Below are 72,089 nucleotides of genomic sequence, written 5' to 3'. Positions count from 1 at the left end.
CGTAAAGAAGATCATCAGAAGCTTACCCAGAAGATGGGGTCCTATGGTGACTGCATTTAAGATTGCAAAGAATCTGAATGAAGTTTCTCTGGAAGAGCTTATCAGCGCCTTGAGAAGTCATGAAATAGAGCTGGACGCAAATGAGCCTCAAAAGAAAGGTAAGTTTATTGCATTAAAATCAAATATCAAGAAATGCACTAACGCTTTTCAGGCCAGAGAAGAAGATCCTGAAGAATCAGAATCTGAAGAAGAAGATGAACTGTCCCTGATCTCCAGAAGGCTAAATCAACTCTGGAAGACCAAGCAAAGGAAGTTCAGAGGCTTCAGAAGTTCAAGGAAATTTGAACGTGGAGAATCTTCTGATGAAAGAAGATTTGACAAGAAGAAGGTCATGTGCTATGAATGCAATGAGCCTGGACACTACAAGAATGTATGTCCAAATCTTCAGAAGGAAAGTCCCAAGAAAAAGTTTCATAAGAAGAAAGGTCTTATGGCAACCTGGGATGAGTCAGAAGATGATTCAGAAGATGAGCAGGCCAACTGTGCGCTGATGGCGACAGAAGATGACGGATCAGAATCTACATCAGAATCAGATTCTGAAGAGGTATTTTCTGAACTTACTAGAGATGAGTTAGTTTCCGGTCTAACTGAACTTCTGGAACTCGAGTCTCAGATCAGTCTCAAATACAAAAAGCTGAAAAAGCAATTTGAATTTGAAACAAAGAAGCTTGAGTTGGAGAATTCTGAATTAAAAGAAAAACTTTTAAAATTATCCAATAATGTTGGATCTCCTTCTGATTCAGAAAAATCCACTCCTAGTCTAAACCATATTCTGAAAGAATATGATTTAAGTTTCAGGAAGTTCTTATCTAGAAGTATTGGCAGAAGTCAGCTAGCTTCTATGATATATGCCGTATCTGGAAACAAAAGAGTTGGCATTGGTTTTGAGGGTGAAACCCCATACAAACTTGAACCTGTTGATGAAATGAAAATTACATACAAGCCATTGTATGATCAGTTCAAGTATGGCCACTCTCATGATATTAGGCACACTTCACATGCTCAAAGTTTTCACATAACACACACACAGAAGCATGTGACACAACCTAGGAAATATCATGAAACTCACATTAAAAATTATCATGCTGTTCCTCCTATTGCTTATAATGTTAAACCCAAGTTCAATCAGAACTTGAGAAAATCTAACAAGAAAGGACCCAAGAAAATGTGGGTACCTAAGGATAAGATTATTCCTATTGCAGATATCCTTGGCTGCAAGAAGGACAAAGCACAACATGTCATGGTACCTGGACTCTGGATGCTCACGACACATGACAGGAAGAAGGTCTATGTTCCAAGACCTGGTGCTTAAGTCTGGAGGAGTAGTCAAGTTTGGAGGAGATCAGAAGGGCAAGATAATTGGCTCTGGAACTATAAAGTCTGGTAACTCTCCTTCCATTTCTAATGTACTTCTTGTTGAAGGATTAACTCATAACCTCTTATCTATCAGTCAATTGAGTGACAATGGTTATGATATAATCTTTAATCAAAAGTCTTGCAAGGCTGTAAATCAGAAGGATGGCTCAATCCTATTTACAGGCAAGAGGAAGAACAACATTTATAAGACAGATCTGCAAGATCTTATGAGTCAGAAGGTGACCTGTCTTATGTCTGTTTCTGAAGAGCAGTGGGTCTGGCACAGAAGATTAGGTCATGCTAGTTTGAGAAAGATTTCTCAGATTAACAAACTGAATCTGGTCAGAGGACTCCCTAATCTGAAATTCAAATCAGATGCTCTTTGTGAAGCATGTCAGAAGGGCAAGTTCTCCAAACCTGCATTCAAGTCTAAGAATGTTGTTTCTACCTCAAGGCCATTAGAACTCTTGCACATTGATCTGTTTGGACCAGTCAAAACAGCATCCGTCAGAGGAAAGAAATATGGATTAGTCATCGTAGATGATTATAGCCGCTGGACTTGGGTAAAATTCTTAAAACACAAGGATGAGACTCATTCAGTGTTCTTTGATTTCTGCATTCAGATTCAATCTGAAAAAGAGTGTAAAATCATAAAGGTCAGAAGTGATCATGGTGGTGAATTTGAGAACGGATCCTTTGAAGAATTCTTCAAAGAGAATGGTATTGCCCATGATTTCTCTTGTCCTAGAACTCCACAGCAAAATGGGGTTGTAGAACGAAAGAATAGGACTCTGCAAGAAATGGCCAGAACCATGATCAATGAAACCAATATGGCTAAGCATTTCTGGGCAGAAGCAATAAACACTGCATGCTATATTCAGAATAGAATCTCTATCAGACCTATTCTAAATAAGACTCCTTATGAATTGTGGAAGAATAGAAAGCCCAACATTTCATATTTCCATCCTTTTGGATGTGTATGCTTTATTCTGAACACTAAAGATCATCTTGGTAAGTTTGATTCCAAAGCTCAAAAGTGTTTCCTTCTTGGATATTCTGAACGCTCAAAAGGCTACAGAGTATACAATACTGAAACATTGGTTGTAGAAGAATCAATCAATATCAGGTTTGATGATAAGCTTGGTTCTGAAAAACCAAAGAAGTTTGATAATTTTGCAGATTGTGATATTGATATATCAGAAGTTGTTGAGCCAAGAAGCAACGCATCAGAAGCAAAGCTCCTCAGAAGCAAAGAACCAGAAGATCAAGTATCAGCTTCTCTGGAGGATCTAAGTATTTCTGAAGAACCATCTGTCAGAAGATCATCCAGACTCATCTCTGGTCATTCAGAAGATGTCATTCTTGGAAAGAAGGATGATCCAATCAGAACAAGAGCATTCCTTAAGAACAATGCAGACTGTCAATTAGGTCTTGTATCTTTGATCGAGCCAACTTCTGTTGATCATGCTCTAGAAGATCCAGACTGGATAATTGCTATGCAAGAAGAACTGAATCAGTTTACAAGGAATGATGTTTGGGATCTTGTTCCTAGACCAGATGGATTCAATATAATTGGTACAAAATGGGTCTTCAGAAACAAGCTCAGTGAGAAAGGTGAAGTGGTAAGAAACAAAGCCAGACTGGTGGCTCAGGGTTATAGTCAACAAGAAGGGATTGATTATACAGAAACCTTTGCACCAGTGGCCAGGTTAGAATCTATTCGTCTATTAATTTCTTTTGCCACTCAACATAACATCACTCTCTATCAAATGGATGTTAAGAGTGCCTTCTTAAATGGTTATATAGATGAAGAAGTTTATGTCCATCAACCTCCTGGTTTTGAAGACTCTATGTCTCCGAATCATGTGTTTAAACTAAAGAAATCATTATATGGATTGAAGCAAGCTCCCAGAGCTTGGTATGAACGCTTAAGTTCTTTCCTTCTAGATAATGGTTTCACTAGAGGAAAAGTGGACACTACTCTCTTTTGTAAAACCTTTGAAAAGGATATTTTAATTTGTCAAATATATGTAGATGATATTATTTTTGGAACATCTAATGCTACACTTGGAAAGGAGTTTGCTAAGTCTATGCAGGCTGAGTTTGAAATGAGCATGATGGGAGAACTCAAGTATTTCCTTGGAATACAAATAAATCAAACATCAGAAGAAACATATGTTCACCAAACCAAGTATGTGAAGGAACTTCTAAAGAAGTTTAATCTTCATGGATAAGCGCGCGTGCAGTTGAAGGGACGCCGACCATAGGTAACTGTGCTAGTCACTTCATTTGTCTTTATTATCTCTCCTCACGTCACGTAACATTAAATGCTTATCTCTCCTCACGTCACGTAACTTCATTTGTGTTTTACATTCCAGTAAATGTCTTATTTGTCGTTTTATGCATCTGAATTTTTTTTAAATATTCTTTTTGATGTTATGACAAAAAGGGGGAGAAGATAAATGATAAGATAAATGATAAATGATTTGATTAATCTATCAGTTGCTGGGTAAAGGCTCCCACACAATCACTAACAAGAACTGCAAGTTCTATATGGTTTGAGTGTTTTGCAGGTACAGAGAAGTGAAGTGAATCTTCAGAAGCAAACACAAGAAGCAAAACCATGGAAACTGAAGCAAGCTGAGTACTGTCAAGCTTCAGAGATCAGAAGCAAGAAAGAAGAATGAATCAGAAGCACTGATAATAGAATTTGAATATCATTGTCTATCCTGTTCTGACAAAATTCTATTTGCTCTGATACATATAATGTTATGGCTCTGATACATTATTTGCTCTGATACATTATTTCAGCCTATATGGCTCTGATATATATAATGTGTTCAAACATACATTTTTATGTTCTAACTCGTTCATGCTGACTTTTGTCGTTTAGTTTTTGTTCTGTAACATTTCAGGATGTAGAGATGCTCTGATGATGCTCTGGTACATTCAACAATGTTATGATACAAATCTAGCATGAAGTGATGTTGGTAGACATTCAAAGTTCTGAAGCTATCCGAGGGAAGCAGAAATCAGAAGATGTGAATGTTCTAAAAGATCCAGAAAATTCAAATTCTGAAGCTGTCCTGAATGGAAGCAGAAGTCAGAAGCTGTGAATGTTCTGAAGATCAAAGAAAGTCAAGTTCTGAAGCTGTCCTGAATGGAAGCAGAAATCAGAAGCTGTGAGTGTTCTAAGGATCTAAAAGAAATTCAAGTTCTGAAGCTGTCCAATGGAAGCAGAAGTCAGAAGCTATGAATTCTCTGAAGGCAGAAGCTTATATGATCGTCTCTACCGAAATAATCAGGGAAGTCTTTTATCAAAGTTCTTCGAGTATTTATTTCAGGGGGAGATTATTTATCTCAGGGGGAGATTGTTAATCTCAGGGGGAGACATATTCATATGCTTATGCTATAGCTGTGTAATTTGTCTTTTGCCGTCTACTCTTTCTGATCGCAAATTCATATCATTTATATATGTTTTTGTCATCATCAAAAAGGGGGAGATTGTTAGAACAAGATTTGTTCTTATCAATTATCTTAGTTTTGATGATAACAATAATATGAATTTTGCTTAAGATAATATAGTACTCTAATCCAATGCAATTTCCCTTTCAGGAAATATATAAAGAGTACGCATAATTCAGCGCTCAGAAGTTGTATCTCAAATGGTTCAGCATGCAACATCAGAACATGGTCTGGCAAGACATCAGAAGATGGTTGAAGCAGAATCAGAACATGGGTCTATGGAAGCATCAGAAGAACGTGAGATCAGAAGCACTGAAGATCAGAAGATGGTATCACGCTCAGAAGCACTTCAAGGTCAGAAGATCAGAAGATGCTATGCACCAAGCTGTTTTGACTCTGATGATATTCAAACGCAGTATTCACAAACATCAGATCAGAAGGAAGTACAGGTGGCAGACTACGCTGACTGACAAAAGGAACGTTAAAAGCTACTAAAGGCTACGTCAGTAGACACAGCGTGAACAAGGCTCGAGGTAGTTGACAAAAGCGTATAACATTAAGTGCAATGCTGTACGGAACACGCAAAGCATTAAATGCATTCAACGGTCATCTTCTCAACGCCTATAAATATGAAGTTCTGATGAGAAGCAAGGTTACCAATTCTTAACAACTCTGAACGAAAATAAACTTGCTGAAACGCTGTTCAATCAAAGCTCAGAATCTTCATCAACTCACTACATTGCTGTTGTAATATTTTAGTGAGATTAAGCTTAAACGTTAAGAGAAATATCACAGTTGTGATTATCGCTTTTAAGAAGCATTTGTAATACTCTTAGAATTACATTAAGTTGTAAGGAACTAGAGTGATCAGTGTGATCAGTATACTCTAGGAAGTCTTAGCAGTTGGCTGAGCAGTTTGTAACTAGAGTGATCGTGTTGATCAGAATACTCTAGGGAAGTCTTAGGAGTGAACTAAGCCTAGAGTGATCGTGTTGATCAGTAGACTCTAGAAAAGTCTTAGAGGGTATCTAAGCAGTTGTTCCTGGAGTGATCAGTGTGTGATCAGAAGACTCTGGAAGACTTAGTTACGGACTAAGTGGAAAACCATTGTAATCCGTGCGATTAGTGGATTAAATCCTCAGTTGAGGTAAATCATCTCTGCGGGGGTGGACTGGAGTAGCTTCGTTAACAGCGAACCAGGATAAAAATAATTGTGCAATTTATTTTTATCGTCCAAGTTTTAAAGTCACACTTATTCAATCCCCCCCTTTCTAAGTGTTTTTCTATCCTTCAGTATGGTTATTGATACGCTTGCTATGAGTTTTGTTTCAACTTCTTATGTGTGTTTGAATTGTTTGTTGAGTATCTTTGGTAGAGATTTTGGGAATTGATTTTATTTAGTTCATTTTGTTAGAGCAAGTTGATGAGAATTTTGGTATAAATTGTTTGGAGTTGAAGAAAGTAATTGTAATCTTAAGAGGATTTTGAATCTTGGTGTGTTAAGTAATTTCGAGTGTGGGTTCTGAAGGAACACTATTATGGTTTAGTAATGATGGTTTATGTTTCATTATGATTTTCGATTGTCTATTGACAAATTGAGGACTTGATCACCCTTAATCTATTGTTGATAGAAAACGAGATCGTATTGGACGAGATAAACTTCTCTTGCTAATTTGGTATTTTGTAAAGCGACTAAGGAGAGGTTGAAGAGTCGAATTGAGGAGTTGTTGAGAAGAGGTTCATTTGTCTAAGTGTATGGTTATAGATTTGCACTTATTTTATCAAGTAAGAAGAAGGAATGTCCTAATGAGGTAATGTTTTAAGGATGTTTTAATCCTAAGAGTGAAGATGATCATGCTGAGCATTTGAGAATTGTGTTGTCGGTGTTGGAAGAGAAGAGGTTGTTTGCTAAGATTTCTAAGTGTGAGTTTTGGTTAAAGGAAGTGAGTTTTCTTGGTTTGTCGGGTTATTACAGAAAGTTCATTGAAGGATTTTCTAAGTTATCTTTTCCGTTGACGCTCTTGACTAGAAAGGGTCAAGCTTTCATTTGGACTTCGCAATGTGAATCGAATTTTCAAGAGCTTAAGAGAAGGTTGACTTCTGCTCCTATTTTGATTTTGCCGGATCCGTTGGAACCGTTTGTGGTGTATTGTGATGCTTCATTGTTGGGTTTGGGAGGTGTTGTGATCCAAAAAGGGCAAGTGGTAGCTTATGCTTCAAGGCAACTTAAAGTTCATGAGAGGAATTATCCGACACATGATTTAGAGTTGGCCGCCGTTGTGTTTGTGTTGAAACTTTGGAGGCATTATTTGTTTGATCAAAGAGAGTTGAATATGAGGCAAACGAAAATGGTTGGAATTCTTGAGAGATTATGAGTCTAGTTTGAACTACCATCATGGAAAAGTGAATATTGTAGCTGATGCCTTGAATAGGAAATCATTGCATATTTCTATGTGGAGGATCCAAGAGTTGAAAATCATTGGAACAATCTAGAGAGTTGAGTTTGGTTGTGAAGCGACGTCTTCTTGCGTTAAGCTTAGTATGTTGAAGCCTGCGTCTGGTGTTCTTGACGAGATTAGGGAGAGTCTGAAATTGGATTGCAATTGGTTGACGAGATGACATTGATTAATCAAGGTAAAGGTAATCACTTTTAGATTGACGAGATTAGAGTCATGAAAGGTCGTGATCGAGTTTGCATTTTTGATATTTCGAAGTTGGAAAAGAGAATTTTGAATGAAGGACATCGTAATGGTTTGAGTATACATCATTATGCTACTAAAATGTAACAAGATTTGAGGAAAATGTTTAGTGGTAAAGTATGAAGAAAGATATGGCGGAATTTGTTTATTCATGTTTGACTTGTCAAAAGTCAAAGATTGAGCATCAAAAACCGTTTAGTTGGTACAACAGTTATCTATTCCCGAGTGGAAGTGGGATAGTATCTCTATGGATTTTGTTTCGGGTTTGCCAAGGACATCGAGTAATTGCGAGACAATTTGGGTCGTTGTGGATAGATTGACGAAATGTGCTCATTTTATTCCGATGAGGATGGATTATTCGATGGAAAGACTTGCTAAGTTGTACATCGAGAGGATTGTGTGTTTGCATGGTATTCCGTCAAGTATTGTTTTGGATAAACTCCGAGGTTTTCTTTTGGATTTTGAAGAGGTTTGCGGAGTGAATTGAGATTAGAAGAGAAGATACTTGAAGGTTGAATGAAGAATTTGTACTTGGGGTGAGTGCTTGAAGAGAATTTTCGAGGACGAAAATCTTTTAAGTGGGGGAGAGTTGTAACAGCCCGATTTTATTAGATATTTTATTTATTAGCTTATTTGCGTGTTTTATTAATTATTTGTTTATTTAATTATTATGTGGTATTACTAATTAATTGAAATATATAATTATATGCATATTTGTGTTTTATGGTTTAATTAGGTTATTATTAGTATACTATGTATTGGGCCTAATTAATAATTGGATGGGTGGGTAATAACATAACTAAGCCCATTAAGAGAAAGATAGTAAGAAGAGGAAAACTAGGGTTTTAGAGATAACACAATTTGGGGGAAAAGAAGAGAAGAGAAGAGAGGAGAAAGAACAAGAGAAGAGGAATTGTAGATTTCTTGAAGAGGGTGGATTTAAGAGTTAGAGGTAAGGGTTTGAATCCAAGTTCTTATAGGTTTATATGATTGGGTAATGTTGTGTATGCTTTCTATTCTTCCATTTCATGAATTTAGAAAATGATAGGGTTTATGTGAAATCAATTGGATTTTGTGGTTTGTTCATGTTCAATGTGTTGTATGGATGACCCATGGTTAGGAACATGTTTAGGAACCTTGTATATGTGCAAAATTCGTTTTCAATTGATGTAGGAATTGTATATGGGTTAATGGGTGTTGTATGAGGGGACTAGGGGAGAAAAATGGTGAAATCTGAGTTTTCACGCAGCCTGGATCGACCTATGCAGAATCTGAGTCGACCTAAACAGTCCAGAATGCCAAAAATCTATTTTTCCTTCTGTTAGGCCGACCTAGAGGGGTTTTGAGTCGACCTAACTGAGCTTGCGTCGACCTAGAGGAGTTTTGAGTCGACCTAACTGAGCTTGCGTTTGTAAAGACCATAACTTTTGATCCGTAACTCCGTTTTATGCGCCGTTCGAAGCGTTAGGAAGCTAATGAGATTGTCTATATAATAGAATAGAATGGATTGACGCTTGTTTTATAAATTAGGATGATAAATGAGAATAACATTTACCTATATGTGTATGTTATGGATGAATTGTGCATGATCAATGTTCATGGATGTAATATGTGATATGATAACCGCGAATTATGTGATTGAATTCTAAATGCTAGTTGATGTGGAATAGTTTAAATGGGATGTTAATATATGGATAACATGTGATTACTTATGTGTGTATTATGAATTAAGACTTGTGGTTAATATTCATATATGTGTTAAGTGATGTGATATCCATGATATGTTGGAATGAATATAAATATACATTTATATGTACTATTTGAATGTGTCTTGTTGATAATGATCATTTTAAGGTGTATGTATTGAGATGTGGATTGAATACATGTAAATGCTTTTATGTGTGTTACGTTTTGGTATGTAATGAATAACAACTATTGGTAAGATGTGTGGTAATATATTCATGATGATTGTGACTGGATATATGATGGTTGTTATGCCTTGTTGTAATTGTTAATTGTGTTGTGAATGTTGTGTACAATTGGCGGATAATTCATAGAGTTGGATTATTATGGTATGCGGTAAGTTAAGATTGATGAGATAATCTTAATTGCATAAATTGTTGGTAATTGTACATACATTCATAGCATGGTCGGCTTTATGGTGGAAGCGGTGAAACTTGGGTTCACATGGTAAGAGACGTTGATCCTCGAATGGAAATAGGCGTAGAAGACGTGATCCTTAATTGGAAATAGGCGTGTTGGCTTTGATCTTGTCCAGATCGGGAGCGTGGCTTGGATTCTAAATATTGAATAGGAAAGCGGTGAAACATTGGATTCACATTGGGTACCACATGCATAGAGTCACATGTCTTGCATTGAGTCACATTGGTGTTATGTGATGTTTGAATGTATGCAATCATGTGATTGTTATGTGTGTATGAGATGTGATAAGTGAATTTGGTGATTCATTTGATGTGAATGATTGTTGTGTTATAATTGCGATATATGTGATTGAAACATATGTGATGTAGATGTGAAATTATATGTACTTAGAATCTAGATGTTGGTGAAATATGATTATGTACATTGTTTAGTAATCATGTATGATTATGTGGGATTGAATGAACTAGGTTGTATGGCATGAACATGTGAATCTTGATTAATGGCATATGATGCATGTTTATATGAAGAGTGATGAATTCTTGGAATGTATTCTTGTTATGTTTTACATTTCCCATATTATGTTTATCTATAAGAAGTTGAATTCTCACCCTTCTGTTTGAATGTTATCCTTTGTTGGTAACGTGCAGGTTTCGTGGATAGTGATGCTTCGAAGGAGGCTTAGCATCGAGATTTAGATCTCTAGTAGGGTGTCGTGACTAAGTAGTCACTTGTGCTCTGGTCATATGTAACACATGGGAGTTGGGTTTTATGTTTTTATGACTCGATGTTATGAGATATTTGTTTACTCATATTGTATTCGTATTTGAATATGTTATTCTGGTTAATGTGTGGCTTTGAGCCAAGATGTTGAGACATGGTGGATGATGTATGGGAATCATCCTATTTTACCATTTATTTGATGAGATGATTATTCCGCTGTGGTTTGCATGTTGTTTTAAATTCCTGTGTTATTTGGAAATGACCATTGCATGTTTAAGGATAAAATATTTGTTCTATTTTGAAATATGTGTAACGCCCTCGTGAGATGCATGCTTTCTTTACTCTGATTTACGCAAATATATGCCTTATTTGTTTAGTATAGAATTGGGGGTGTTACAGGAAGCGGAGGCCTTAGCTCTCAAGGAAGCAATTCATTCTGTCATTATGCTTCATCATGCGCCGACAATTTTTGAAAGTGATTCTCAACAGGTGGTCCAAGCCCTTAGCTCTAACACGTCGGGTAGCTCGGAGTTTTTCTCTATTATTAATTCTATTAAGTTGTTGCTCTTAGATTTCCCCTACTTTGAGGTTAAGTTTATCAAGCGTCAAGCGAATATGGTTGCCCATACCTTAGCAAAGGCGGCCAATTCTTGGTCTCGACGCTGTATGTTTGATGTAATTCCTCCTTGTATTTCTCTTTATCTGATTAATGAAAGCAGTTAAATTTATTTCTGTCAAAAAAAAAAAAGATATATAAGATTTCCTAGCGGATGAGAATTTGATTTCTGACTATAACAAAATTTATGTATAGATTTGATTTCTAAAATTAAAAGATCCAATTCACAGATTATAAAAGGAGCTACATTGGTTATAATTTCTTGTATTATTAACTCTACATTATCTTTTAACTTGGTTGAAACTTTCATTACAATAACAAAGCACCACAGAGTTCGTGAGATCAACCAACCTACAAAAGGTAAGAATCTTTATACAACATTCATATTTATACATTGTAGCATGCTTTTTCTTTGTTATTATAGTTGATTGTTTTATATTCTTGAATTTTTTTGTTTAAATCATTTGTTTCTTCTTCAATACAATACTATTAATTCTTTTGTGTCACAATGCTTTTTCAATCTTTGAACAACCTTCTTTCTTTCTTCTACTATTTTAGCATGTAATAATATTTTGTAATGATAATTATGTTAACGAATATTATAATTTTATCATTGATAGTCCAAACATGGTGTAATAGGTTGTTTTTTTGTTAAGCAAGAAATATATTGAAAAGAGAACCCAAGTTCTCAAAAGTTGCTACACAAAAATCGGGTTAAAAACCACGGAGGAAAATTGGTTTAATTGTTATTAGGTATAGATAATTGGTTTAATTGTTATAAGGAAAATATAGGAATGGTGGTGGATTTTTAAAAGAAAATCAAAGAAAAATTAACAGAACAAATTGTTTTAACTTTTCCTAATTAATATCTATTTTTAAAAAAAAAAAAAGTTAAGCCCAAGCTTTTAATAATATTATATTATTAAATAAGCAGTTGAGAAAGGCTTTAAAATATCTCAATAAAAAATATATTATTTATTTTCTTAACTGATTATTTATTACTCTTGATGTTATTAAAAACTTGTATATCATAACTTTTTATTATTTAACTTTTGTAAATGTTGTATAATTAAAAAAAATTAAGTTCAATGACAAAAGTGAAAAGTATATTTACATTGACAATCATTATATTTATATTTGTAGAAATGGGTTGTGCCAAAATAACTATCAAATTCATCCAAAATCAAAAGGATTGAAAATTAGCTTTTATTTGGAGACAAAATGGATTAATAAAAAAATTTCGGATTTTTCTAGAAAGTTTGGAGTTGAAGTTTGCTTAGTTGTGTATGATGGTGATGATGGTAATGCTAGACCGATTACTTGGCCACAAGAATCGGCCATTGTACACTTTTTGCTTAAAAAGTACGAGCATCAAAAGATCGAGACACCTCCAAAGAAGTTTGATGTGAATGACTATTTTGCAAATAAGAAAAATATGGTTGAAGCTAAGATTTCCAAATTGTATAAAAAGATTACGATGAACAAGTATCCAACATGGAATCTTGTGTGAATAGGTTGGAAGCCTCCGATGGAGGGAACGTTTAAATTAAATATGGATGGGGTTTGTAAAGATAATAATAAAGTTGGGTACGGAGGAGGTATAAGAGATCAGAATGGTCAATTGATTGGTGGTTTCTCCAAATCTATAGGAGCATAGAGTGTTTTTGTTGCTGAATGATGGGATGTTTTGAAAGGGTTGAATTATGCTTTGAGGTTAGGTTTGGATGGAGTGGAATTGAATGATGATTATATGGCGGTTGTGAACGCCATCAAAAATGGAGCCTCTACTAGTATTGTTGGACAATCCTTAGTGAACAATATTCGTCTATTATTAAATCTTCATTGGGAGGTGATTATGGCACATTCGTATAGGGAAGTCAATTATTGTGGTGCCGCCTTAGCAAAATTTGGTGTATGTATTTTTTCGATTTTTCTCCTAGTCATATTAGTCATTTATCAGATGCATATGCTATGGGACTTGCCTCTCTCTTTTATTAAAAAAAAAATCTACGAGAAAAATTGATGTTTTCAATATATATTATCAGCCAAAAATCAACATTTAAATAAATTTATAAAAAGGTTAAACTTAAAATATTACAAAATTAATTTGATAATCAATAATTTATATCATCACCATCAGAGCAAATTGATCGGGGTCAATATTACTCCGCACTTTATGGGAGTTGCTACTAATTTCCTCAGTTTTAGGCCGGAGGAAAGGGAGTTCAAATTTCTCGATATCCTTATTGGTTCAAATCCTAGAAGAATTTCTTCTTGGAATCCCCTTTTGGACAATGTTAGGAGGAAATTGAGTTCTTGGAAAGGGAGGTGGCTTAGTTTCGGAGGAAGGGTCACTCTAATAAAATCGATTTTAAGTAGCTTGGCAATATTCACCCTTTCTTTCTACAAAGCTCCAAAGAAAGTGATAGCGGAGTTAAATAGAATGCAAAGTAACTTTTTATGGGGAGGGGTTGAAGAGAAAAGGAAATTGCATTGGGTTAAATGGAACTCTTTGTGACTTCCGATGGAAAAAGGCGGTCTTGGCTTTAGAAGGTTGGATCAATTTAATAAAGCACTTCTTTTGAAGTGGCATTGGAGGATGTATGGAGATTCTAAAGATTTATGGTATAGAATGCTTAAAGCTCGATATGAGGATGTGAATCTTAGTTTGTGTGGCCATAATTCAAGAGTTAAGAAGGGAAGGAAGACATCGGTGTGGTGGGCGAATATTATCTCTTTAGGGAACGATCTACCGGAGAATTCTTTTACTAATAATTTCCTTTTTCATGTTGGAGATGGACACTTTATATCTTTTTGGAAATCCCATTGGTTGGATAGTGGTCCTTTAAAGGATCGCTTCGCAAACCTTTACAATTGCTCTTTGTTGCAAGACGTTTCGATTGGTGTCATGGGAGGGTGGAATGACGGGGAGTGGTTTTGGGGAGATTTTGGCATTCCCGCAAACCATGACTTTGATTCTAATGCTGGGACGAACTTTGTCACGGCACTAGGTGTTGTTTCTGGTTTTTTGTATGGGGCTGGCTCCGGCAGCACTGCCACTGCTACGGCTGGTAGCTCTGCATCAGTTTTGTCTGCGCTTTCAGGAACTGTTGCCCGCGCCTAGCAACTGCATGTCTTGCGTGAGGTGCTGTCCGCAGTTGTGGTGGAAAAGTATAAGAAGGATGCTGCTATTTGGAAACTTGAACCGGAAGGAATTTACAAAGTTGCTTCATGTTATCGTTTTCTTTGCAGCTTCTTAGTTCCTTTCGGTCCGTCTAATTGTTCCGATTCGGCTTATAACGATATTTGGAAGGTAGATGTTCCATTGAAAGTGAGGTCTTTTGGTTGGAGGTGCTTCATCAACAAAGTTCCCACAAAGGATTCTCTTAGACGTAAAGGTATTATTCCTAATACATCGAACCTTGAATGTATTTTTTGTGCAAATTGCAACAAATCTCTTCTTCACTCTTTCCTATCTTGTCGGAGCGCGGGTATCGTTTGGAGGGAAATGGCAGAGTGGATTGGGTTACCCTTTAATATCAGTGTTGATTTCAAAGAAAGTTTTTTGTCTTGGAGCTCCTTTTGTCGTTCGAAGAAAGTCAAAATCGGTAAAGAAGGTACCGTTTGGATTGCTATTTTATGGAGCCTTTGGTTACGAAGGAACGACATTGTTTTCAACAACGGTTCTTGGAATTCGCGGGATGTCGTTTGGAGTTGCAAAGCGCTCGTTTGGAGATGGTCGTTCATCGGGAAAATTACTCATTCCAATTATAACTTCTATGAGTTTAGCAATAACCCATTGTTTTACTTAAGTTAAGTTTCAATCGGTTTGTAATTTTCTTGCTCGGCTCTTTTGTGGGTTGTAATTTCGACTCTTTGAAGCTTTAATATATTTTCCTAATTTCAAAAAAAAAACCATCAGACTCAACAAGAACACCATAATTATAGTACACAAAAACAAAATAGTAATTTAAAAGGCGCTTCAAGATTTTTTCTTAAGTGTATTTTTATGATCAGACTTATTTATAAGACCATCAGTCACTTTAGCCCATGAGGTGGGGAGTATCAGTAACAACAAAATGAGAGATCTAAGCTCTCTAAATTGATGCAGCCTCTTAGTAGGCAGTGATAACAAAATGAATGATCTAAACTCTCTAAACTAATGTAACTCTAAGTATATGGTTCATGTTGATAATATTTTATAAAATAATAATAGTAGACAAATTCAACAGAAAAAAAACCATACTAATAATTTTAACGATAAACAACATATTAATATATAAATTAAATTTAAAATCATGTGACATACTAGAGAAATAAAATTGAGGAATTATTTGAGAAGCTTCAATGTTATTTTGCATCCTTCTGGAGTTCTTGTGACTAAGGAAGTGATTTGGAATCCTTTATTCTCGACTGAATTAAATGCAACTGCGAGGATCCTTCACTTTGAATCCTTTAGCAGTATAAAATTTTTTACAATAAATAGTGGAACTTTTTGAGTGCCTTTGCTGAGTATGTCATCTTTTCCACTTCCTTCATTACTGAATTCTAAACAGTGTCAATGTTTCCTTAATTACTGAATTCTCAACGGTGTTAATGTTTCCTTCATTACTGAATTCTCAACGGTGTTTCCTCTTAATCCTTTAGCAGCTTGCTGTACAAATCTTTTTGCAATAAATATTGGAACCTTTTGAGTGTCTTTGTTGAGTATGTCATCTTTCCCTCTTCCTTTGTTACTGAATTCTTGTTACTGAATTCTCAACCATGTTAATGTTTCCTTCATTACTGAATTCTCAACGGTGTTAACGAGTAGCTCTCAAATAGTAATTCACGCTTTTTTTCAAGGCTTCTTTGATCTTTGTCAGCTTAGAAACCACTGGATCCTCTATAGGAACATCCTAGCTTTTAAGGTTTGTTTGATCCTTGCCAGCCTAGAAATCACTGGATTCTCTTTAGGAACATCCTAGCTAACATGACATTTTTTTATTACATTCATTTGTAGAGAAGTGAACTCGTTTACAGATTATTTAGCAAATATAGATTGCACATCGGTATCTCTCACAATTATTGATTTCATCTATTTAAAAATTAAGAATAATTTTTAGGTACAATTCTTTAGATGTGTTCTTACTATTTTTCAATAAAATATGACAAATATATTTAAATATCATTAAGTGAGTGAAAATAGGAAAAATTTGCATGTGTATAAAAGAAAATTATACACTTATCATATTTTCACGAAAATAGTAACACTTAAAGAATTGTACCTAAGTTTTGTTTTAACCCTTATTATCAAACTAAAGCACTTAGATAAAAAGTAAAAATTATGTAAGATCAAAAGTAAAAATTGTGTATGTACATTTTTTATCTTTTAATTCATAAAGAATAAGGCTATGTTTGGATATCACGAAATGAACGGAGCGGAATGGAGCGGAACGGAGTGGGATGGAGCGGAATGGAACGAAGCGGAACGAAGATACCATTCCATTGTTTGGAAATTTTATAACGGAATAAGACAAAATGTTCATTCCGCCCAAATCGGAGGGGAAGGAATATGGTGGTAAGTGATGGAATGGAATGGAATCCATACCACTCATTTCCGCTCCACTCCATCCGTTTTTAAATTATCCAAACAATGGAATATCATTTTATTCCATTCCATTCCGCTCCGCTCCATCCGATTCCATCAATCCAAACAAAGCCTAAGTTTAAAATAGTTTCTATTAATGCATCCAATAAAAATCTATTATCATATAAAAAATTCATATGGGTGAAGTATTAGGTTAAAATAAAAATATCCTGCTATATAGTAACTATAAATGCATACCCTCCTCTTTTAACTTGAATGACCTGCGTAATAAAATATTTGAAAATGTGTGAATTTGTAATTTTAATACTATATAGTAACTATAATTGCAGTTCCCTCTTTTAAATTAAATGACCTACCTAATAAAACATTTGAAAATGTGTACATTTTTAATTTTTACTATGACTTTTCTTTTTTCTTTAACTAATGTTATTTATATCATTGTTAATTTGGTAGAAGAGAATTGTATATTCCCACCAAGCCTACTAAAACTCGGCAATGGAGCATACATCAGATTTTCGTTATTCGTTAATAATTATCACCAATAAATAAACATTAAACACAACTATGACAGAAACACAGATCTCTACTGTGTTTCTTCTCTTTTGTGATTGGACACAACTCAGATAAATGACATTTTCTTGCTTAGTAAAACTCTGCAACACCATAGCCACAATTCAATAACATTGGTCATATCCTGTAAAGCACTGATTTTACGTGTATAAATGACATTAATTGAAAGCACTTATAGTTCTAATGAAGATTAAATTCTCACTTAATTATGTACACGTTGTACTAAAAGCCTAGGGGATAAAAGAGAACGAAATTTATCACTGGGGACAAAATTTTACCTCATAATTTAGAGAAATTATAAAGCACTGAACTTGTATGCAATGCTTTACAAAGGAAGTAATATTTCCCAAAATTATTTTTATTTCATCCCTATTCCTTTTGGAAGAAAAAGAGCACAATGTGTACAGAGAAGAGTTGTGTATCCACGAAAAGCTGTGTTTAAGCAACAAAGGAGAAACAATCAGCATTAAAAATCATGAGGATAATACACATGAACATGCTAAATATAGGCTTTGAAATTAGGTTAAACTCCTAGAAAATCAAATATATATTTACAATTAAACTCCTAGGAAATCAAATATATATTTACAATTCAAATCACTTAAAACCATAAAGTATTTATGAAAAAAAATTGTATAATTATCATAAGGGTTGATTTAAGATCCACAAATCATACCTTCATGAAAGATGATCGCGATAAGGGAATGAGTCAATGAAACTCTCCCTCAAAAGCAATGATACCTGAATAACAAGCCATACCATAAATTCAGGATTAATGCGGCGTCGTCTTTTCTCTCATGCAAAGTGGGAAGTTTTTCATTCAAATTCTTTGAAGTTAAAGTAGGAAACAATCCTAGGAAAAATTTCATGTGGAAAGATTTAATCTCATTTTTGAGAAAGCGTTTGGCCGTGTGGAAAGGGTTGAATTTTAATGTAGCGGGTCGTGTGGTGTTGATTAACTCGGTGCTCAACGCCGTACCTATTTACACGTTATCTATTTACAAGGCTCCGTCGAAGGTGCTTAATGAGATTCGTTCAATTCAAAGTAATTTTCTTTGGAGTGAGGGTGATTAAAAAAGATTGGTTCATTGGGTGTGTTGGGATACTGTTTGTAAAACTTAAGAGGAAGGATGATAAGGTGTCAAAAATGTGGAAATAATGAATGCGACTTTAATTAGCAAATGGAAATGGAGGATTCTGTTGGATCATGAAGCGGTTTGGCGGGGCATTTTAGCTTCTGGTAATTTGAAGTTGAAGGTTCTAGTGGGTGATAATTTCGTGGTCGGGACAAGAGATTCTATTTGGTGGAGAGATCTCTTGTTATCTGACAATTATGAATGCTTGCAGGAAAATCATTTTGGAGGTACGGTTTCTTGCAACGTGGGTATGGGAGAGAAGATACCGTTCTGGTATGCTTGCTGGGCGGGACAGCAGCCCCTCCAGGAAGCTTTTCCGAAACTGTTTCAGTATGCGGGTGATCATTTATCATTGGTGGTTGATGCAGGTTATTTTTCTGAAAATGGCTGGCAGTGGAAAGATAATTTGCTGTTGTCTGGCAGCGACGTCCCTAAGCACCTGCTGCTGGATTTTCTCATGGTTCTGCATCAGAATCGCCCGCAGCTCAGTAAGGTCGATTACTTTTATTGGAAGCCGCAAACAGACGGTATTTTTTCTGTTCTATCGTGTTATGCAAGATTCAAACGCAAGCTGTCGGGGCCTCCTCTTGATCAGGTCTATGTAAAAGCGTTGAATAACTTATGGAAGATAAAAGTCCCATCTAAAACTTTGTTTTTTGGTTGGCGTTTTATACATAACAGAATTGCTAAAAAAGATCAATTGTACAAGAGGGGTATTTTGGTGGAGAATAGTGACTTGCTCTGTGTCATGTGCTTGTCGGTGAATGAATCCTTATTTCATTTATTTCGAGAGTGCGAGATAACTTCGCGATTTTGGAGGAAGGTGTTTGTTTGGTTGGGTCCAATGCCGGAGTTGTCTTTGGAGGAGTTCATGGGGTTCTTTTATTTTTGAGAAAACGTGAAGTGTTTATCTAGGAGGATTATTGTGGAGGTGATTTGGTTAGCTACGGTTTGGTGCATATGGCTTAAAGGTAATGCAATTATATTCAAGAATGGGCCCTTTAGCTTTTCCAAATGTACGACGGAGATAGTTTTTTCTTCTTGGAATTGGCTAATTTCCTTCTACAAACTAGTGAATTATTGTAATTTTCATACTTGGAATATTCTACCGCTCACTTGTTTTTGAGTAGTAGGAGCTTTCTGTTTGTTCTTCGGCCGGAGTATCCCTTATACTCTCTTGTTAATTCCATTACTTATTAAAAAAATACTTACTTTCTAAAATATTTTATTTGCAATACATGTAAATGTAAATAAACAATGATGTTCTTATGCCTTACCATTACAACCCATAAATTTGCGGAGAGATTACTCATTCCAATTATTCTTATTATGACTTTATCAAGGAACCGTTACAGTTCTTGTCATAATATTAATTGGTATGTAATTTCTTTGTTCCTTCTTTGTCGGCCTTGTGCCTCTCTTTTGTAAACAGGTTTGAGAACCCTTAATTCCCTGATTAATACTATCTTCTTTACTAAAAAAAACCATAAATTTTCTTCAACTTGTTTAATTATTAGTTTAATTGTATGTACTTTTTCTAATTGAAATTTATATGATCTTATAACATTTACCATCCTTAAAATTATCTGCCCAGTTTTTGTCATATTGTTGATCTTGAAAGTGGTGTCCATAAAGAATTATATTGAAATTGGGTATAATTTCCCTCTTAAGAGTAGAGACAATCATTGAAGTGTAAAATTATAATATTTGCCAATAATGTTTAACCTGGTGACAAAAATACAGACCTTATCGTCATTTGATTGTACATTGGTTATCGTATGTGAACGGATGTTATAGCAAAGGGAATCCAAATAAGATCTTAACACGAATAAGAATCACTTGCAGCTTCTACTTGTTGGACAAAAAAACAAAATATGAGAATATAAACGATATGTTAAGAAGATTGTTAACAAACTTTATAATAAACTAGATGAAATTTTAAAATAAAGTTGAACTTATTAATCAAACAGATAAGTAGCCTTTCAAAATGGTTGTTATTCAAGATACCAAACGGGAGAGTCACGACAATAATGAGGAAATAAGAGAATGTGGTATAATGAAAAGATGAATCATGAGAGCACACCTGCATTTCCGTGCATTCATACACCGGCCTTCTTCTACCCAAGTAACTTTCTCCTACAAGAGTTGCATGATAAGGACGTAAAGAAGACATTAGCTCTTTCTGTCTTGGCAGTTGAGGTAGTGACGGTGACTTCACCTATTTAAAAACAAAAGTATAAGAAACCATGTGTATCTATTTGTAATTCAGAAAGTAAAGAGGTATAAAAACGGAGTTCAAATATAGCAATATTGAAAACAATTAAATTATTCAAGAGCTAAGCCCCAATTTTTTATAGGGAAAAATAATTCCAAAAAAATAATTTTTTTATTAGTTTGGCTTTTATTTGCCAAAAGAATAAGAGGTCTATTCAGATTAAGAATTTCATTTGAAATGTTTCTAATGTGAAGTTCACTAAATAAATAAATACTATATAGTTGGGGAAGAGGAATCACTTGATTTTATTGGCATTGGAAAAATGCAGAAAAATTACAAACATGGTTTCTGTTGGCATCAACCAGAATAACATTGGTTAACTTTGACTGAACTTCATTTGTCTTGTGCCAAACACCAACCTATGAAATTAATTTTTTAACAAAGACAGATGTCAGAAATGATACTATCAATGGAAAGGGCAAATTAATTCTCACCCAACCTACTAAAACTCAGCAATGGAGTATACGTCACTGGACATAAAATTTAGTTTATTTAATAGCCTCATCAATATCATTTTCTTTCTGTGTCAACACCAAGAAACTAAAAAAATTTCCCCTAAATTCTTATTAAAGTGTTAATATGATCACGTTATTCCATCCTCCATAGGTGATATCATTATCAAATTGTCAAGGTCTACCAAGTAAAACATGAGAAACATCCATATCAATATTTCCATCTTTTACATCATTGATTTGCAAACGTTCCACCTTTTCATCCTTGTCAATTTTCACCTTTGCATATAGGCATACCAGGAGTTAGTAGCTTTGAATTTTCACTTAAAAAACATTGCTCCTCAGATTTCAAAGCAACTGCAATCGTAAAAGAATCTTCACTCACTTTAGTACAAGAATCAAACTGAGTATAAATATCATTATCATGAAGTTGATTTTTGCAATTGATTGTGAGACTCTCATTCCATAAATGCCCTTGTGCATCTCCTTCATATTTATGAAATTCATCATCGCCATAATTTACTTTAGTATTTTGTGTTTCCCCTTTGACAATTTTTAACCTTGCCTCTTTAAGAGAAGTTGTCTCCAATTTCTTTAGTTTAGGATTGTTACTCTCATATTTGCAATGTATAACAAATTTATGCAATGTGTGTAAACTAGAAACTTTTGATGGAGAAAGGTAAGACACAACAAGGGGGTTGAATTGTGTCCTTTTTAAATTTGTTTAAGTATTTAAATTTTAGCTCTAAAGAAGTAAGGATGATAAGTAACAACTTAAAAGTTTATGTTATGTAATGAGTGTTAATGTGTGTGATCAAATATAGTAATGAATAATACAAGTAAAAGGTTATGAAAGAAGAACACAAGAAAACTTATCCTGGCTCACCAACTTGGTTAGTCCAGTCCTCACACCCTGTGAGATTATCCTTTATTGAATCTTCTTACAATGAAGTCTTTCTTCTATGTATTCTTAGCCTCACTAGGCTTACACTTCTGAATGGTATAGCTTACAGACAGCTTACAGAATAATTGGTTATGTATATCTTTGATATACTTTGTGATCTTAGGATGTTTACAATAAGTTTCTAAATACTCTCTATATGGCAGTGAGTATATAAATTGAGGTTGAATATGATAACTCTAATATTTATGGGTTCACTGTATGCTGGTGCATATAGAAGGTAATATTTAGAGTGAATGATAACTTTGCTTTTAGAACTTTAGGCTTTCTTTGTATGCTTGCAAGATTTTTCGTTAAAGAAGAACATAGGATATGTCTTCTATTTATAGAGCCAAGCTTGAGTGTAAGTCTTTGAAATATTTTTATGAGAGATGTCGAGAATTACTTGAGTAATGTTGGGATCTTTGTGTTATTCTTGACTTGGTTTTATGCTGGCAAGACTTGGTCTTGGTTTTGAGTAATGCTGACACTGGTAATTCTGACCTTCGACTCATTCTTCAAAGACTAATTCTGAGAAAGTAATTCTGGACGAGTAAATCTGGGACAGAAACTCTGGGACAGTAACTCTGGGAGAGTAATTCTTGAAGAGTAACTCTGGAACGGTAATTCTGGAAGAGTAACTCTGGGACAGTAATTCTGAGAGAGTAACTCTAGAATAGTAATTCTGGGAGAATAATTCTTGTATCTTCTAAGTCTGATGCTGAGAATTACTATAGATTTTGAGGATTACTTATGTATCGAAAGCTTTGTTATTTGATAGTTAAGTCTTGAAACACAATGTTAAATGAAATGTTTAGATTGATTAGATGTTGAAATAACCTTGGAGTTTCTTTGATAAAATAGTTTGTAATATTCAAAACATTAACAGAATATGTTTCAACATTCTCCCCTTTTTTTAATGGTGACAAACTTTTTATTTTAGTTCCTTAAAGCAAGACTTTGAAACACCCCCTGAAAAGATGCATACTTTGATAGGGCAAATGCTCCCCCTCAATGTTAATACATATATAGTAAATAAATTTCAAAGCATTTGAACAACATATTAATTAGATAGCAGTAATTGATGTTTTAAATGTTTGAGGATCAATACATTAATTAACATCAATATTTTGGTGCACAAACAAAAAGATCCTAGTTAACGACTTCTAGATATAATACAAAGTAAAATAAACAAAACAAAGCTTTGGACCAAGATTGTTCTCCCCCTTTTGTCAAACATGCAAAAAGGAAAGGGGGGCCAAAATAAGAGAGCACCACGAGACTAAGGAGCAGTAGGTTCATCATCAGATGTTGCCTCAGAAGATAGTGGAAGAATAGGAAATTGTATTTGAGAAATATCTGGAACTGGAAGTCCTGGAATTAATGAGCAAGCATGACCAACGATGTAATTTGCCCAGAATTTGTTAGTCTCCATGCCTTGCTTTTGTAAAGCAGCGATTGACCTAAGAGTAATATCCTCATGAGGGTAAACCGGATCAGACGAGGTTGTAGCTCTAGGATAAGCAGGAGGACGATTTCCAATACAGGGAAAGTTGTTGAAGAAGGAAGATGTGAGAGAGACAATGGGATCCCGAGGTAGGGTGTTAGAGTTATGGGTGGTGTTCCGTGGGGGTGATGAGTCATACTTTGGGGAAAGAAGGGTTTGAACATTGAAAGAGTTTTCTTCTTCTTCCCTTGGACAGGAAAAAATAAGAGAGTTTACTTGGAAAGCATATGGATCAGAGTGTAGAACAGAAGTTGCACCATATGTTTCAGTAACACCAATTTGTTCAGGAAGTTAATTGGAATTGTTGAAGAAAGCTTCTATTTGAGAAGTAAGGTCATCAGGATCAGTTTGATTAATAGAAGTGAGGCGAATCCTTGAAGGATAAGGTTCTTTTTAAGATTTTGGAGAGTTCAATGGGGAGGTGATGTTGACGGGATTTATTGATATTGAAGGTGAAGTGTAGGTGACAATGTGTGGGATAATTGAGGTGAGCTGATTAGAAGGATGTGGAGTGAATAGTTCAGCTTCAAGCATAGATATGAGAAAGGATAACTCAGCATCAGAGTTTGGATTGGAAGTAGGAGTATATGGAGATATTGGTGTGTGGGGCTGGTTAGTTTAATCAGCAAGAGGACTTGATAGAAAGTTTTCAGAGGCAAATATGTTTATCATGTCAGTGTCAGAGGTATCCAGAGTTGAAAGATTTTCAACATTTGATGGGTGTTCAGTTTGAGGAGCAACAAGAGCAGGAGAGATGACATCAGTTTATGGTGAAGGCGCCATAAGGATTGGTGAGCTAGTGGTTAGGTTAATGCTTTGTGTAGTATTAGGATCAGAGGGATTAACTATTGCATTTGAGGTTAGAGAGATAGGTTGTGAGTTATGAAGTGAATCTGGTGATGATTTTTGACAATTTTGTGGAGATTCTAGGTCAACACAATTTGGGAGAGCCACAGACAGTGGAATAGGACTATTTGTAGATGGGCTAATTGGAGAGTTAGATACATTTATACCTGTTGATAATGGTTTAGAGTCACGGTAAAAGCCGCGATTATTTTCTCAATATCTTCTCTGGATGGTTGTTGATCCGCCATGGTTGTCAAGCTATGAAAAGAACAGGAAAAACCTACTCTGATGCCAAGTGACGCAGCACAAAACCTGTAGATAAGCTCTAGAGTCCACCAGGAATAAAGAAAACTTTGGATTCTATTATAATGAAAGATGAAAGATAATCTTTATAGCCACGCCTAAGATCTTTAAATACAGAAAACAGAGAAATCTTGTTGGGCTTAAAGACATCCTAATGGATTTTTAATCCAAAACAGTAATAAAACTAAAAATTGTCATAATATTAAAACTGAAAATTGTTTAAATAATAAAATTAAAATTGCTTAAATATTAAAATATTTTTCTACGCGCGATTTCTTCTTCGATACGTGTGGCCCTCCTACATCACTTTTACTTTTGCATTTAATTTGCATAGTATATTGCATGCTTAGGTTTTTAATTCTTAGAGTAGTTTATCGTTTATTCAATTGATAGCGATTTATTACTTAAGATTATATTTTTTTTTAAATTGACATCTAATCAAGTTTTAGTGGTCATTAAAATCTGAATACCTTTGAGTTTAGAATTCGCAAATTGAATTGAGGTATAAACACACCTCGTGAAGTATACAACATAATCAATCATATACCTTGTGTGACATTATTAGAAAAACTGTAATATTTCTGAAGTGACTATGAGATAATTTCTATACGAGTATAATTTTTATATTTTCACTCTAAACATTTCAGCATGCATACTTTAAAAGCCTCTGATAATTCATTTCTGAATAATCAATTGAATTTATTTTAAAAGTCTATTGAATTTTCCCTCTCTAAGCTGTTTTTTTGCTACATATTCTCACTCAACACTGTGAGCTCAATCATGGCTACTCGAGGAAGAAGAAATCAATTACACGATTGAAATGTAACTGAATTTAGAATGTAACTGAATTCGACTAGAGCTATTAGAGAGCATAAGGGATCGAGGAGGGAAATGATATTATAATGAAAAACCATTTTGTGAATTTTATTTCGTATTTACTAATGAAAATCACTCTGATGGATCACACTACATATACATGATCAATGATTTACCTATGCAAGTTTTGCATGCTATACACCATACTTACTATACACCACATTACAGTTTATCAGTATCAATATCATACTGGTGACAACAAAATAAGAGATGTAAGCGCTCTAAACATATGCAACTTTTGAGCATGCAATGACAACAAATAAGATATCTAAGTTCTCTAACCAATGCAACCACTGCATAGGTATGCAGTTCATGTTGATAATATTTTATAAAATAAAAAATCATCTAAAATTTGTCTTTTAAGTTTAAATAAATTCAGCGAAAGAAACACCAAAACAACCATACAGATTAAGATATAATTCATGTGAAATGGTTAAAAAATAAGATATAATTCATGTGAAATACATGTTAAAAAATAACCAAAGAATTAACTTCAAACCATGTGAAACGCACATATTTGTATCTTTATCTTTAAATTTATAAAGAACGAATTTTTTAAAATAGTTTCTCTTACTTTAAAATAGCTTTTATAAAATCTTCATTTAAAATAAAATCAAAACTACCTATGTTTATACCAAAAGCCTTTGTAACATCCAATGCAAATCAATTATCATGTAAAAAAATTCTTTACATAAGACAGAAGCATAAAATTAAAATAAAAAATAAATGATTTGCTATGCTATTGTTACATCAATTTGATATAGATACAATTATTATAGTGTTGGATAAATCCAAAGATTTGATGAATACATATTTGGTGTATAAAATACAGTGTAGGTGTACAATCGTGTGTACAAGTAGCATTTCTCTATTATTATAAACGGTAAATTTGACCATTAATTTAGTTATTAAGTACCTACAAAATCACTTCAATTAAACACTGAATTTGCAATTTCAAAAATAATAATAATAATAATAATAATAATAATAATAATAATAATAATAATAATATTGGATTTTTATTGGTTTGAATTATAGAATTTGAATTTAATTAGGATAGTAGAATCCAAAATAGTGTCACAGCACGAAAATTTAAGAAGAAAGAATTATGAAAAGTGACAAAAGAAACTCAAATAAGCTTTATTTGAATTAGTTCCATTTACATAACTCAAAAGTATTATACAGTCGAGAGAACTAAGTGAAAGATTGTAATTATAGTGGACTTGCATACAATGCTCTTTCAATTAAATTGAATGACCTACCAAATAAAACATTTCAAAATGTATGAATTTGCAACTTTCATACTATATGTATATAGTAACTATAATTGCATACTCTATTGAATGACCTTTCTAATAAAACATTTCAAAATGTGTGAATTTTTTTATTTTAATATGATTTTTCTTAATTATATCTTTTAGTTAATATTATTTATAGAATTTTTAATTTGAACTCGGTAGAAGAGAATTGTATATTCCCACACCCAGCCTACTAAAACTCAGCAATAGAGCATACATCAGATTTTGTTATGTTAAAACTTCAACAATGATCACCAATAAAGAGACATTAAACACAACTATATGACAGACACACAGATCTCTGCAATGTTTTTTCTCTTATGTGAGACACAACTCAGATAAATTTCCAAGACGTTTTCTTGCGAAGTAAAACTCTGCAACACCATAGCCACAATTCAACAACATTTGGCCATAGCCTATAAAGCACTGATTTTACATCGGTATAAAAAAATGTCATTTACATTAAATGAAAGCACCTATAATCCTAATGAAGATTGAATTCTCACTTAACTATGTACATGTTGTACTAAAAGCCTAGGGGAGAAAAGAGAACAGAACTTATCACTGCATGTATGGGGACAAAATTTTACCTCGTAATTTAGAGAAATTATCCAGCACTGAACTTGTGTGCAATCCTTAACAAAGGAAGTAATATTCTAAAAATGATTTGTAATTCATTCCTATTCCTTTTGGAAGAAAGAGAGCACAAGATCTGTGTGTACAGAGAAGAGTTGTGTATCCACGAAAAGCTGTTTAGACAGAGCATCAAAGGAGAAACAGTCAGCTTTAACAATGATGAGGATAATACACATGAACATACTAAATAACATACATACCAAATATAGGTTTTGAAATTAGGTTAAACTCTTAGGAAATCACTTAAAACCAGAAAGTATATATGAATAAAATTTGTTTGCATATTTAACAAGGGGTTGATTTAAGGTCCGCAAATCATACCTTCATGAAAGACTGCTCGCGATAAGGGAATGAGTCAATGAAACTTTCCCTCAAAAGCAAGGATACCTGAATAACAAGCCACACCATACTTCAAAATACTTTCTAAAATATTTTATTTCCATTACATGTAAATGTAATAAATGATGATGTTCTTATACCTTACCATTACAATTTACAACCCATAAATTTACTTAAACTTGTTTAATTATTAATTAATTTAATTGTATGTATTTTTTCTTATTGAAATTAATATGATCTTATATCTCCCACCATACTTCAAATTATCTGCCCAGTTTTTGTCATATTGTTGATCTTGAAAGTGACGTCCATAGAGAATTATATTGAAATTGGGTTTTAGAACTAATTTCCCTCTTAAAAGTAGAGACAATCATTTAAGTGTAAAATTATAATATTGGTCAATAATATTTAACATGGTGACAACAATACAGACCTTATCATCATTCGATTGTACATTGGTTATTGTATGTGAACGGATGTTATAGCAAAGGGAATCCAAATAAGATCTTAACACGGATAAGAATCCCTTGGCAGCTTCTACCTGTTGGACAAAAAAAATAAAAAATATGAGAATATAAACAATATGTTGAGAAGATCTAACAAACTTTATAATAAACTAGATGAAATTTTATAATAAAGTTGAACTTATTAAAACAGATAACTAGCCTTTCAAAATGGTTGTTATTCAAGATACCAAACGGGAGAGTCACGACAATAATGAGGAAATAAGAGAATATGGTATATTGAAGAGATGAATCATGAGAGCATACCTGCATTTCCGTACATTCATACACCGGCCTTCTCCTACCCAAGTAACTTTCTCCTACAAGAGTCGCATGATAAGGACGTAAAGAAGACATTAGCTCTTTCTGTCTTGGCAGTTGAGGTAGTGACGGTGACTTCACCTATTAAAAAACAAAAGTATAAGAAACCATGTGTTTCTCTCTGTAATTTAGAAAGTAAAGAGGTATAAAAACGGAGTTCAAATATAGCAATATAGAAAACAATTAAATTCAAGAGCTAAGCCCCAATTTTTTATAGGGAAAAGCTAGAGAGTATGCACTCACAATTCCAAAAAAAATACTTTTTTTATTAGTTTGGCTTTTGTTTGCCAAAAGAATCAGAGGTCTATTCAGATTAACAATTGCATTTGAAATGTTTCTAATGTGGAGTTCAATAAATAAATACTATATAGTTGGGGAAGAGGAATCACTTGATTTTATTGGCATTGGAAAAATGCAGAAAAATTACAAACCTGGTTTCTGTTGGCATCAACCAGAATAACATTGGTTAACTTTGACTGAACTTCATTTGTCTTGTGCCTAACACCAACCTATGAAATTAATTTTTTAACAAAGACAGATGTCAGAAATGATACTATCAATGGAAAAGGGCAAATTAACAACAGTTGAACCAAATTTTCAACAACAATAACAGACCTAATTTTAAGCTCCAATTAATGAAATATAATAATAAATGGATTTTACAAGCTACAAAGCAATATATTTGATATCATTATCTAAGTAGCAATTACCTGTGTACAAAGAGCATGCATTCAGCAACTCAACATGGATTAAAGTAGAAATAAATAATAAATAATAGTTTCATGAGTTAAAGCAGATATCGTTCTTTAAGAATGAACAGAATACTCACTATGTAAGGGACAGGAGCGTCCAGAAAATCAAGCATGTCATTTGGTAAAACCTGGAAAGTATGTTCTCATCAAATACTATGAAGTGGAGAAGAGATGTTTAAAATATGAAAATTAATATTTACTTAAATGTGAAGGGAGAGAAATTATACCGGCATTAGCAGGCTTTGCCATTGATAGGGTCGAATTAATGGAATAACTGATAGAATCGACGCAGATAGGATTCCCTGATCATGAAGAAAAAAAATTCCATCAAGAACTTCAATGAAAATATCAAAAATTCAAATGGAATAAGAAGATTGGGTTTCAAAAGTAGTATGATCTCCACAATTCATTGTGAGAGTGGCTAACTAAAGGTTAAACACTTTCCAAGATCTTAAAATAATTAACATGACTAGTACACAAAAAATTCAAGTACTACTGTCCCTAACAGTGGCATTTTAATAAACTAATAATAATGAATCTGAAGAACTAAACCATAAACATGTGTATAAAAAGTGGCACTGACACATTTGCATCAGTATGCAAGTTGAAGAGTTAGGTTCATCATTCAACACAAGATCATTACTAACATAATTTGAGGAACACATACCAAATTAGAACAGACAACTACAATCTGCTTCTCCAATAGAGCTCCAGCAAAGAATGTTAACACCTACAAACCAACATCATCTAGCTGTAAGACGAGTAGACAATTATTATGAAACAGTTATGCTCAGATCGCTACATTTCAGCTCTAGTGGCCAACTACATCAACATACAGCCTTAAACGTGATTAAATCAATAACTAATATCACCTCTTTTAAATCAGGAAACAATTGTTATAATATATATTTTAATCTGATAGGAAGTAATATATTTTCCGGCGTGGGACTCTTAATACACACACTCACACTCAGCACTATGGGGCCTGATGCGTGAATATAAATGGTGGGTGGTCCAATAGCAGAAACTTGATGGCAGGTGTCCCAACAGATCTTTGAACAAGGCTTTGATACCATCTTAGAATTGTGGTTGGGTTTAACTCAACTTACAAAACCAGCTTATGTGGTGAGGATTGTCTCCACTTATACCATATGTTCGGGCCATATATTTTCCGATGTAGGACTCTTAATAGTATGTTTTGTTTGTCTCTCTTAAAGTAGTTTGGGTTATGGCGTTTGTTTGTGTTCTTCGAGATTCCAACAATGTTAGGTAGATTGTTTTGTTCACAGTTTTTTGGCTCGTAATAGACGCTACTTTTCCTCTCCACTTAGCATGACGGCACGTGATACCTCATCTTAGGTTGCTACTGCTTTTACCCAGATCGCCACTGTCTCCTTTACTTGCATTTGCTCTCATTTGATGATTGTGGCTCAGAAACAGCTCAACCCTCTTTTTTTGTTGCAGCACTGTTAGCTTTTATGGATCTTCCAGTGAAGGCGTAACACAGGCCCTCTTTACTTCTGCTATAGCTCATGCCTGTGCATTTCTGTGTACTTGAGTTTCTATGCTGCTGTAGCGTTTTTATTTTTTGAGGCATGGAAGTTGGCCTAGCCGAGCCTTGCTTAAATGAGTCATGCCTACTAAAAAAAGCAAAGGTGTAGTAGGCCTGGTAACCTGACATAGATTTTATTTTAAGCCAGAGCTTGGCCATTTTTAAGCCTGACTTGACCTACAAATCTGTTTAAAAGCCTATTTTGTGTTGAGACTTCAAAAAAACATCCGACCTGCTTCTTAAAAGGTTAACAGAAAAATCTATAATAGAAAAATTATACGACCTGCATTACATTTAATAGTTTTCCCGAGAATATTTCTTTTTATTATTATATATAAGCCTAGTAGGTCTGGGCCTGTTTGGATAAACAGCTTATTTGTAACTTATAGCACAAGTACTTTTCAAATTAAGCGCTTATGAATAAGCTTGCATAAACTATTTTTATAACAAAAGACTGAATAAATTTAAATTGTTGTTATATATGTTCCAAGTTATTTTCATAAGTTATCTTGAAGAACTTATAAAAATAAACTTAAAAAAGTTTAAGAAAAGTTTCATAATCTGTTTTGATAAGGACTACCAAAGAGTGTCATAAAACATATGTCAGTAGATTAGCGTTAATAAGCCAGTCCAAACAGACCCTAAGTCTGGTTTGCTTAAATAAATAGGTTTTTTAAAGAGTTTGAACATGACTTTTTTATTAAAAGGGCCAGGCCAAGCCGAAACTTGCCGAACTTGAGTAGACCAGGCCATAGGCCCCTTTCAGGCGGCCTGACCCATTTCCACACCTACACATTGTAGGTCCCACTTTTGGTAGTTTCTTTACCGCTGTTAAATTGTTTTTTAGGCTGTTTGGACCCCTTTGGCTCTCATTTGTTCATAGGCATCGTCTTTGCCTCTGCTCATTCACACACCCTTGTTGTGCATTAAATTTTGAGTGTTTCTTGTCAAGGTTCCCTATATTATTTTTTGCCTAAATCTCTGTTACATTGTGATTCGGTTTGCTTGTTGTTCATGAAAGTTGTGGTTTTGAGAATGATTGTGTATTTGTATTTGCTTATTTTTGCATTTCAAAGGCCATATTTGCAACAAACATAGTTTAAGGAAGTGTGTTAGAATATATGAAATATCTTATATTGATATTAAGATATAGTTATTAAGTTTATCACATATGATTGGTTTTCCTATTACTTATTTCTCTCCTTTCGTTATGTTAAACCAATAAGTTCAACCAGTGTTACCATGAATAAGGATTTTCATAAAGGGTAAAGGAAAATGGATTTCATAAAAACATTGGCAGAAACAGAACTCACATGTTCAAGTCTCAAGGTACCACATAAGCACGCTACAGCCCATATAGATAATGCAGTTGCCTCCTCTGCAACCAGAAGACAATTTTGTGCCTAAAAAGAACAGACCAAAAACGAAGTACTTGTTTACAATGACCATCAAACATGACAACCCAAAAGACAAAAAAGTAAAATAGAAGTAATTTAGCCCAATCAAAATTTTATTCCAGCATACCTCGGCTAATCCCAGACCCGTACTACAGGATTTCAAACCAATAAGTGAACCAGACAGATAAAGAGCGTTCTCATCAGGCCTGTGATATTCCAAGGAATGAAGGTGCTCCAAAGGATGAAAGATAAGTGTCGATCCCCTTGTAGGACAACTAAAACGATAATACTCACTTATAATTTGTAAGGGTCCACAATTATTAGCCTGTGAATTGGTAAAATAATATCAGCAATAATAACACCGTTAATGTATTATCAGTACAAAACAACAGACAATAATAGCAAAATTAGGTGTATTTACAATTACAAACCTTGGCCCACTCAAGAATTTCATGTAGGTCATTTAAATCTTCTTGTCCCGAGACTGAAGCATCTTCTGTCTCAGTATCATCAGCATCACTCCTAAAATTTCTATCTTCACAAGGTGAACCTTGAAAACTGCATAAATCAGATCATGTGTTTGAAATGCATTATAAGAAATGGATGATAAATAACTCCCAACATTTCTATGTTTACATGGTGAAATTTGGAAGCTGCATAAAGCAGAGACTATGGGCCTGTTTGAATTAGCTTATCTAACTTACTCACATAAATTCGGTGAGACTGATAGGGAGAATTTATGAAAACAGCTTATTATATTTTTCATAAGCTAAAAGCTTATTTTCACAAGTTTTCCAAGATATATTATGAAAACAGCTTATAACATATACAAAAACAACTTAACATTATTACATCATTTGCTATATGATAGAATTTCCGCCTTCATTGCAGACTTCATTATGTTCGGTTTGAAGGGGTGAATTTAGTCCAACATTGCTTAGAGACATGGCTTGTATTGTGCTTATAAGTGGGGGCAATCCTCACCCTACAAATCGGTTTTGTAGGGATGAGTTATGCCCATCCCAAATTCTGAGACTACAGAAATAGCTTATGTAAACTTATATTGGTGAGCACTAGTCGTATAAGCTGAAAATAAGTTGTTTACCCAAACAGGGCCTAAATGTTTTAAATGAACCACTTAGAAGAAAGGGATAATTGCAACGCGGCAGAATTTGTTTGGATACTAAAGATTGTTCATTATAGAGAGAGATATTAAGAAAAAGAATAAGAGATGTAGAAAACGCAACCATCCCAAGAAAAGAGAAACTACAGCTAAGCTGATACAAATCAGAGACTCCATTTATCTCTATATTAAACCACATCAAGTCTCTTCTCTATATTAAACCACATCAAGTGGCAGGTATGAGATACACCAGAGCATAAGCAACAAAGAAAGACTATGTGCTTCCCACTTGCATAAAACAAAATCCATTCCCATATTTGCTGTCAAATGAAGTCAAGCAATAAGCAACAGACAACTATTTGAACCTATACAGAAAGCTCATTAAACAACATACAGAACAGATTAATGTATAAAACTGTTTCTTATTTTTAGTCATTTCAGATGTGATTGAAAAAGTAAAAAACTCATAAGATAGGTGATGGCACAGTATGCACCATTATTTCATGTGGAGGTCAATAAGATATTGTGGCAAGATGCACTAGACAATCACAATGTCATGTACCTGCAGGAAGATTCGGAGCTTTCATACTGGCTATACCGAAGGAGGGGCAAAATAGCATTTGGTAAACGCCTATCTTCTGACTGTTTGTTTGTTGCCAAGGCATTGCCATACGTATTACTATCTTCAGCAATTGTAAGGCCAGACATTTCTTTGACAATTTCTCCATCAGTTTCAGGATGAATAGGTACAATATTATCATCATCTGCTCCCTCCTCAAGTGTATGCATCTCCTCATTTACCATTTGTTTCTCTTGATGATTACTATCATCCTCGAAGTTTTTGGGTTGGGAATTATTTAGGTTTGATTGAGAAATTCTTGGATTCTCATCAAGTTTGTCTTCGGTAAGCCTATCATTCACCACAAGACGCTCTGAATTTCCTTCCAAGTTTTCTCCCTCATAACTACCTTCGGGAAACTCATTAAAATACTCAACGCTTCTTGTCAAGCGCTCCAGCCTTTCTTGCATGAAGATGCTACAGAGATATCAACATACTAAGATAAGTGAGTGAATGCCATAGCAAACACCGATAAATGTTTAAAAAACCATGCAAAATACATGCATATATAGATTTCAAAAAGAACTTAAGGTTAATCCGGTAAAACTGAACCAAATCAGAAGTGTTCACTAAATAGTTTTTCAGCTTTGGAGCATGCATGACAATGTGATTGATATTGCAAATATTTCAAAACCATAATACAATAGGTGACAATGAGATTGCAAGCATTTTCAACAAATTACCCCTCATTGTGGAAGGAAACTCAGCATTTTTATAAAATACCTACCTGTTCAATACACCAAAATGCAACTCAAAAAATGGGAGCCTTGAGAGAATGCAGTAACATCTTTGTGTGGTTAATATATGGCGTCTCAAGGAAGAGTTGGATGCCGCCTGCTTGTCCGGAACCATAGAAAGCAATCCAGAGGGTTTATGCACTAGCTCTTCAACTAAGACACAACACCCATAAAGTGTTGAATTATCAGCACCCTATGACAAAATAATACAAAATATTGTCAGTACAGGATTGAGTTCAATATGAAAAATAAAAACTAAATAAAGGACGCTTAAGAAACAGTCTTTAAAAGTTTGAAGTAAAGGATCAACTGAACATATAATGAGTAACTTATGAGCCACTCTGAACATTGTTAAACAATTACCAGATTAAAATAATATTGTTATGAATAATTTAAAAGATCCATTGGAGGAAAAATATTGAAAATGCCAATGAATAGTATTTTCCCATTATCTCTATTATAGTCCCACATCATGTTACGAAAAAAGTTTCCTGTGATCCAATCCTCGTCCTTAAAATGTATTTTTTTAGGAGAGAACAAAAGCCCAGAGTTATATAGTCAGTCATCAAAGCACTTGAAAAAAACAACCAAAGGTAGAAAAAGTAAGAAAGGTGAAAAAAAAAGTAAAGGATTAAATCGCTTCAGTTACCTGTAACCTAAACACAAATGACAGATCCCTTTGTTTAAAATGTTCCTGAAAAAAACAATATACAAACATGACAATTGGTACTGCTATCAGTGTTTTAAAACTTATGATATGCCTCCAACTTCATCAAATAAATTAGCATTAATATACTTACAAATATATGAAATTTTAATTAAAAAAATCTCACATAATATCTGACAAAAACAAGTGATAACAAGACAGTTGCAGGCTTGCAGCAACACAATCAGTTACAATTTACAAAACATTTAGCAGGGCAGGCTTTAGTAAAAGACGCATAACTGGCTCAGCAACCAGACTCTGAAATGTTTTTCATAGATACGGACAACCACTAAAAGAAGAATAACTATTAAGTATTAATACAGTACAGTGTCTTTAATTTCAACAACAAAAAATTGAAATCTTCAAACTTTGAAGAACTAAACATCAAGCAAGAGTAAAATGCTCTTGGTACAGAGTAAGCTTACAACTCTATCATGCTAATATACAATGAAATTGAAGATGCATGACTTGTTAACTAATTAAAATAGCAATCCAACAATGACCAAGAAAATAATATGCATATTGCGTAAGCTTTACAGAAGCATAATATTACGTAAATACCTGCCCGAAATGAATTTCGTTTAATTCACTCATGGAAGGGGTTTTCTCAACAGCATTAACCTAAAATCACATCCAGGATAAAAGAAAATTTTAAGTAAAGCTTTACAGAAGTTATTCCCGTTAAAATACATAAATCTGAAGGCAAGCAGGTATATATATTCCAATAGATGACACACAGATCAATGAAATGACTTTAAATACTATAAAACATGAATGATGATCACGATGATGATTTAGGGTACATTTACTGTTATTATACTAATAGACAGTCGGTGCCAAGTTATATTCTTTGCTTTCAAAATAATGACAGCAATAAATCCGAACTCCATTAAAAACTAAATAAAATACAACAGAAGATAGACTGCATACACCATAAAATTTGAAAGCTTTCATGGTCTAGAGGTAATTTGCCAGAACTTTTTTTTGCTGAAATAATTTCCCAATGCTAGATGTAACCCAGGTTGATCTTACTCTTATGAATATAGGGTGTACAAATGGTGATGATAGTAATGCCAATGACAAATAGGAATATTATTAGACATAAATGTTCATCTAGCTTAGACCTAACCTCGAGACCTCCAGGGAAACAGAAAGAAAGAAGATCTTTTTCTTTAAGAGGTAGCTGCTTTTCTGGAGGATAAACAAATAAGACCTGCAAAAAATTTCATGATATTGATACATAGTAAGTATAAACATATAAAAACTACAAGCACAAAACAGACACAATAAGAATGAACACTACAGTACTAATGATAATTCAATATCTGTATCCAATGATCAAAACCTGAGGTTCAACATTAGGCTCCACACGGGATTGATTTTGATAACCAAGTGCACTTCTCAATTTACCAGAGCCTTCAGACCTCCTCACCAAATATTGCCTTTGCAGCGCCTGAATGTCAGAATTAGGATGAAGTCCAACAACCACCATACTTTCAAACAACTTCGTTGGCTCCTTCCAAGACTTATGATCCTAAGAAAACAAAAACCAGAGAGTGTATAAGAGTTTGGAACTACCTATGAACCCCTTAGTTTATGAGTTTGTGTGTGGAGTCAAAAAGAAAAGGTGTAAAGACAAAAACAAAACTAACGATAGCATGTGGCTAGTAGAAACACATACATATACTATGTTTAAAAGTTGAAATTTCAAATAAGGAACCCATGCTAGGGGCCAAAACAAGGAAAATCAACAAAAAGAGGTATCCAAAAAGATCCTACAATAACAACCAGTCTGTGTTGTCCAAGGCAGATGGTGGTCCATGGCAGAGAGCCAAAACCCCGCCATACAAGACGCTTTGGGGTGCCATTATAGCGGATTATGGCTGAAAAACCCACAATATCGGCCGATATTTACCATTGTGGTGAGTCCAAAAACCACCATGTATATCAGCCATAGCACCGCAATTGCGGATATTTGATAACCCTGCAAGCAGCTTAAGTCCTTTATAGTTTATTATACCCAAAAGGGTAGAAAATGAACGTTCAATCAGAAGACATTACATTGTACTGCAAATGAAAGTTGGCAGCCCATTGCCTCTTCTGACTCGTCAAGATTTCCGGATTATAATTCGCATATTTAACTTCAGGAGGGCGAGAAAAGCCTTTTATCATCTTCGTAACTTGATACTGCAGCCTTTGAAGTTGACTACCACCCTGTTCATTTTTCGACGAATAAATAACAGAAGGCCGTGGAGTATTCATAGCAGCAGAAACAGCTTTAGCCACATCTTCCGTTGTCTGCATAAAAAACGAAGCACCCCAACCCGACTCTTCCTCCTTTGCAACTCCAGACATCTGTTCCTTCCTAAAAAAGACAGACAAAACAGTTTCTCTCGGAATCAACTTCAATTCAAAACAAAACAAAAGTATAACAAGTAGTAAAGCTACAACAAATCTCAAATCTCAAATCCAATCTGAATAACTTACAAGGCAATACAAAAAAAAAAAAAAAAAAAACTAAATGAATGAATGAAAGTAAAAGCATAATGATTTATTCCAAAAAACAAAAGCATAGTGACAGCTATGTACTGGTAGTATACCAACAACAACAACAAGTGATCAAAAAATACAAGTCACTCTCAAGAATTAATACTATTTCATAAGCTTAGAAAATGGAATCTAGCATATATTGGGTCCCACAATCATATCCTTTCATCTCTCTCAAAGCTTCTACATAAAACTTGTCTTCAACAAACAAAATTTACAATAAAAAAATCAAATTTAAAAAAAAAAAAACTTTTTGATCCTAATAACATATACTATCCAAAATCATACACATAGATTCCTCAAAGCTACTACCTTCAGTTTCATATTCTGCTAAGAAAGTGAAAAAACCCTGATGCACAAAATTGAATTAACAACAAAAAACCGGAAGAAAAATAAAATTAAAAAACATCTAATTGAATTGAATTAAAACACCTCAAAACCTGAAGAAAAAATCAAAAATTAAAATTAACAGCATGAAGAGATAAAAGATGGAAGAAAAAGCACGTTTTCTAAATTAAGGTTAGAGATGAAAAGGAAAAAATGAATTGAAGAGCTGAAACTGGAAATTGAAAATTGAAAAAGGAAAAAGAAAAAGCGAGATTGAAATTAACCTTGAAATAGGGGAATAATGGAAAAGCAGAGAGAATCTGAGAGAAAACGAGGATGAATGAAACGAAAAAGTGATATGAATAGGAATGGGGAAAGAAGAAAGAAGAAAAAAGGGTTCTTGTTGGTTGGAGGGAGAGAAGAGAAGTAGAAAAAGCGATTGTACAATAATTAATTAATTGGAGAAAAAAAAGCGATTATTAAAAAAGTCAAATATAAGTATGATGGCATGGCATTGGAAAAGGTCATTGAGAAGAATTAGGGTAAATAAATTGAAGGAAGAAGTAGAAAAAAGGTGAGATTTTACCAGAAAAAGATGAAGAAGCCTCGTGCGTGTCGAAACGGTGCGTATTGAGCTTGTTTGTTGGGGATTCGTGTTTTGTTTGGGTTAATAGATTTGGATGCTGCCGACTATGCCTCTTCTCTCTCGTTTTCACACTTTTCTTCAACGTGTTTTTCTTTTGTTTTTTTTATTTTATTTTTATTTTTGTTAAGTTTGAGTTAGAGTCCGTTAATCTATTTAATAATTCAATAAATTGTATAATCTAACTGTTAAATATTTTATTTTGTTTAATTAAAAGTATTGATTGGATGGTTAATCTTTAGACTCATATGGAATATGTGGAATTGTTCTTCAAGTTGGTGGCACTTAGGAGTAGGGGTGGAAGTAGGCTGAGCCGAGCTAGGCTTGGTCAAGCCTAAGCCTGGCCTGTCAAAAAAACTCAAGCCTAAGTCTGGCCTATGGCCTGTCGTAGGCCTATTTTTTAGGCCTGAGCCTGGCCTTTTCGAAAGCCTGGTTAGCCTGATAGCCTATATAAAAGCCTATTTATTTTAGAAATATGTATATAAACAATTAAAATAAAGTTTAAATAGATTAACTAACTAGACCAATAGACTAAAAATTTGTTTGCATTGACTTATTTTAACCCACCTTTTAGTATAAGTTCTAGAGACTATTTGTTTAAGAGAAGTTATGAAAACAATGTTCATCGGACATTTTCATCTTATTTTCAAAAGTTCTTCAAGATAACCAAATTTTATTTATTTATTTTAATTCAAAGTATAAAACATAACATAATGATAATAAAAAAAGTATTTATATTTATTTAAATAGGCCAGCCTGATAGGCTTAAAAGACTTCTTTTAGGGCCTGAGGCCTAGCCTTTTTAACTAAATAGGCTTATAAAAAAGCCTAGGCCTTTTCTATTAAAAAAATAATGTGTGGCCTGGCCTGAGCCTTTATAGGCTAGCCTGTAGGCCCCTGTTATGGGCCTGGCCTATTTCCACCCCTACTTAGGAGTGTGTTTAGTGTGGATTGATCGGTTTAAAAATATATTCGATTCCAGAATTATATTTTTACATGGTTTGGTTTGGTTTAAGTATCTATGCTAACATAATCGCCATAAATGATGTTGTATTTAAAGACATAAATGATTTAGCATCATATGTCATATGGTGTGATGCTCTATATTCTAGAATCCAGATGGATGGAGATATACCTGAAACACAAGAATAGCTCAAACCTTTAATAGAGGAGGCATACATGGCACGTGACTGAGTGGAAAGAAACTTTTGAAGCTGCTTTGCAATATCATATATTTGAAAAGTGGTCTGAGATGGGTATGCATGATCAGAACCAGAACCAATGGTAGTCGGATCAACAACAACAACATTGGATGATGGACTCTTGAAGTTTTTCTTATTTGCTTTCAACAATCTAGGACATCGTGTTTTCCAATGACCTTTCTCCTTAAAAAAAGCATATTCATAAATTCCAACCCCAACCCTACCTTGAGATTTTCCTTTATGAAATGGAGCAGCAAAAACATTATGGAGGGGTGGAGAGGATTCCTTTATCTGAAATAAAATTTAAGTGGAACTTGAGTCTAACTTCTTCTGCCAACAGTTCATTAAAAACCAAATCAACATTGGGAAGCAGATTATGATGTAGAATACTCTCACGAAGGCCGTCAAAATCATCCTTAAACGCCATCAGAAATTGAACCAAATGTTGCTCTTCTCTTTGATCAATATACACTTTGACAACTTTCAATTCAATCGATTCCATAAGAGACAAATGATCCCATAAATTACTCATCGTTGAATAGAATTCATGAATGGTCATATTATTTTGTTTGAGAGATCTATTATCACTCTCCAACAGATAACGTTTTGTAAAATTAGATTGAGCATACAAAGGTTTCAGATGATCCTAAACCTCCTTAGCAGTATCATATTTTGCTAGTTGCACACCTATTGACTGAGAAACATGATTATTGATCCAAGTAATGATCTTCAAATTACTAATATCCCATGTTTCCAACTCTTTTGCTTATTTTGCTTCATCCTTTTTATCGGTAGGTTTAACCGAGGTTCCATCAACATAACGCCACATCCTTTTTCCTTTTAATTTTTTTTCATCACATAATCGTTATTACGTTAAAACTGCATTACGTTAATACCAACATTTACTTAGCCCACATTCAACCCAAACTCAAACCTATTATGCCTTAGCCTTACGATTACAAACGATTTTCTCTTTCTCATACTAAAGGTTTTAGTTTAAGTCTTCTCAAATCTCACCTAGCGATATCACACATTTTTCTTATCTTCTTTTCCAAGTACATATCACCTCTTCTTCTCTCGTATCTCATATCTTAAGTTCTTTATTCTTCATCTTATTATTTTTATTCTAATGTTCTCTCTCCCAATTACGTTTTTAATGCTCCTCTTATTCTCTCATCTCTTTCACTCTTTCTTTTTCATCTTCTTTAATATTTCACTCCTCTTTTTTTTCTATTTCATTATAACGTTTTTTATATTGTTTTATGCTACTATTTTATGTTTTTTATTACACTTTATCTAATCTTATTTCTATATATTAAATAGAAAGTTGTTGTCCATATGATGAGTTTTGTTGTATTTGATAACAGATAAATGATTAAATGCAAAATTATGTTGCAATCTATATGTGTATGTATGGCTCTATACATTTTTTTAAACCGAACAAGCTGAACCAATTCAAACCGCATTAGTTTGGGTTGGTTTGGTTCGATTTTGTTTCTAAAAGCCAATCGAACCAAACTGAACCGCACACTTTATTCTCTTGCTGTTCAGATGATTTTTTACGTAAAAACCGTCCAAACCGCACCGCGAACACCCCTAACTCCAATAAAGGTAATTTTATCCATTGAGTTGGACATTAACTGATTGAAGCAAGTCATCTTTACCACTAGTCATTGTAATCAACTATGAGATAACCAAAACACCACAATTTAATAAAGTATCAAATAAAAGTTACCAAAAAAGAAGAAAAAAATCAGCAGCCAAATTGAAGAAATTATATAATTGAATGACTTACAACCTTATATATGGATGGTTACTAAATTGCAATTACCACACATTCACAGTAGTTACAAATTGGCTATTACCAATACCACGTATTGCAACGATTAACTATTAACTCACAGTCGCCGTAATTACGTACAAATTGGCTTGATGGTGCTTGCAAAATCAAATAACTATCAAGACCGATCAAAGTTGCTGCAACGTGAATTTTAGCCATATGAATCATCGCCAAATTCCAATAAATTAGCACCATCAAACTCCAACAAATCACAGGAAAAAAAAACGTTATTCAAAGCCATAAAAATATGTGGACTACATTACGGTAGTTCCCGAAATCAAACCAAGCTCTTTGATACCATGTTAACAATAGTAAACATATAAAAACATACAGAAACAGAAAGACCCTGTGACTTAGGGTTTCAATAGAATGAACAAAACTGGAGAATAAGGATTACACCAGAGTATAAATACTATATAATAGTAAAGTACCAAACTACCTTTACAAAGATATAATAAACAAATATAATAATAATAACTAACATCTTATACTAAAAATATACTATGAAATAATTTAGTTTAGTCAGTGTATTTTTTAAGTTATTCTAATTGTAATTTTTGACTTCGAGTAGGTGCTTCAATTATATCTATTATAAATATAATAAAGTAATATACTATCAAAAGTACTTATTTATCTTAATTATTTTTGTTTTAACACCCATAATTTGTACCCTTAAACGTAATTTCATCTAATTAATCTTTATATCCTAATGAATAGTATGAAAATTTTCATCTAATTAATCTTTATATCCTAATGAATAGCATGAAAATCATTTTCTTCCTTTATCGTGTCGTTTTCTTCCTTTATCGTGCAGTTTTCTTCCATTCTCGAGGCTGAAGTTTTCTATTTGTTCCAAATTAGCTACATTCAAAACCATGGCAAACCCTTTTCAATTCCTTCATTTAATTGTGGCTGCTTTAAGATTTCTTATTAAAACCCACAACATAACCCCGAACTATTCAAATCTTCTGTAACCCTAATCTTTAATCTTTCCCTCCCAAATCAACAACGCTCAATTCAAAATCCAGTAAGTTTGTATTTTTTTTGAAATCAAATTATTTTTGTGATTTAAGTTTGTTAACGATTTAATATTCGAATTCAGGCAGAAAAATGAGTCGAAGGATTGACTCTATCAAGGACATTTAGGACACAAAGGAAACTTGGAGATTGGCGGTTCGAATCGTTGATGCATGGAGTGTTGTTAATAGTAAGGGAATTGAGCATGTGAAGATGGTTATAATGGATGCATCGGTAATATTTATTTTTAATCCTTTCTATTTTTTTCATTTTATTCGAAGCAGTAAATCTTAAGAAAATATAATTTTCAATGATTTTAGGGTGTTAGAATACAAGTTTTGATATGTGCTGACCATACACCTAAATGGAAAGAACGGATTCAGGAGAACATGACATGCATAATCAACAACGACACGGTTTATGATAATGATTTTCAATGGAAGCTTTGTGATCATCCCAAGAAATTCGTGTTCCTGGGTGGTACTACTTTGAAAGCTGTTGATGTTCAAAACATTCCTCTAACAAAGTATTGTTTCAAAGATTTTGTTAATGTCCTTAGCAAGGTTGTCAGACTCGCGAGTCTACTCAGACTCGTAAAAGATCCATAGACTCAACTCGCAGACTCGACTCGCAAACTCGTACGAGTTTATGGTAAATTTAAAGTGACTTTCAAAAACCATTAAGTGAAACATATATGACACACATATATTTATAAATGGGAAATACCTCATATGCCTCAAACATATATAATAGAACATCAATTATCATCACAATTTAAATTTCACACTCCTTAACAAATTTCTTAACAAAACAAACTCAATAATAGAACATAAAAAATAGAAACATATGTAGTTAAAGACTTAAAGTATTAATTTCTTCTTAATTGGATACAACATAAAGCAAAAAAAATAAATATAAAACATATTTGCTAATGGTTTCAAACATCCTTACAACATTTTGCATGCGGATTCTTTATAATTATTATTAATAATTAATTAATTAGTAAAATTTGTGAAAAAAATTCATATGAGCAATGCATTATTGCCAGACTGATAAAAATTTGTTTTGTCCTAAATCATAAATCTTCTAAACACTTTTGTCATGTTTAAATTGATACATGGGGATTAGCGATCATTGAATTTAATTGAAATGAAATGGTGCATCATCCTTATAGAAGAAAACATAACACAAAAGAACATACAAGAGATGCATCTAAGTGAAACATATAAGATAGAACTTACACAACAAATTGTTCATTTACGACAATAAACACAAACACAACTAGAGATGGACAAACGCAACCACACCGTCGATGAAGGGAAGAAGAAACTTTATCGTAAGAAGAGACTAGAAGATAGATTTCTTTAATTGTCATACAAGCAATAAAATAAGGGTTTTTCTTTTTTAAAAAATAATTTCTCTTGGGGATATGGGCCTTTTTTGGGTTTTTTTTTCAAAAAAAGGAAAATCCAAAAAAACTTATAAACTCGTAAACTCGTCATAGACTCGCGAGTCTATACGAGTTTGTGCGAGTCTACACGAGTTTACTCAAGTCTATCAAAAAATGATTCTATACGCGAGTCTACTCGTTTTTGCTTCCCAAACTCGTAAATTCGTACGAGTTTACGAGTCTACTCGCAAGTTTAACAACCATGGTCCTTAGAGGCAAATGTCTGCTTAACAGACTTGAAGATATGATTTCATCAAATGGATAGTTCATTTGGTATTTTATTTTTACCATCATATATTGTTAAGTTATTTTGATTCAACTGCCAATCAATATCGTAGTATTTACTTTACTTTGGTAACTATTTCGTATACATTATTGGGGTTGTGCATGAGATTAACAATTTCCAATGTAACACACCTGGGAAAAAGACTTGTGTGTTTCTCAATCTGAAAGACCTAAGGTAAATTATGCCCTCATTACGTATTTTCAGTACTTACAATTAAATCTATGTTGTAGTATGTTTTTCAAAATACTTATTTTCACTATTCATAACAGTGGTAAAATTATTAAGTGCACTTTGTGGGAAAGCTATGGAACTATATTTTTGGATTACTACAACTATGCCAAAAACAGTGGTGCTATTGTCATTATTCTCACCCGTGCAATGATCAAGGATTCAAAAGGTATGTCTTCTTGAATTTTTATCTAAAATTGTATAGATTCATTATCATAAATGTTAATTTGATTTTGTTGCTTTTTCATTTTCAGTTTCAAATGGATGGAGTGGTTCTAAGTTGCTAATTAACGAGGAAACTCCAGAGAGTACAACCGATTTGTCTAAGTAATATATTTATTCATTTTGACTTTGAATTTACCTCTTTTCATGCTGAAGGTTAGTTAAATTAATTGATCCATATCGTTGTAGGTTACCTCCTGATGAGCAGACTAAAAATCCAACTCAGTCATCAAAGTCTATGTCTATTTAGTCTGGAACATCGTTGTTCAATATAGTTGACAAGTTTGTCAACACGGCCACCTGTATGTCTTTAAATGAGCCGTGCAAGGTCAAAAAGGTATAGAAAAAATTGTATTTCCTATACCAAATCATTTTAGTTATAATATTCTGACATATCTGATATATTCAATCAATTCTCTTTAGGAAATACTATGTGTCACTGTAGCAACTACCTTGAAGTTTTATGTCTTAAAAAATGGTTGGTTCTATTATGGATATATGAAATATACTTTAAAGGTATCTGATATAAACAATCCATATCAGTGTTCATGTGGAGAAAAAGTTCAAAAACCAATACCAAGGTTCTATCATATAAAACTTTATCCTAGGAGTATAGGACGAGTATTTTTAATGTACTGATTTTTTACTTTTACTTATATGCAATCTTTCATTTGCATAAAAGGTACAAAGTTGATATATATGTGATTGAATGGTGATTCCAAGAACCATTTTGTCTTTTGGGATACCGAATGTGTTGATATTATAGGAAAGTCTGCTGAAAATTTGTATAACACAGTGATGGAGTATTGTCTTTTACTTTGCCAGTTTCTGCATTACTTACATACTACTTAATGTTATGCTTTATTATTCTTAACGTATCATTCATAAGAAGGTGAAGATGACCCTATGGTATATCCTGATGAACTTGAATTGCTATTGGGTAAGCTAATGACTTTCGGAGTGAAGGTTTAACCAATATTTGGAATGGGTTCTATGTGGAAACTCTCTTATGATGAAGAATTTGTCAATCAGATTAAAAATGATTTTATTCCTGACAAGGTATAAAATTGTTGTATGTTTAAACATTAAACTTAGTGTATTATGTGCTGAGATTGTTTTCCATTAACTTTATTAATGTCAATATGCAATATGCAGGCTGATAGTTTACCTGTAACACAAAATGCAATCTAGAATCCTGTCGAAACCTCGGTGGTTTGTAGAATCTTATTTACATAGTGTTTACGGTGATTTCCGGTAAACAACCGCTAGTCTTCCAAACTATAATAAATATGATTTGGTTACTTGCAGGATCGACTAGATTGATCCTAGGACACATAGTCAAGAAGATTGTTATCAATGTTCATTTGAATCATATTCGTAATTTGTCCTCTTCGATGAGTATTGTTCGATTCAAGAATCTTGGTAATTGCTTCGTTATATGTAATTACAACTTCAACAAGAAAGATAAATAACAGAACATATGAAACTTAAAGATTGTTAAAACGTAAAGAATCTTAAACTGCAGAAACGTTAAAGACTTTGAAAGTAAATGATCATGAAAGTAAACTCGAAAGTAAGTGATTTAAAATAAAGATACAGGAATGTAAATGACAAGAAATAAATGGAATGCAGTAATTCAGAAATATATTCAAAAATGAAATACAATACACATGTATTAAAATGGTGGTGTCATACGTACATTTTCTCAGCGAACTCTTTCTCGTAACACTTGATACTTGAGTAAATATGTGAGTGATTTGTACAAAATGAACACACGGAATCCTAACATAAAGACCCCTATTTATACTAGTTTCGACCTTAACGGTCCTACACTAATCTGCTGCCACGTTTCTTATCAGAACTTCCAGCGAAGCCATCTGTTATTGGACAGTTACGAAACCGTCTTCGAATTTCAAATCTTCCCGCCTGAGTCCGTCTTCGACGCGTGGCAGTGTATTAAAAACACTACGAAAACACGCTAAGTAGTAAAACTTAAATACATATTCTATGAATTTTGTCTAAGTCTCGAAGACATATGCTTTTATTAGTCTTTCAGTGTTCACTATCTTCAACGAACTTAGAAGTCTTTATCTTCGAAGCATGACCATCAGTAGTCATTTTCTTACTCTTTAAGGGATGGTCATCAGTAACCATCTTTTCTTCGATTCTCAACCTCTTCGAAGGACAAACAATATGAAACGAAATCTTCAGCTAACAAATTGCCCCCAATAAATGCCTGTTTCGAGAATCAACAGAAATAGGCGTTTCTTGTCATTATAAGATTTCGTTTTTATGATCCTTGAAAGTTCCAAGACTGCTGACTAACGTCATAATCACTGATAATACTGTTTCCGAAACGTCTTGTCATTTTCAAAGATGTCTTCTCATAACTTACATTCCCACGTTTTAACCTTACTTACTGATCATTATTCCTATATACTAGGAGTAAGGCTAACTTATTCGACCGCCGTTGGATTAAATCACCAACCGCCACGTGTCTCTCGGGTTTTACCCAAAAGATTTAAAAAGGTTTTCGTTAAACCTTTAAATACTTGACCTTGTGCCTTTATACCGCCTTCCATTCATCTTCTACACCGAGAAAACTGAAAACATCTTCACTCTTTTTAAAATCTTGCTCTCTTTAGCAAAAACTTCTCCATGGCTTCATCTTCAAATGTTCTTCAACCCGCTGTGAAGCTCCAATCAACAACACGTTCTGGGGAACGAGAGTTCGTTCCAAACCCTAATACTGAAGAAATACGCGCAATCTACGCTTCCCAGGTAATCATACCTTTTGATCTTTCTGGAAAAACTCTTGCCTTTATGGGTCCGTTACCGAGTGAAAATATCCAATCTGTGAATAAATTTTTCCCTGCTTACTATAAAACTAGACCAATAGTTAGCAAAGTTAAGATAGATGAAGACGGTCGTTCTCCTTTAGGCAAATCTACTAATGTAGAGGAAACTTCAACTGCAACCCCTTTAACTTTAGCCAAAATTAGGTTAAACTATATGACCAACTCTGTAAAAGTTTTTAGGTCATTCCCTTTAGCCAAAGATCCTGATTTGTACTATGCTTGGCTAGAAAAGGTGGAGAAAGAAAAAGGATCCTTTTGGAAATCGTTAGGGATATACGATTTGATCCAACTGTCAAAAACAGGTTTAGAATACAACCAACCCATGTTAGTAGCAGCGGTTCATTTTTGGGATGCTTCTCACAATACCTTCCATCTTCCATGTGGAATGGTTACCCCCACGCTTTTTTATGTGGCTGCTATTACGGGACTTCGGCCAACTAGCGAAACCTTTGATCCCAATGACATGGATAATGACACTATAGGTTTTAACGATTCGCAAGTCACTTACACGACATTCATCCAGAAGCACCATATCACCGCTGAAACGACAGTATCTGACGAAGAGCATATTGCTTTTCTAGCATTATGGCTTTCACGGTGCGCCTTTTGCTCAAGATCTATCCAGGTTGCAAAGAGGTACCTTTGCATGGCTAATCAGTTGCATGCTGGTAGAAAACTCAACCTCAGCCAACTACTTCTAGGGTCTCTTTACGAAAACCTTAGTGAAGCTGCAAATCTTACCAAGAATTTCAAATCTGGCAGTTTACTTTACGCTGGTCCTTTTTGGTTATTGCAACTGTGGCTCAATGCCACATTCGAAACTTATCTTCCTTTTCGAGGAGATGTCAATGAGGAAGATAGCACAATCAAAAATCGAACTATAGAAGGGACCAGGTTAGCTTACCTAACTCCAAAAGAGGAAATGGGAAAGCTTCATGAACATTTCTTGGCATATTCAATGATGTTTGCTCGGCGTGATCAGTTTGATCCTTCCATGGCCCCATTTGTACACAGAATAATAGGTCCTGAATGGTTTACTCGAAAATTTCCACCAACATCTCAAGATCAACAAACTGAATCCATGGAAATTTGGGAAGCCTTCCTGACTCCAAGGTTGCTTTCCCAACGTCTTCGACCGTCAAAAGGTCAATGTACCCTCATGTGCTATCAACCAAATTTGGTCTCGAGGCAGTTTGGGCTAGCTCAGATAACACCCAAGTGCTTATATGAGAAAAGGAACCATATGTGTTTCCACACTTTGTATTTGACTGAAGAAGAATGTGAACGAAAAATCAACAAATATATTGGCGTCACCAACCTTTCTCCTATTCCTTTTGAACCTTCTTTCTACTCTACACCAGATTTCCATCAATGGTGGACAGAGTATTATAGCTCTCAAATTTTTGATGCTGATAGCCTTGCCCAGGAACTAACCGCAGCTTTCACTGATGTGCAGGAGAACTTCCAAAAAGGTACTTCAACTCATATTAAAGAAATCCAAGCTTTTCAAAAATTCTTTGAAACTATCTATAGGCCTGATGATCTTAGTCGGACCGTTCGTGAGGCTGCAGTCACTTTGCGCGAAAATTTTTCCACCAAACTAAATAAACTGAAATTGCCCTCGTATGTTCGACCAGAACTACGTTATGAAGTGGCTTTCAAACTTCATCCTCCAAAATTCCCTCCACTACCAAGTGCTGATTTTGGTGTGGCTCTAAGTCCTCCTTTCCCAGACTGGTTTGTGTGTGGGAATGCTCTCAAAATTCTTCGAGAGAGTACTAAAAAACGCGCTGAACGAGTGGTCCCGACTAAGCATACCTTGGATACTTTCAAAGGACATCTTCATATAGATCTTAAACATGTCCGTGTCCTGACTCCAATACCTGAAGGTTTGAATTAAGATAATCTTTTTCGACTGACTTTTCTTTTCTTTACTGATATACTGATTTCAGTCTCAACTACAGCTGTTGCACGAAGGAGGAAGATTAAAGAAGCTTCTGCCCCAAAAGAGTCTGAGACATCTAAAAGCGACAAACCAAACGAGAGTGATTCGATCGTCACTGATAAGAAACCCACGGTAAATACTTATCTCATACTCTCAATCTTGTACAATTCTGTGATTAGTACTCATCTTTCTCATTTTCCACTTGCCAGAGCACGAAACCCCCAACGGGTTCGAAGCGTAAAGCTTCTTCGACCAATGCCTCAGATGGCGAAGACAAATCTCCTCCTCAAACTAGACAAGGACAGAAAAAGAAACACAAAGCTGTTACCCCTTCAAGAAAAGGGAAAAAGGCAAGTCCTTCAAAAGCTGCTTCTCCTGGCAATAAGGCGTCTTCTGAAGAGTCTCCTTTGAAGACTGCCAGCAATGCTCTTGTTCTGGAAAGTCATAACTCAAGTCCAGACAACAATCCACCCAAGGTATCTTGCGTTTGTCCTACATATTATCTTGTAATTTTAACTAAATAATTGCACTGACATTTTACCTCGTTATTGTAGGATGATGCTGGCACTGCTACTTCTGGTTTTAAAGACTATGGCCTCACCATTGATGTTGATAAACTTTATGGTAATTGTTAAATTTCAACTTTCGTCAATTAAAACTTTCGAAGGCTTAACCTCACGACTAACTTGGCTTCGTTCAAAACAGATACTTCTCAAGCTAGAACCCATGTTCTCTCACCAGTCTTCGAAGACATTAGGCCAATTGCCACCATATTACCTAATGAGCCAATTGAAGAAAGCCAATCTACTGATGAATCTCCACCTACTCACCAAGGCAAAGATTTGGAAGAGGATCATCCGTTCTCTGGCAGCGACAATGTGAACCAGCAATCACATGGCAACGAAGATTCTGCATCGGAGAAAGATGCTATGGAGGAGACTTCTCAACCAGAAAAACCAATCTCTCAAGGAACTTCAACTCCCGATGTAAAAACTATTCCTGAGACAACTTCGACGCCTGCCCCTACGAAACCTACTCCTTCGGAGCTTGAACAAATTAAACAGACTGATCCTCTTGGGTTCCTAAAGGCTATCATGAATGTCAATACTTCTTTACTTTCGGAGCCTGATGTCTCTCCAGCTGTAACTGCAGATTCTAGTGACAAGGAAGATACTCCTAATCTTCTTCGACAGATAAAAGAGATATTCTTTGGGGTCAATCTTGTAGATGTTCTCAACCGGGACCCTGTTAAAAGCCACAACTTAAATCAACTTTTAAAGAAAGTAGATTTGCTTCAAGTTTCCCCAGAAGTCTCAGAGATGATTGTTCTGCTAGGCTCTCTACTTGAACAACTCCAAGCTAACATTCTTCGAAAGCAAAATGTAGAGAAAGAATTATCTGAGGCAGTGGCCTCTCATGACACTTCATGGAATTCTGCTGTGGAAGCCACAAAACAAGGTGAGGCCCTCAAGCTTAAACATTCAGCGAATCAAAAAGCCATTGATGATTATGAGAAGAAAATCAGCTCCTGGAAACAAGAAATAAAAACACTCGAGGGCAAGATAAAGGAAGCTGAAAGTAGCCAAGCAGCCCTCCAAAAATCTAATCAACAAGATTTGCTCGAAGTGGTGCAGTCAGGAATTAAACATTTCGAGACTGCGCAGAAGTTAGTGCCAAAGATCGAAAAATTGAAGAAACAAAGGGCACTAATTGAACTTCGAATGTCCTCATGGGAAACTCAATACCTGAAGATCAAAAAGGATCTCCCTGAGGACTTTAGCTAGATGTCTTCAATCTTGTTTCATTTGTTGGATTTTTATTTTGTAATCGAGACATATAATATTTATATGCTTGACTCCCATTTCTATCTATAATATTTGCCAGCATTAATTTAACAAATCTTTCAATTTTCTGCCAAATATATCTTTAGATTTCCTACAGTGCTTTTATTAAATGCAACATGTAGAACCTGAACATCCTTCGCAGCACTCTTGCCTCTAGACTTGACGTTTCCACTTCTTCTAGCCATAATCATTATTAAAAGTGACGTAATTTTCTCCAAAACGTCGGTTTTAAGACGTGCGTGCATCAGTTTAATGATTACTTCTCAACTTCCAAGGGCGGGAAACGGCGGAGGCCATAACTTCTCATTTTGAAAAACGAACCGCAGTCTAATCACTCATTAAAAATGTAAAACCAACCTTCAGTATTCTCCTTCTATATAAAGGGTTCCATATCACTTTTATTTCTCCATTCAAGTATTTCTTCTCCAAACCAAAACACAGAAAAAAGAGAAAACACAACTCTTTCCTCTCAAACACCATTTTTCCTTGAAATGGCTGGAATTCTCTCCTTTAACGATCTCAAAGCTCTCATCAAGGGTGAGTTCAGACTTAATGAGGATGAACTTGTTCGTCATTTCATTAATATTGAAACCCTCTTTGCTAATCAGGAACTGAACTTCTACTTTGAGGAAGTCTTGGAGGGTGCCATCTACCCTAATATGGTGGCAGAGTTTTGGATGAATGCGTCTTTACGCATAGACCCTGAAGGTAGAGCCACCATTGATTCATCCATTCGACATGCTCACCTTAGCATTACCCCCACCACTATTGCCAATCTCATAAGATGCAATAACTCCGGAGCAACTTTTGATGATAATGTTTTCAGCATGACTACTCATATCATGTTGAGAACACTCATGGACAGTGATCGCTTCAGCGCAACAACCATCAGGATCTGGCACCAAATGCTCGTAGGAAACTTTCAACCTCGGGTGATCGATGAGAATAACATCATGGTTGAAGATCTGGAGTTTATTCTCTGTGGTCTTCGGGGAAGAAAGATTAACATACCTTTGATGATCTTCAAAGGGCTTGTCAAAGCTGTTACTACCGGTGTGGACCGTCGAGAGAGTGTAACTTGTCTTCCATACGGGAGGCTCCTTAGTTACATTTTTCTTTAGAAAGGCGTAGTGAGAAGAATGCGTGATTCTGGAGCTAGGGACATGTTCGAAGCTGAACCTCTTCCTGTGCTATCTTTGGAAGGTTTAGATGCCAGAATTAACTAGCGAGTTTAGGTTTAATCTTTTTATATGTCTATGCCTTCCTTTCTTTTTGTAATCTCAGATCCTATTTTTAGATCTTTTTGTAATGAATGTGGTTCCATGCTTGCAATGAAAAGAAAATTTTGGTGTTTTCCTTGATTTTTCTTTCCATAATTCTTTCTGATTCTGAAGCCATTTTGATCAATGTGAAGTATATTTTGACACATGCCTGACCATTTTGGCTTTTCGTAGTACCTTGAGTGTCTACGTCTTTGCAATCTTTACTTCATGCATGCTAGGTTTATATCTCTTCAAATATTTCCCGTTCACTCTTAAGATCCTGCGATCTTCTGCTAACTCTTCAATTTCGTAAGCATTGTTCGAGAATACTTTTAAGATTCGAAAGGGTCCTTCCCAATGTGGGGACCATTTACCAAGTGCCTGATTCTTTCGATCTATAGGTAAAATAACTTTCCAAACTAGATCATTATTAACAAAAGTTTTACCTTTCACCTTTTTGTTATATGCTCTGGACACTCTTTCCTTTTGCCTCTTTATCATTTCCAATGCTCGAAGCCTGTCTTCATCCAAATCTACTAACTCGTTCATCATTAATTCCCAGTATACGTTGGGAGGAATGTCTGCTTGCCTTTGTATTCTTACTGATTGCAAACATATCTCAATTGGAAGTACTGCGTCATGTCCAAACGTTAACTGAAAAGGAGTTGTATTTGTGGCTTCTTTTGGAGATGTTCGACAAGCCCAAAGTGCCTGATCTAAAGTCTTATGCCAATTCTTGGGTTTCTTTCCCACATGTTTCTTAATAAGGCCAATTATTACTTTGTTTGCTGCTTCAACCTGGCCATTTGCTTGAGCATAATAAGGTGTAGAAGTAAATAACTTGAAACCTATTTCTCTGGCAAAGTCTTGCACTTTTCGTCCAGTAAAGACTGATCCCTGATCCGTTGTTATGCTTTCTGGGATTCCAAACCTATATATAATATGTTTTTGAATAAACTCAATCACAGCCTCTTGATCCACATTTGCCAGCGGTATTGCTTCGACCCATTTTGTGAAATAGTCTATTCCCACCAAAATGTATCTTTGACCTTTAGAGGACTTGGGGTGAATTTCTCCAATCAAATCTAGTGCCCATCCCCTAAAAGGCCATGGTTTTACTATCGTACTTAGTTCGTTTGCTGGGGCGTGTTGGATACCTGCATGTTCTTGGCATTCTTGGCACCCTTTTGCAAATTCTATGCAATCTTTTAACATCGAAGGCCAATACATCCCATATCGAAACAAGAGCCATTTCATTTTGTGCCCTGCTTGATGTGCACCACATGCCCCACTATGTACGTTCGACAGAGCCAAGTACGCTTCTGCTTCTCCCAAGCATTTTAACAATACCCCTTCAGGAGTTTTCTTGAACAATTCATTTCCCATCAGATAATATGACAGGGCTCTATACTTGATTTTTCTGTCTGTATCCGTCGAAGGATTTTTCAGATAGTTAATAATTGGACTCCTCCAATCTGTGTCTGCCAATGAATCTATATTTAGTACCTCGAATTGTTCTTTGTTGGCATAACCCAATCGTGAGTTCTCCAGATCACTTGGCGAAAGTTTAGTAAACATCGCTCTTCCTCTTACTTCAATCAATTCTTCCAACTTTTCTTTTGATACTTTATATCCTGAAGCTAATTGTGCCAAGTCGTTTGCTTCCTGGTTATTCACTCTTGATACGTGTTTTAATTCCACATATTCAAATTTCTTGAGTAGCCTATTTGCAATAACAAAATACATGATCAAATTCTCTTTGATACACTTGTACTCTTTTGTCAATTGCTTGATGACCAATTCGGAGTCTCCTTTAATTTCGACTCTGGTTGCCCCCAATTCTAACAAAGCCTCAAGTCCAGCAATCAATGCTTCATATTCAGCTTCATTATTGGAGCATAATGGACCTTCAATTTTATACTTGAGCTTTGTTGGAATTCCATCAGGAGAAATTATCAATATTCCAACACCAGTACCCTCTCTATGTGTTGAACCATCGAAATATAACTTCCAAGGTTTCAAATCCACATAATGCTGATGATTCTCAACCACCGCATGATCAACAATGAAATCTGACACAATTTGACCTTTCATTGCTTTGAGAGGCTGAAATATTAATGAATATTCAGTAAGGGCTAAAGCCCACTTGCCAATTCGACTGTGTAGTATTGGCTTAGATAACATGTGTTTAATAACATCACAATGAGATGAAACGTAGACATCAACTGGCTTTATATAATACTTAAGTTTGATACAAGAGAAATACAAACAAAGGCAGAGCTTTTCTATATCAGTATATCTAGTCTCTGCATCATTGAGTACTCTACTTAAGTAATAAATGGCTCTTTCGATGCCGTTCTCATCTTCTTGGGCTAATGTCATACCCCAAAATTTGCCCAAATATATTTTCATGTCATTTTATTTTAAATAATTGACATAGCCCGATCGGTAAGAAAGTAAGGTTTGCAAGTGCAAGGTCCCGGGTTCAAATCCCACCTCTAACATTTTTACTTTTATTTGCTTCTAACAATTTTATTTTTATTTTTATTTTATATTCAAAAATTACAAAAAAAATGTATTTTTATTATTTTAAATTTTAATTTTCGTATTTATTATTTAAGTGTTGTAAAAAAAAAATCTTTCTTTTTTCATAAAAATATTCAAAAAAAAATCGTAAAATAAAAAGATTTAAAAAAATGTAATTTTCATTCTTATTTTAGGTAGAATCTATATTTTAGGAAAAAATCATGATAACCATAAAAAATAATATTAAGCCTTAATATTGAATAATATTTGATTATTAAGTTTTTATTATTTTGAGTGATTAAATTGTTTCTTTCCATTTTTATTCTAACCTAATTCGTCGTATAAATATGGTCCCAATTCTACACTTTTGAAAAACACGAATCCTAACCCTCTCTCACGTAGAAAACAACTCCCAACCCTTACCTATACACGTACAGTAACTACAACCATTCTCTCACAAGAAAACTAACCCCCATTCTCTCCATTCACGTACAAACCGTAAATAATTTTCGAAAACCATCTCTAACTTACAAACCTTTTTTTTTCTAGTCATAAAAATCTTCTCCCTCTGGTCACGTACAGGACACTAACAAATTTTGGAAATACTTTCTCCTTAAAAAAAAACAATTCCATGAGTATCAATAACAAAGGTTTGGTAGTTTCTTTTTATTTTTTTTGCAGATAAGAAGAAGAGGTACAGTAACAACAAAAAAACTTCCTGCAGACATCATCGATGCACAACCACCGCACCACACTCCGCCGCTAAGGACCGTGTACCGCGGGACACCTTTAGCCTTCCGATCTACTACTCTCCAACACCGCACATTGATGTAACACAACTCCGGCCAGCCAGGACCGCCATGGCTCCATTTTCTCTCCGACGCAAGATCCCTCCGCCGATTTAACCGCGCCGTCCACAAAGCCACTCCACAGCCGCGAAACTCCACGCGACAACCTTCGCGTACGACTATGGCCATCCGCGGCCACCAACCTTCATGACCGAAGTTCCAATCTTCAATAAGACAAAGTTTCAACAACTAATTGATCTATAATTTATCTTTGTTCTTTTTGTTGATATTCATTTAATCATGTTATTGTTGTTATTGTTATGTGGTTGGAACAGTAAGAGATAAAAGAGGATGAATGCAGTAACGTGAAAAGAAGAAGCAAGGAGGCGGATCCATTTTAGCTTCTTTTAGGTTTTAGTTCTGAGTTTACCGCGGGCTTGGAGCAACAAGGCCCATGTATTTATTTTCTTGTTTGTTTTTTTGTTCTAACCTATTTTACATGTTTTCTTAAACCAACTAAAAATCAACAAAAAAAAAAGGACATTTAAATTAGCATTAGTTTTTTTTTAATTAATTAATCAATATATTTTTAGTTTAATTAGGTTTAGTAATTAAGTTAATTATCATAAGATCATAAAAATGACAAAAAAATGTTTTTTTCTCTTTATTTAGATTTTAATTTAACTAGGTTTTGATTTAGAGTTAAGATAAAAATAATTTAGTTTAGACTTAAGGCTTTCTCTCACTTATTTCCAAATTCTAATCTCTTCGCGATTCTCTTCTTATCTCGATTCCCTTGTATGGCGTATGTTTGGTTTATTTTACTGTTTTATTCAGATAATAGAATGTACATAGGTGAAGAAATGTAAATATCATAGTGAAAATCTTTACTTTCCTGCACCTTTAAATTTCTGTATTTTAATTATTACACTGCCTAGATGTATGTTTAAATTAGGGTGTGTATGGCAAACCTGAATTAAACGATAGCTCACTAAAAAATATAAGATAAATTATAATCGAATTTAACACACTTGCACTCACTCACCCCTAAGGTACGCCCCTCTCGGTTGCCTTCAACTATAAAGTCGTGTCCCTCGAAATGTAGAGGTACCCATTAGCAAAGTCCCCTGATATAAAAAATCATTGCAAAGATCATAAGTCCCTCGATGACCCGCGATGTCACCTCGATAATATGATCTAGTCCCTCAAGTGGTTGCCTACGATACAATGATTGTCCCTTTCGGATATTGCTAAAGGTACCTCTACCTGTTGCCTTCAAAACGACCTCGATGACCCTTCGATGACCCGCACGTCCAATATAACAAGGACTACCTACTCCTATATAGTACGGATAGTCCTGGGAACCTTAAAATTTACAGAAAAAGACCAGTCAAATAGGGTAGTGCTCTTAAACTGCCTAGCTCAATAAAAATATCTTTTCAATATCATTTCAAAAAACTAAGGCTACGCATTTACGCTAAAGTCCTTATGTTTCTTTCAAAACAAACAAACAATATGAGCTAAGCAAGTTAAGAGCCCGTAGATAACTACGGATGAAAAGGGTGCTTGCACCTTCCCTTTTCATAACTTACCCCCCGAGCCCGTTTTCTCTCAAATAAGGTCTTTTTCTGTACTTTTTACCTTTCCTAACATTGGACAAAATAAAAGTCGGTGGCGACTCATGCTCACCGCAACATTGTTGCATATAAATATAAAAGTCAGTTCACCGTATTACAGAACTGGCGACTCTGCTGGGGACTTCTTTAAGAGGGGTTTACCTTAGGGCTTAGTTCATTATAAATGTTTTCAATTGTTTGTTTGTATGCCTTATTCTTAAAGGTTGTTTGGGATTGTTCTGTGTGAAAGATCCTAACCCGGATCTGAGTACCTTAGGAAAATGGCATGAGATCAAGGAGACTGCACAGCGTATACTGATGTGGTTGATCTGATGGCCATCGTTAGTGTGACACATTGGTTTGTCCTGGTGTTCCTTGGGATCCGACTCGAGGAAATGCTTGGCTACCGCGTGGTGTCATTAAGCACTAATTCGCCCCTAGAACCTTAGTTGAACTAAACTTTGGCCTTTTAGAAAGTAGCGAGATGGCTGGCTTTAGTTCTGACTGAAGTTGGTTGATACTCGAAGCTACACTCATATGGACTGGACTTTCAGGACCTTTTCGGTTGGCGATTCGATTGCCGAACTGAGATAAGCGCCTTCGAGAAAGGTCAATGATATGAGCTCCCTAGAACCCGATCTTTATATAGGACAGGTTTGAACCAACTAAACTTCAGGGGGGGGGTACATACCTTTGGGCCACGTGCAAGCCTAACCATAAGGCAAAATTGTGTGACTTGTGTGACTTGTTTGTGTTTGCTACTAACCTTCATTTCCTCGCAGGTTTTGTTGAAAGGACCTGTTTGTCCTTACTATCTCACACTAAGTCTAATAAACTGCATTCGCATAACATCATGGCATCATGACATCATAAGCATAACATAATTAACTAACCCTTTCAAGGATCTTAGGAATTTAGGGCGCGCAATTTCAGGGGCTCTTATCAAGGACTGAATACCTATCAAGGGGCAAGAGGATTTATTTTCCTCTAGCCACATATCTTCAAAATTCAGAAGTATCCTGAATCAGAGGCGATGACCCACTCGATATGGTGAGCTTGGTTCTCAAAGAAAGACGTTCAAAGACAAAATTCAGAATTCTTCAAACGAAGATGCGACCAAATCATTTCTAATGTTGCTAACTAAATTCCTTAAGATCCTCGAAAACAATGCATTTGCATTCATGACATCGCATAACAGGTTTCTTACAATGAGTCTCTCATCCGTCCTCGCTGTTTATTTCAGCATCATGAATCTCGAACAATCAGTTAAGGATCTCCAAGCTCAAAATGCTGAATTCCAAGCCTTGATTCTGAATTTGTCCAAGGGGCAAGATGAGCTGAAATCCCTTTTGACTAAGAAGGAAAAGAAGACCAAGAAACCTAAAGATGTTCTCAATCCGGGAAGAAGGTTCAAAGGCCCCCTCAAAAAGGTTGAAGAAGCTGAAACTCCCAAAGAGGGCAAGAAGACTCTGGGGAAAAGGCTTAGACCGATCTTGCAACTCGGGGATGCTGAAGCCTTTGAAGACAGTGAAGAAGATGAGCAAGATGATGATGCTAGTATCAAAACTGAGGCAAAAAGTAACCATGATTCTGCCAAGCCCTCTGAAGAAGAAGAGGACTATTACCATGAGGATGAACATCCTGATGAAAAATACAAGTTGCTGGAGGAGCGTATGAAAGCCATGGAAATTCAGAAGATACCTGGACTGGATTTCGAAGAGCTAGGACTCATCTATGGAGTTGTTATCCCTCCCAAGTTCAAGACTCCGACCTTTTCTAAGTATGATGGAGTCTCCTGTCCTAAACTACACTTGAGGTCTTATGTAAGGAAGATTCAACCTCATACTGCTGATAAGAAGCTCTGGATCCACTTTTTCCAAGAGAGCTTATCTGGAACTCAACTCGAATGGTACTATCAACTGGAGAGTACCCACATCCATACCTGGGAAGATTTGGTTGTTGCTTTTTATCAGCAATACCAATACAACGCTGACCTCGCACCAACTCGCATGCAACTACAAAGCATGTCTATGGGACCCGAGGAAAGTTTCAAGGAGTATGCTCAAAAATGGAGAGATCTAGCTGGAAGAGTGAAACCCTCCTTGACTGACAGAGAATTGGTCGATATGTTCATGAACACACTGACTGGTCCTTTCTACAGCCATTTACTTGGAAGCTCTTCGTCTGGTTTCACCGACCTCATACTAACTGGAGAACGGATTGAAAGTGGTATCCGAAGCGGAAAAATTCAGGTGGCTACTTCTTCTGGTACTATTAAAAAGCCATACAATGGGAAGAATGAATCCAACACCATTGGAGCAGTCATGGTCTCTGATCAAGCGCCAACGCAACAACAACGCAATAATCAGCGCAAGCAGAATGCACCCAAAAGACAATTCACCAAGATCAACATGACTTTGGCCGAAGTGTTACCAAGGTTGCTGAAGGAAGGGCTGATTGCATTGAAGGATCCTCCTCTGAAGCCTAATACTTCATCTCATCAATATAATCCCAATGCAAGATGTGCTTATCACTCAGACAGTATTGGACATGACACAAATGATTGCTGGCCATTGAAGAACAAAATCCAAGACATGATTGATGCTGGTGAAATTGAGTTTGATCCTCCTAAGACTCATGTGCCCAATCATGACAAGACTGCTTAACCTCTATAAGGAGGACTTTTAGATCATTAGTTTTTTACTCGCATTCGCAATTTCCATTCTGTTTGGTTAAACATTTGAATTATGCTAGACATTATTTATTTTAAATAATCATCATCAATGCATTGCTTCTGTTTGTCTTGAATTATTTCTTCTCTTATTAATACAATAAAATTTCGTTTTACCTTGTTTACCTTTATGATATTCAACTCTCGTCAAAACGGTGAGCCTTTCGAGGGAGGATGACGAAAATGATACCGCAATCTCATACAATATGCTTTCGAACAGACTATGCTGACGATGTACAGGCATTGTTTCAATTCCTAAACAGTGGAGATATAAGGACGTTAGTCCCTCGTCAACCCCCTTGAGCCTAAGAAGTAGAAGTTTCTTTTTTGTACTAAAACCCTTGATCATAACCTGGGGCAGGGTAGTTCTCAGTTAATTTTGTTGTGCATTCTATTTTAAGAAAATCATTCAGTACATCTTTCAACAAAGGTTTCAATCACAAGCATTCATTCGCACACATCAAAGAAGTGTTAGAGATGTCAATCAAAAGCCAATGATGGTTCATCAATCATTAAGCAAGGCAGTCGATATCTTTCATAAGGAAAAAAAATGAAAAAACATATATACAAAGAAAAGCCTGCTAAGTCAAAAATCAAAAAGGTGACTTAGGCAAAAATCAAGGCATCCCGCTGACTGTAATCTCAAAAATAAACAGTTCAGGCAAAAGTTAGGGATATCAAAAAGATGAAAACAGAGAAGTCAATAAATTCCTGAACAACACAATGTTGTGACTACAAAAAAGAAGAAGTGACTGCCATCTCAAAAATTCTCTCTGCTTGTGAATCATCATCATTATCAAAGGTGCAAATCCAAAAGTCTCTTGGAACTTGAATGCATAAGTTGAATTAACTAAGCTTAGGACTGAAGAACATCACGAAGAGGGGTGGGTACAAATATACTTTGAGCCTTTATCCTTTGTTTCTTAAACCGTGAACCAAGCCACGTTACAACCCTTGAAAGTCCTAACTGAAGCATGGTTAGTTCGAAAGTATACTGTCACCATAAAGGTATCCTGACTCCTTAAGGTTTACCAAAAATGTTGAGTTGATATTTCATCTTTTTACAAACATCACGTTGTTACAAATATCATGTTTTACAAGTATCGCGCTTTTGCATCTCCCGCTTTAACGCTTTTCAAAAACTCAAGACAAACATGTGCATTGCATCTCATGAATTCATTATTAAACATATTCTGCTACATAATTTCATATGTTAGCAACAGAAAGAATTTGCACAGGGTACAACTAATGACTAAAAGTTATCCCGACAGACAAAACCACTTCAGAACAATGTCTCTTATAGTTTATCCAGTCGATCTGGGGCAATCAAGTCAAGATTCTAAGAATCTCTCAAAAATACCAAACAATCAGAGGCATGTGCTCAAATGGAGCTGAAGCTACTTCCCGGTCAGTCAGGGGCATCATACTAAGTACTAGGGGCATGTCACCCATAGTGCACATCTCATAAAGTCCTCGCGAGGCGAATCTTTCCGAAGTCCCTACTAGCAGACACAAATCTATGCAAGTCCAGTTTGACATCCAGGAATGGTAGTTACTATAATACTAGGGACAACTTTCAGGACACCCATGTCTCCCCATAGATTCGGGTTCACAAGATCATATCCCCACAGAGTACTTATTAAGAAGAGATCTTCAAATGCTCTCGTCCCGACAAAGACATGGCTCCCCAACAGAGTTTACATCTTTGACACTGCTAATTCCCCGACGCTTTGCTCTTCTCAAACAGGGTTATTCATCTCTTTTATCCCCAGTTAGGGTACATCAAGACGAATCATTCAAATCGTTTCCATCCCCAGCTACACATCTTCAAAACAAGATCAAATATCCAAGTCACAATGATACAAAGATTTATTTTCTCAAAACACTCCAAACAGCATCAGTCATACATCATATTCCTACATTGCATACGTTACTATATAATACATGCATCATGATATTTTTTCTAACGTTGTTTTCAGGTTCCGCCTCGACAAGCATTCTCAATCAGATATGGTCTAATGTATGACCCGTTCTGATATTCTCAATCAGATATGGTCTAATGTAGGACCCGTTCCGGTATTCTCAATCAGATATGGTCTAATGTATGACCCGTTCTGATATTCTCAATCAGATATGGTCTAATGTAGGACCCGTTCCGGTATTCTCAATCAGATATGGCCTAATGTATGGCTCGTTCTGATATTCCTCTTCAGATATGGTCTAATGAATGATTCGTTCTGACATCCTTCATCAGATATGGTCTAATGTATGGCTCGTTCTGATGTTCTCCTTCAGATATGGTTTAATGAATAACTCGTTCTGACATCCTTCATCAGATATGGTCTAATGTATGGCTTGTTCTGATGTTCTCCTTCAGATATGGTTTAATGAATAACTCGTTCTGATGTCCTGCTTCCAGATATGGTCTAATGAATGACTCGTTCTGACACTTTCTACCGGATATAGTCTAATGAATAACTCGTTCTGATGTCCTGCTTCCAGATATGGTCTAATGAATGACTCGTTCTGACACTTTCTACCGGATATAGTCTAATGTATGGCTCGTTCTGATGTCCTGCTTCCAGATGTGGTCTAATGAATGACTCGTTCTGACACTCTCTACCGGATATAGTCTAATGTATGGCTCGTTCTGACATGCTCCTTCAGATATAGTCTAATGAATGACTCATTCTCTCAAATGAAGTATAATTTATGGTTCACTCTTCAAATGTAGTCTAATGTACGACTCTTTCCGACATATCCTTCAGATTCCAACAAACACTTATCAATGCTTCAAGCTCGGATATAGTCTAATGTACGACTCATTCTGACTTTCATATTATTAATGGCTGGATGGCATCTTTAATCCCATCTGTGAAAAGTCCCTACATCATCAAGGGCAAATTTCTCAGTATTCTAGTGTTCAATCTCCTTCAACCTTCAGATTCCGACTGGCACCCGAGCCAATCTACATCCTCAGGTTTAAGAAAATTGAACAGGGGCAGCTGTCATACCCCAAAATTTGCCCAAATATATTTTCATGTCATTTTATTTTAAATAATTGACATAGCCCGATCGGTAAGAAAGTAAGGTTTGCAAGTGCAAGGTCCCGGGTTCAAATCCCACCTCTAACATTTTTACTTTTATTTGCTTCTAACAATTTTATTTTTATTTTTATTTTATATTCAAAAATTACAAAAAAAATGTATTTTTATTATTTTAAATTTTAATTTTCGTATTTATTATTTAAGTGTTTTAAAAAAAAAATCTTTCTTTTTTCATAAAAATATTCAAAAAAAAATCGTAAAATAAAAAGATTTAAAAAAATGTAATTTTCATTCTTATTTTAGGTAGAATCTATATTTTAGGAAAAAATCATGATAACCATAAAAAATAATATTAAGCCTTAATATTGAATAATATTTGATTATTAAGTTTTTATTATTTTGAGTGATTAAATTGTTTCTTTCCATTTTTATTCTAACCTAATTCGTCGTATAAATATGGTCCCAATTCTACACTTTTGAAAAACACGAATCCTAACCCTCTCTCACGTAGAAAACAACTCCCAACCCTTACCTATACACGTACAGTAACTACAACCATTCTCTCACAAGAAAACTAACCCCCATTCTCTCCATTCACGTACAAACCGTAAATAATTTTCGAAAACCATCTCTAACTTACAAACCTTTTTTTTTCTAGTCATAAAAATCTTCTCCCTCTGGTCACGTACAGGACACTAACAAATTTTGGAAATACTTTCTCCTTAAAAAAAAACAATTCCATGAGTATCAATAACAAAGGTTTGGTAGTTTCTTTTTATTTTTTTTGCAGATAAGAAGAAGAGGTACAGTAACAACAAAAAAACTTCCTGCAGACATCATCGATGCACAACCACCGCACCACACTCCGCCGCTAAGGACCGTGTACCGCGGGACACCTTTAGCCTTCCGATCTACTACTCTCCAACACCGCACATTGATGTAACACAACTCCGGCCAGCCAGGACCGCCATGGCTCCATTTTCTCTCCGACGCAAGATCCCTCTGCCGATTTAACCGCGCCGTCCACAAAGCCACTCCACAGCCGCGAAACTCCACGCGACAACCTTCGCGTACGACTATGGCCATCCGCGGCCACCAACCTTCATGACCGAAGTTCCAATCTTCAATAAGACAAAGTTTCAACAACTAATTGATCTATAATTTATCTTTGTTCTTTTTGTTGATATTCATTTAATCATGTTATTGTTGTTATTGTTATGTGGTTGGAACAGTAAGAGATAAAAGAGGATGAATGCAGTAACGTGAAAAGAAGAAGCAAGGAGGCGGATCCATTTTAGCTTCTTTTAGGTTTTAGTTCTGAGTTTACCGCGGGCTTGGAGCAACAAGGCCCATGTATTTATTTTCTTGTTTGTTTTTTTGTTCTAACCTATTTTACATGTTTTCTTAAACCAACTAAAAATCAACAAAAAAAAAGGACATTTAAATTAGCATTAGTTTTTTTTTAATTAATTAATCAATATATTTTTAGTTTAATTAGGTTTAGTAATTAAGTTAATTATCATAAGATCATAAAAATGACAAAAAAATGTTTTTTTCTCTTTATTTAGATTTTAATTTAACTAGGTTTTGATTTAGAGTTAAGATAAAAATAATTTAGTTTAGACTTAAGGCTTTCTCTCACTTATTTCCAAATTCTAATCTCTTCGCGATTCTCTTCTTATCTCGATTCCCTTGTATGGCGTATGTTTGGTTTATTTTACTGTTTTATTCAGATAATAGAATGTACATAGGTGAAGAAATGTAAATATCATAGTGAAAATCTTTACTTTCCTGCACCTTTAAATTTCTGTATTTTAATTATTACACTGCCTAGATGTATGTTTAAATTAGGGTGTGTATGGCAAACCTGAATTAAACGATAGCTCACTAAAAAATATAAGATAAATTATAATCGAATTTAACACACTTGCACTCACTCACCCCTAAGGTACGCCCCTCTCGGTTGCCTTCAACTATAAAGTCGTGTCCCTCGAAATGTAGAGGTACCCATTAGCAAAGTCCCCTGATATAAAAAATCATTGCAAAGATCATAAGTCCCTCGATGACCCGCGATGTCACCTCGATAATATGATCTAGTCCCTCAAGTGGTTGCCTATGATACAATGATTGTCCCTTTCGGATATTGCTAAAGGTACCTCTACCTGTTGCCTTCAAAACGACCTCGATGACCCTTCGATGACCCGCACGTCCAATATAACAAGGACTACCTACTCCTATATAGTACGGATAGTCCTGGGAACCTTAAAATTTACAGAAAAAGACCAGTCAAATAGGGTAGTGCTCTTAAACTGCCTAGCTCAATAAAAATATCTTTTCAATATCATTTCAAAAAACTAAGGCTACGCATTTACGCTAAAGTCCTTATGTTTCTTTCAAAACAAACAAACAATATGAGCTAAGCAAGTTAAGAGCCCGTAGATAACTACGGATGAAAAGGGTGCTTGCACCTTCCCTTTTCATAACTTACCCCCCGAGCCCGTTTTCTCTCAAATAAGGTCTTTTTCTGTACTTTTTACCTTTACTAACATTGGACAAAATAAAAGTCGATGGCGACTCATGCTCACCGCAACATTGTTGCATATAAATATAAAAGTCAGTTCACCGTATTACAGCTAACATGCTGCCTATTGTTTTATCTGATGCTGAAATATACAGGCGCATGTGCTTCTTCCCATTCGGGGGAATGAGAATTGGTGGACACGTCAAGTATTGCTTTATTTGATCGAAAGCTTCTTGATGTTCTGCACGCCATTCGAACTTTCCTTGCTTAAGCCGTAATAGGGGCGAGAAAGCTTGGGTGCGTCCACTTAAGTTAGAGATAAATCTTCTTAAGAAATTTATCTTACCCAATAAAGACTGCAATTCTTTCTTCGTGGATGGAGACTTGGTTTCCATAATGGCTTTTGTCTTGTTTTGGTTGATTTCTATCCCTTTTTTGTGGACTACGAAACCCAAGAAATCACCTGCCTGCACAAAGAAAGCACATTTAAGGGGGTTCATCTTCAAGCCATATTTCCTCATTCTTTCGAATGATTGGCTTAGATGATCAAGATGACTCATACCCGAGGTAGATTTTACCACAATGTCATCTATATACACTTGCATGAATTTTTCTATAAAGTCATGAAATATAGAATTCATTTTCTTTGATAAGTTGCTCCAGCGTTTTTCAAACCAAAAGGCATCACAACCCATTCGTAAGTGCCTATTGCTCCTGGGCAACGAAATGCTGTCTTGGATACATCATCTTCTGCTATAAAAATTTGATTGTATCCTGAATATCCATCCAACATGCTCAAGTACTCAAAACCTGCGGCTGAGTCTACTAGCATTTCTGCTACAGGCATAGGATACTCATCTTTAGGAGTAGCTGCATTAAGGTCACGAAAGTCTATGCATACTCTTAATGAGCCATTCTTTTTAATTACGGGTACTATGTTAGCAATCCACTCGACATACCTTGTAGTTCGGATAAATTTGCAACGCAAGAGTCTTTCGACCTCTGTCTTAATCTTCGAGTGAATCTCCGGCGCGAATCTTCTGGGAGTTTGCTTTATTGGCTTCTTCCCTTCTTTTATTGGCAACTTCAATTCGACTAAATCTCTTCCGAGACCAGGCATATCATCATAATCCCAAGCAAAACAATCTCTGTTGTCTTTCAACATTTTGATGATCGTTGCTTTCAACTCTGGCTCTAGTTTCGCGCTGATATATGTTATTTTCTTTTGATCATTGTCTCCAAGATTTACTTCTTCAAGAGGATCTTGGGCCAACATCTTTATGTTCGACGCCATTGGGTCTTTTTCGAATCCCAAAGGTTCCTCGTCGTATATTGCATCTAACCTTTGACTTAGTTCTTCTCTTATGATCTCTTCAACTGGAGCCGTGTCTTCAGGGAGTTCGAAATTCGTACGTATCTCCAATTTTGTTGTTCCTTCTTTGATTGGAACTGTATCTATCTTTGTACTTGATAGTTCGGCTTCGAGAGCCGCCTTTCTTTTGTTCTCGGCCACATAGGCCGAAATCTTTTCGAAGAACACAGACTCAGACATTATTAACGTCATCATCCCAGCCTGTTGGCCGTACTGTTTGATAATTCTCCAATGGTGTTGTATCTGGTGGTCCATCCATGATCTCTCTGTCCCATTGGAATCCATTTGGATGCAAATTCAAATAGTACAATGCATTTTTGTTTGGGGTATACATCTCTTCAGCAGCATGACAAGGGCCTATGTTTGCCAAGTTCCTATCGAAGTTGGTTCTATTTACCTGGTTGACTTCAGCCATGTAGTAACTCTGATCACCTTCGATATTCTCCACTATACCATCTTCTCTCCAAATTGTCACCCTCTGATGCATTGTTGAGGGTACAGCTGCTACCCCATGAATCCATTCCCTACCAAGCAAAAGGTTGTAGTTTGCTTTTGCCGGTATAACCATAAACATGGTTGGCCTGGTAACTGAACCTACTGTCAAGTTGACTTGAACAACTCCCAGTGTTTGTCCTATTTTGCCTTCATAGTTAGATAAAACCATGTTATGTGGCCTTATATCTGTATCGAACATACCAATTCTTTTCAGCATATATTGAGGCATTAAGTTCACTGCTGCTCCTTCATCAACTAAGACTTTATTAATGCCAACATTCTCAATCTTAGCCCTGATGTAGAGTGGCTTCAAGTGGTTTCGCATACCCTCATCTGGTCTTTCGAAGAAAGCATTCTGTTCTTCTACTGCACCATTATTCAGCACATAGTAACACACAGGTCTGTGTTTTGTCATTTCTTCGATATCAGCCTCTTCGCAGTCTTCTACTTCAACTTCCTGGTTAAACTCGTGAGGGAGTACAGATACTACATTACAATTAAGATTTATGGATGACACTCCATCGGAATCAAAATCATTTGTCATTCTATCCTCTTCTTTCCAGGAGTTTGAACGCATCTTCTCTTCTTCATCCAAGAGTTTCTCAGCTTCGAACAACCTGCGTTCCACCGGAGGTTTGTTTGACTTTTCCCCCTGGTATGAGACTTGGTTGCTACTAGATTCTCCAGCTTCTCTTGGCCTGTATTCCTTCTGAGACTTTTTCATCCTCTGATGCCTTCTCCACTGGGACCGAGACATAGGATTTTTTCCTTTATAATTCTCCAATCGATTCGCCTCTCGATTTGGTCTTTGAAATTGTTTCCTATATGCCATTGCGGTTCTTCCACCTTTGTCCCAACTTCGCCATTTGTTGGTTCTTGCATCAGCTTGTATCCACCTATCCCTGGGTGCATTCGCAGGGACTTTGAAAGTCACTCTTCGAGCTCTAGGGTGTGGACTATCAGGCCTCTTTGTTGGAGTCCATATGTCGAAACCATAAATATTAGGACGTAACCCCTGAGTTTCTCTACTCATATGTCATTACACGCGTTCGAATGATCGTGTGAGCCTTTCATCATAGACTGCCCCACATCTGGGACACAGAGCAACTTCAGTGTTTCCTTTGTGGCATCTGACCAAAAATCCTACCAAGCTCTCATCCATCTTTGGATATAGTTGTAGCAGGGGATTTGGCTCTCTTACTGGATGTTCCCATCTTTCGCGTCGAGCCCTCTCGAAGTTGGCTTCGACTCTTCGATTCAGCATGATCGAACACCTTGGACACATCCATTGCTTACCACCACTTCTCTCGTGACAATTCCAGAGATATTCTTTGAGGCTTTCAGTTTTTGGTGGAGCTTCGATGCCCCCATTTTGCCTTGTTAACCAAGTCTCTAATTCGCCAAACTCAGATACTGGGCGTCTGGCACTGACCATGTTAACTGTTACTGGAGGAACTTCAGAGATTTGTATTTTCTGGAGTTTCATCCTGAGGTCTTCAGTGGCCTCGCTGCTTTCTTCCTTCGAGGCTTCAGTTATCTCTGCCTTGGAAGATTCTTCACCATCAGTATTGAAGATTATGTCACCATTTAGGCTTTCAGTAGCCTGCTTTCCATTGAACATTGATTTAGTTTCTACAACTTCGACTTCAGACGCCTCCACCATGTTGATATCTTCTACCTCACAGAAGCTAGCGTCAGCAATGTTCAGAGGATTTGAATCTACCCTCATTTGACTCTTGGTTTTGTCGGCAAACTTCAACCTTCCATCATTGAGAGCATTTTGAATTAGATCCCTGAAAAGAAAACATTGAGAAGTTTTATGGCCTAAAAAACCATGATATTTACAAAAACCTCTTTTCTTCCGTTGTTCCAACGGAGGAATTTTGGAATTTGGAGGTAGTATCATTTGGCCATCTTTTACCAGTAAATCAAATATTTCATCACATTTGGTAATGTCAAATGTATAAGTTTTCTTAGGGAACCTATCATTCTTATCATTTTCTACTGGGTTTTTTCCATTTGCTGGATTTAACAATTTGCAAGCATAAGGTGGCGCTTCTTTTAATTCAGCCAAGTCTATTTCAACTTCTTCAGGGCTATATGAGTCATTGAAAGACTCATCATCAACATTCTCGACTTCGACGTACGCCACTCTTTCTTTCTTATAGCTTTTATTTGCCCTAGCTTTTTCTGCCTTCAGGCGTTCGACCTGTCGAACCCTATCTGCTAATTGGGCCATGTCCCTGAGGTATTGGGTATCTAGTTTCTTTCTTATTGAATAATCCAAACCACCCGCAGCCATTTCGACGAGTTCATGTTCTGGAACCGTTGTAAAACATCTTGATTTCAACAGGCGGAACCTATTTAAGTAGTCATCAATTGTCTCTGCGAATTTTCTTTTAACACTGGCCAATTCTTTCAGACTTATCTTAGTTTGACCCATGTAGAATTGCTCGTGGAACAGCCTTTCTAAGTATGCCCATGCATCTATCGAATTTGGTGGCAAAGTAGTGAACCAAATAAAAGCATTTTTTGTCAGCGAACTAGGGAAATATTTAATCCTTAGATCCTCGTTTCCCGCTAAATCTCCTGCTTCAGTCAAATATCTAGCAATATGTTCCACGGTTGACTCATTAGTTTCGCCAGAAAATTTTGTGAATTTGGGAACCTTAGTTCCCCTAGGCAATTCTGTCTGCATGATATAGTCTGATATAGGGGATGTATAATTTGGACGTCTGAGTCCAGTACTAAGGCCATTATTGGCCATAACCCTTTCTATCATGGCAGTTAAATTATTTTCTGTGGCCAGATTTTCTCTTCTAACTCTTTGGACAATCTCATCTGGATGATCGTCCCTACCCAAAATCCTCAATCTGGGTCGTTCTTCCTCCATTTCTTGTCGAAAGGGAACGGTCCTTTGACTTGAATCCTCCAAGTTAATTACTTGAGTCTTTTCGAACGACTCCGTCCTTCGTGAAGGGCCTATATCCCTAGGAGCCGTCCTAGGTGGGGGAACCATATCTTGCACACGCTCCAAAATAAGCCTCTCTTCTTGATTCACAGGCTGTTTGTCTTTCCTTTTAGGTGGTGGTACTCCCATGAATTCTGCCATTCGATTCATTTGAGATGATATCTTTTGGAAAATTTCTACGTTTTCCCTATTTGTCGTAGTAACACTTGCCATTAGTGGGTTCAAGACTGAAGTTAGTTCTCTGGCCAAAACCCCTACCATATCCTGGTTGCTTGCATCCATTTCTTGTCGAAATGCTGCTTGGTTATTTGTGGTAAAATTGGGTATTTGGGTAGAAAAATTAGTGTTGCGTCCACTTCGACCCACTGAACTAACATTTGGCGAAAATGTCGTATTATTAGTTGAGGCATTTATAGGTCTTTCCCCTCGTACGTCTGGTCCAAATGGGTATGGCATTCCATATGGACTATTTGGTCTCCATTCGAAGCCAGAACTTGTGCCTAGACCAAACGAATTGTTTGCAGCGTTCGTCCAGGGATATAGTACATCATCTGCACTTGTGGATGAGGGTGCGGTTATCGATGCCGAAACTGGAACAGTTCCTGAATGCCCTGTAGTATTTTCAGGCGTGGTCTGGGAATTGTCTGCAGGTCTCGATCCATTTGGACCCGTCGTATTCTGTGTTCCCTGACTGGAAGTCGAATTTGCCGCTCCTGATCCTGAAACTTGTGGGGGATCCTGATCACCCCCTGCACTGGCTGTGACAGCCATTTTCCTGTTGTACCTTCGTTTGG

At 35.5% G+C, this 72,089-nt stretch overlaps 3 protein-coding genes across 5 annotated transcripts; 2 read left to right on the top strand and 1 right to left on the bottom strand.

Annotated features, from left to right (window-relative positions):
• The first annotated feature begins 12,631 nt into the window (after positions 1–12,631).
• On the top strand, positions 12,632–13,597 carry LOC131597572 (uncharacterized). The gene is made up of 3 exons (XM_058870263.1): positions 12,632–12,677; positions 12,774–12,991; positions 13,220–13,597. The coding sequence occupies exons 1-3, from the start codon at positions 12,632–12,634 to the stop codon at positions 13,595–13,597; spliced, it is 642 nt and encodes a 213-aa protein (XP_058726246.1).
• A 12,995-nt stretch (positions 13,598–26,592) lies between these two features.
• LOC131595017 (uncharacterized) lies at positions 26,593–39,172 on the bottom strand. Of its 3 annotated transcripts, none has more exons than XM_058867237.1 (19): positions 39,018–39,172; positions 37,619–37,922; positions 36,903–37,091; positions 36,687–36,770; positions 36,119–36,178; positions 35,501–35,545; positions 34,842–35,044; positions 34,058–34,531; positions 32,804–32,930; positions 32,500–32,697; positions 32,289–32,378; positions 30,091–30,153; positions 29,651–29,725; positions 29,501–29,551; positions 29,103–29,180; positions 28,618–28,752; positions 28,281–28,388; positions 27,830–27,895; positions 26,593–27,621 (listed from the first exon to the last, which is right to left on the bottom strand). In XM_058867237.1, exons 2-19 carry the CDS (start codon positions 37,910–37,912, stop codon positions 27,553–27,555), a joined length of 2,409 nt encoding a protein of 802 aa, XP_058723220.1. In that variant the 5' UTR covers positions 37,913–37,922; positions 39,018–39,172; the 3' UTR covers positions 26,593–27,552. The 3 variants fall into 3 exon arrangements, with proteins under 3 accessions (XP_058723220.1, XP_058723221.1, XP_058723219.1); XM_058867238.1 differs by lacking the exon at positions 39,018–39,172 and adding an exon at positions 38,417–38,660; XM_058867236.1 differs by lacking the exon at positions 39,018–39,172 and adding an exon at positions 38,716–38,949 and having other exon boundaries at positions 26,594–27,621.
• A 4,183-nt stretch (positions 39,173–43,355) lies between these two features.
• On the top strand, positions 43,356–45,569 carry LOC131597571 (uncharacterized). The gene is made up of 6 exons (XM_058870262.1): positions 43,356–43,367; positions 43,454–43,696; positions 44,922–45,043; positions 45,139–45,266; positions 45,352–45,424; positions 45,509–45,569. Exons 1-6 carry the CDS (start codon positions 43,356–43,358, stop codon positions 45,567–45,569), a joined length of 639 nt encoding a protein of 212 aa, XP_058726245.1.
• The last annotated feature ends 26,520 nt before the right edge of the window (positions 45,570–72,089 follow it).

This window comes from Vicia villosa, linkage group LG4 (assembly GCF_029867415.1).
Source record: "Vicia villosa cultivar HV-30 ecotype Madison, WI linkage group LG4, Vvil1.0, whole genome shotgun sequence".
In the NCBI taxonomy this organism is placed as follows: Eukaryota; Viridiplantae; Streptophyta; class Magnoliopsida; order Fabales; family Fabaceae; genus Vicia; species Vicia villosa.
Note: the sequence above shows the minus strand (reverse complement) of the source record. Positions and strands in the feature narration are given on the sequence as shown.

What these genes read in the sequence shown, in the direction of transcription:
- LOC131597572 (XM_058870263.1), top strand. Translation starts at nt 12,632, where the DNA reads ATGGATGGGGTTTGTAAAGATAATAATAAAGTTGGGTACGGAGGAG. An exon ending in TAAAGTTGGGTACGGAGGAG is followed by an intron (nt 12,678 to 12,773) that starts GTATAAGAGATC and finishes ATGTTTTGAAAG; the next exon opens with GGTTGAATTATGCTTTGAGG. An exon ending in CCGCCTTAGCAAAATTTGGT is followed by an intron (nt 12,992 to 13,219) that starts GTATGTATTTTT and finishes CATCACCATCAG; the next exon opens with AGCAAATTGATCGGGGTCAA.
- LOC131595017 (XM_058867237.1), bottom strand. Translation starts at nt 37,912, where the DNA reads ATGTCTGGAGTTGCAAAGGAGGAAGAGTCGGGTTGGGGTGCTTCGTTT. An exon ending in ACTTTCATTTGCAGTACAAT is followed by an intron (nt 37,092 to 37,618) that starts GTAATGTCTTCT and finishes TTGTTTTCTTAG; the next exon opens with GATCATAAGTCTTGGAAGGA. An exon ending in GCGAGCAGTCTTTCATGAAG is followed by an intron (nt 27,622 to 27,829) that starts GTATGATTTGCG and finishes CTGTCTAAACAG; the next exon opens with CTTTTCGTGGATACACAACT.
- LOC131597571 (XM_058870262.1), top strand. An exon ending in TTGTTAATGTCCTTAGCAAG is followed by an intron (nt 43,697 to 44,921) that starts GTTGTCAGACTC and finishes TCAATATCGTAG; the next exon opens with TATTTACTTTACTTTGGTAA. An exon ending in AATGATCAAGGATTCAAAAG is followed by an intron (nt 45,267 to 45,351) that starts GTATGTCTTCTT and finishes TTTCATTTTCAG; the next exon opens with TTTCAAATGGATGGAGTGGT.